We start from the raw sequence: 72,089 nt of genomic DNA on the forward strand, positions 1-72,089 counted from the left end.
TGAGACAGTTGGTCTGCATTCAGCTTTTGTTTTCAAAAGCTCAGAATTTTCATGCACTTACCCTTTATTCTTTGCCTGTCTGGTTTCCATGGAAATTCAAGTTTCTCTGAAAAAGGAAGCTGAGATGCACCCTGCACACAGGCAGCGTGTGTTATTTTTGGAGTCAGTTGAGCTGTGAACATATCCCAAAATGTCAGTATGAACAGGTCCTGAAAGGGAAAGCAAGGATACAGATGGGAGGTGTAAACCCAATTGTTTTCTAGAACTTCACATCCGGATAGGTTACAGATCACCTGCCTTATATAGGGAATACAAGGTGCACCTGGGTGAACATTGATCACGACAGAAGGAGGGATATAAAATGAAGCAATATTGCAAACATGGTTTTGTGGCCTCAATAAATGCCTGTGTAATAGGTTCTTGGGAAATACAGAGACATGGGTTTAACAAAAGCTACGGTGAGCATCAATCTGCTAATCATATATTGTATACACAACTTCATAAAGACTTTTCCCTAATTTGAATTGTTATTTTTTTTTCTGGCACAGATGCACTTTTGAAACATAGCTTGAAAATACGATATGAAAAAACTTAAAACAATTTTGTCAAACACCTCATGTCAGATAGTGGGAATTCTATTCTTCATTTCTTTGTATTGTGCTTTCCCATGCAAAGGACACTCAGACACACCTAGAAATGTCCTTTTCTAAACTAGTAATTCTCACTCCAGTCAAGCTCAAGATCAAAAATAAAGGGCACAGACATTATTGGGGCAGACATCATATATAATGTGAAACAATTTATAAGAAATCATTCCCTCCTTCTATTTTCTTGTAATTGATTTATAAATCCAAAACATAGGAAGGAAGCAATCAGTGCCGACTAAAATGTAAATGCTTTTAAAGACAAGGAAGCCACCAACAAAGAAACCTGCAGTGTGACACAAAAGAAAACAAACAAACAAACAAAGATAAAAGTGGATGTTCATGAAAACCACACACATATAATTTTTTAGTATTCCAAGGATGAGGGAAGTTAATATCACAAATAAAGTAAGACATAAATAAGCAAGAATTCAGTAAGATCAAGGCTCTAAGAGAAAAAAAGGGGGGGGAAGGTTCTTATGAATTAGAGGTGAAAACTCCGTTTGGCCATGATGAAAAATGAGTCAATAAAGTTGTACAAAGAGCCAATTTTGATTCCTTTCCCTTTTAATATGACAATAAAGGGTTATGATGCAAAGAGGGGGAAATGACTCCCAGTGGCAGTCACATACAGTAAATAAGACACTGCTGACAGCTGCACTAAGCAAGTGCCTCTGAGGGAGCTTGGCAAGCGCAAGCAGCAAGAAATTTCAAATAGGAATAATTTTCAGATTAGTTTCAAATACTGCAATGCACAGAAAGATAATAATAAGCACACCATGTGCATTCTCACATATCAGTTGAAACTTGCTCTTTATCATGTATTTAGCAGGAACAACATGATCTTTTGCTGTACTTGTTTAATGGAAGGATTTTCACAATCAAGCACATGAGCTTCCCAGCACACTGCATTTTTCCATATATACCTTTGTGTTGTGTGTGTGTGTGTGTGTATGTGTGTGTGTGTATTCATGTGTGACAGCATCTAAAATTAGCCTAAGCAAATATTTAATATACACGATTTAGTGTATTTGTCATTCTGTTTATGAAATCTCTGCATTTATTTATCTAACATACTTGCAAGTTTGAAGCTTCAAGGTCTAGTTCCATGCCTGTCCTCTATTTTAGGATATACCACTATTCCATCTCAACTACTACAAGTTGAATATTTTTACGTTCTATGAATCCAAATATGTAGGAACAGTAAAAAGATAATCCCAAGTGCCAAGGCATGGGCATTCATGCACAAAAAAAAAAAAAAAACCCAAAAACCTTTCTTTTACATAGGAAGAATAATTTTAAAGTATCTGTTGCCCAACTAGGGGAGTGTAGATCAAGACACTGTATTATATTCTTGAAAACTTTTGAGTGTAGATTTGGTATTCTTACCACAAAATGATAAATATGGGATATGAAATAAACATTCTGTACTCTAATTGGAATTACATAGTGTATTAATACGTTGCAAGATTATATATATATATATATATATATATATATATATATATATATATATATTCTCAATTACATTTAATTTTCATCAGTGTGCTTATTTCTTTAAAGTGGAAAGATACATCTCAATACCCATAAACCAATATGATGAAACATACTTCATAACTGAATCCATGAGAACAAATACGACAGTTCAGGAAATGATAAAAACTGGATAGGACTCATGATCATCTTTATGATGGCTACTGTTGGTTGTCACTTGACTACATCTGGAATTAACTAAATTCCCAATATGGAAGGCACAGCTGTGAGGAGTTTTTGCTTAATCTGAAGTAGGAAAATCCACTTTAAATCCAGATCTTGAGGTTGAAGGATACACACCTTAAATCTGAGCCACACCTTCTCTGGAAGCCTATATAAGGACATGGAAGAAAGAAGCTTTTTGCTTTTTGGCAGCTTATTCTCATTTTTCTAGCAAGTCCATTCATTCATTTGGCCTTATAACCCTACTTCTTTGGAATTACAGACTCTACTGAAGACCACAGGAGACATCCAGTGTATGGACTGAGGAACTTCAGGATTACTGCGTGGTCCCCTCATAGCCAGCCACTGTTTAAGTACTGATATAGATGCTAACATCTTGATATTGTTAGTGCGAAGGTTAAATTAATAGATCAGTTTGCCTGGGTACTGGGAATGCCAAATATTTCATCAGCAATTACAATTGTTTGTGTGTTTGTAAGAGCCTTTCTGGATAACCTGAATCAGTATACTGTAAAAGAAATGGTCATGCCTAGTATGGCTAATCCTTGTCCCACCAAATAAAGGTGTAACTAGAACAAAGAGATTGAATAAGATGGGGTCCCTTCCCACAACTACTTCAGCTGCACATTTGGTCTCCCACCTTTGACTTGGGTCCTCTGCTACAATAGTATGCAATCTTAACCTACAGGCCACATCTCTAGTCCCATATCATAGATGGTTTGATTCCTTTTCTTCCTTCCTGCTGTTGTATTAGGAATCTCATCATAACCTTTGTAAAATAAAATAAAATAAAAAAGAACTTATAAATATTATATCCACTCCTTTGTGGCTAAGAATCCCAGGTAAAGCAAAGCGGGAAGAGCAAGGGAAATTCATTGTTATTGTTCCTCTTTTGGCTTTAAAGTTGCATACAATGACAGATGTTTCAACAGCCATGATGAAACAAAAACAAAACAGTGGCTTCCAAAATAAGTCAAAACACTGAATATGACTACAAGAGAAGACTTGAGTTTCCGAGTATCTCATTAGTGCAGTTTTAATATGACAGCATGTTAGTAAGTAAAAGCACATTATAGTCATGAACAAATACATTTACAGGAAGAAGATATTTTAGAATTAATGTCTTACCCCTGGTGTAACTGTTAATGTCCGTCAATCAATATCCAGTAAGGACATTCTCTGCTAAATTACATAAAATTACAGACATCACAAATATGTATCATGGCTTCTGTATTGATAAGTAGCTATCAGGGAGGTACTTTGAGAACAGATACAATCCCTGGCTTTGGATGAAGCACTTATTGGCCAAGAGCGTAATTCTAAAATATTCCACACTTGGCCACAGGATGGCAGCATCACATAAAATATAGCAAACAAATCTTTATCAGTTCCCTAAAAATTGCTAAAGTTTATCACTGATGAAAATTAAAATGGCTTCCCTAGAAAGGGTTCACTTGTGTCATCTCACATTTTTCAAGTGAAACCACGATTTAAGGAAGATACTTCTGAACAGGAATCTTTACTTAGAGAAGTTCCCTTTCCTTAAATAAATGAGAAACCTCAAAGAGAAAGCTAAATCCACTGGTTAAGCTGAAGGTTGACATTACAACAGTATCCACATGGCAAACAAAATATGCGCGGAGATACCAATGAAGTCTGAGAATCTCTGCATCACAAAACTGAAAGGAGTTATTAGCATGAAGTGAAAGGGGGGTGGGTTGTTTGTTTGTTTGTTTGTGAACTTTTCAAGAGAAGGGACAAGGATCCCAGGAATATATAAGAGATCATCTGGGACAGGACATATGGTCTAGATCATATGTTTTATTTCAGGGAAAGTAAGTATGTTCCAAAACAACAGAACAAGGTATTCCAGGTGAAATGGAAAGAGAGAGATAGGAAAAGAGAAGACAAAATATTGCTTGAGAACTGTTAAACCAGCAGACAGCAGTGGTGTGAACAACTACTCAAAAGAGGAACTGCCAACATCTGGGAAATCATGCAATCAGGATAATTCTGGAACTAGAGAAATGTCCTGAGATCCACAAGTTTGACCCCAACTAACAATCTAAGCAATAGTTGAGAGACTACGTAAATGCCCTTCTCCAATAATGAGATTGATGACTACCTTACATGCCATCCTAGAGCCTTCATCCAGTAGCTGATGGAAGCAGAAGTAGACACCCACAGCTAAACACTGAGCAGAACTCTGGAATCCAGTTGCAGAGAGGGAGGAGTGATGAGCTAAGGCGTCAAGACCAGGCTGGAGAAACCCATAGAAACAACTGACCTGAACAAGGGGTTGCTCCAGACTAATAGCTGGGAAACTAGCATAGGATTGTTCCAGACCCCCTGAAGGAGGATGTCAGTTTGGAGGTCTGGGCAATCTATGGGGCCACTGATAGCGGATCAGTATCCCTAGTACACAAATGGACTTTGGGAGCCCACTCCACATAAAGGGATACTCTCTCAGCATAGACACATGCGGGGGCGGGGGGGGGGGCGGATCTTGGGCCTGCTCCAAATGCTATGACAGACTTTGAAGATCCGCCATGGAAGGCCTCACCCTCCCTTGGGAGCAGAAAGGGGTTAAGATAGGCAATGGGAGGGGGGCAGGGAAGGAGGGGAGGGAGCGGGAACTAGGATTGAAATGTAAAAGAAGCTTGTTTCTAATTTAAAATTGGTCTAATTGCAATTATGGAAAGAAAAGAAAAGAAAAGAAAAGAAAAGAAAAGAAGGCATAAGGAGGAGAAGGCCAGGCCCAGCAGGAAGTGAGACAAAGCAGGGGGGCAGGCAGGCCCATCAGGAGTGGGACTAAGCATGGCAGAACAGTCAAAGGTGTTAGAAGGCCTAGAAGGCCCACAACAGATTCTTTTCCCCTTGGTGTCTGCCCATTATCAGTGAAATTATCCAGTTGAGATCACAAGCACAGCCCCTCTTCATCTTCTCCCTGTCTCTTCCCAAGCTAATGTTTCCACTCTCTACAAGGCAATGTTTCAAATTCATACCAGACCAAGGTGGCCTCCTGGCTTCATTTTCCTATAACTCCAGACCCAGGGAATCCTAGCCTCTACCCTCACAGGGTATGTACATGGTACACATGCACACACTCAAACAAAACACTCATACACATGAAATTTTTTTTAAGAAACAGGAGCGAGAGAATGCATGAGAAAGCAAAGGAGCTGTTGGGTGTTTCTTCTTTGAAGGGTGCTTATCCCAGTATGGGGTTTACACCTCCAAGGACTTACCTAAAGCTGGTTCCTCACATTTCAATAATCATAGCCTGTCATTGAAAATGGAGAAATAGAGTTGGCGCCCAGAAAAAAAAACATGTCCCCTACTGACTGGTGTTCGTGGTGCTGTGCTCACCTCCAAAGGAGAAAAGCGGTCATCAGAGTCATCTATGAATTCTGTGACCATCAACAGCAGTCTGCCTAGAAGATACACTGGTGGAATAGTGGCAAAAATGTTATGGTTGTAACTGGTGATCTTTTAATTGGATTTAAAGCCCACTCTGTAAGATGGAACCTCTATTTGACACTGCAAAAGTAGTTAAGAACCAGAGACTAGATAGTTCCTAGGCCCTCGGGGAAAACCAACTACTATTATTCAGCAAACTGAACATAACAATAAAATGAGTCCTAATGACATATTACTATACCCATAATTTAGTAAGCTGCTCAACCTTCATCAGAAAAGCTTATTAGGTTAATGGGAATTAGCACAAAGATCCACAACTGGACAATGCAGAAAGTGAGGGGCTTTGGAGCATTCAGCCCTAAATGGGATACTTTTTATTTTAATTAGATTGAAAATTATTTTACATGTCAATCCCAGGTCTCTTTCTCTCTCCCCTCCCCTGCCTACCCACCCCCTCAACTAACACCCTACCTATCCCATGCCAGTTTTGCAACCAAGGGAGGGTGAGGCCTTCCATAGGGGGTGTTCAAAGTCTGTCTTATTCTTTGGGATGGAACCTAGGTCAACCCCTTTGTGTCTAGGCTCAGAGAGTATCCCTCCTTGTGGGATGGGCTCCCAAATTCCATTCTTATGCTAGGGATAAGTACAGATCCACTACAAGAGGTCCCCTAGATTTCCAAGGTCTCCTCACTGATACCCACATTCAGGAGGTCTGGATCAGTTCCATGCTGTTTTCCCAGATTTCAGTCTGGGGACAAAGAGCTCTCCCTTGTTCAGGTCAGCTCTTTCTTTGAGTTTCACCAGCCTGATGTGGACCCCTTTGCTCATCAGTCCTCCTTCGCTGCAACTGGATTCCAGTTCAATTCAAGGTTTAGCTATAGGTGTCTGCTTCTACTTCCACCAGCTGTTGGATAAAGGCTATATGATGTCATATGAATTAGTTATTAATCTCATTATAAGGAGAGGGCATTTAAGGTAGCCTCTCCTCTGTTGCTTAGATTGTTAGTTGGGGTCATCTTTGTAGCTCTCCAGACATTTCCCTAGTGCCTGATTTCTCTTTAAACCTATGATGTCTCCCTCTATTATATTATCTCTTATCTTGCTCTCTTCTGTTCTTCCCTCAACTCAAACTCCCTGCCCCATCATGTCTTCCTCACCCCACCTCTTCTCCCCTTCTCATTCTCCTAGTTCCCTCTCCCCTCCCCCCATGCTCCCAATTTTCTCAGGAGATCATGTCCCTTTCCCCTTCACCAGGGGACCATGTATGTCTCTCTTAGGTCCTCCCTTGTTTACTAGCTTCTCTGGCGGTGTGGATTGTATGCTGGAAATCCTGTACTCTATGTCTAAAATCCACATATGAGTGAGTACATACCATGTTTGTCTTTTTGTGACTGGGTTACCTCGCTCAGAATGGTTTCTTCTAGTTCCATCCATTTGCCTGAGAATTTCAAGATTCCATTGCTTTTTTTCTGCTGAGTAGTACTCCATTGTGTAAATGTACCACATTTTCTCTATCCATTCTTCAGTTGAGGGGCATCTAGCTTGTTTCCAGGTTCTGGCTATTACAAATCTCTCTGCGCTGCGATGAACATCATTGAACAGATGTCCTTGTTGTATGAATGTGCTTGTTTTGGGTATATGGCTTAGGAGTGGAATTGCTGGATCTTGTGGTAGACTGATTCCCATTTTCCTGAGAAATTGCCATACGAATTTCCAAAGTGGCTGTACGAGTTGGCATTCCCACCACCAGTGGAGGAGTGTTCCCCTTTCTCCACATCCTCTCCAGCATAAACTGTCATTGGTGTTTTTGATTTTAGCCATTCTGACAGGTGTGAGGTGGTATCTGAGAGTTGTTTTGCATTTCCCAGATGGCTAAGGATGTTGAACAGTTTCTTATGTGTCTTTCAACCATTTTAGATTCCTCTATTGAGAACTGTCTATTTATTTTTACCATACTCCTCCTTTTAAGTCTCAGGGAATGATGCAGACAAAGAAGCAGGCTGAAAGACTGGAAGAGCCAGAGGTCATGGATATTCCCAGGAAATAGCATCTTCCAGATACAACAGGAGTGATACACATGTGAACTCACAGAGACTATGACAGCATGCACAGGACCTGTGAAAGATCCACTTCTAAGAAGGAAGCTAATTACAATTGATATCGTTTGAGAGAGGAAAAAATAATGTTGCCTCCAATGGAGTGTCACTAGGCATATTAACCCCACTCCAGTGCAAGCATCATGATTAGGTGTGACTGGTCCATACAAAATGGATTCTATGTATCTTTTCTGTGTCCTTTTGGTTTTAAGGGTTTTTTTTCTTTGTTTGCCTTGATACATTTTTTTTTTCTGGGAGAGGGAAAAAACTTGAAGTTATATGGGTAGGTGTTTGAAGAATCTGTGAGGAGTTAGAGAAGGGGAATCAAATACGATTAAAATGCATAGCCTAACAAATCTAATTAAATTAAAATAAATAAATACACAACTACACAAGCCATTATCACACTGCAGGACAGAACTTTGTCATATAAACTTTGGAGGCCAAGTCTAATACTCAACACTCATCATTACCTTACGTCTTTTCTCAGTAGCTGCTTGTCTACCTCCAGCAAGATGTCAAATATTTGTGGCTGCTTTAGGAGTAATTTAGAGAATGTACCTCACTTCCCTCTTCCACTCTGCCTCACCTATATGCATTAGCTTGAAAGCATTGTTCTCCCCTCTTTGGCTCTCTATGAAAACCTTACCAGCTCTGGTCAGTCAGCATCCTCCCTGCTGAACATTAAGGTGTCTCCACACTCTCTACTCTAAATTTGCACAGATCCCTAGTGTAACCATCACGACCACCTTCTCTTTTGTCCAACAAATGTCTTCAATAAGGTTGTAAGTTATGCAAGAGATGGGTACAAATTGGTTTTAATAGTTGTGCTGGCTAGTATTTTGTCAACTTGACACATAAACTAGTTATCTGAAATGAGGAAACCTCAGTTGAGAAAATGCCTCTATAAGAATACGATAGACTCTGATGACACCCATGGAAGGCCTCACCATCCAGGAGGAGCAGACAGGATATGTGACAGGTAGGGTTTTAGTTGGAGAGGGGTGGGGAGAAAGGAACTGGGATTGTCATGTAAAACAATCTTGCTTCTAATTCAAATAAAAACATCTGGAAAAAAAATCTAGCTGTAAGGCATTTTCTTAATTTAGTGATTGAGCAGAGTCCATTGTGAGTGGTTCCATCCCTGGGCTGGTGGTCCTGGGTTCTACAAGAAAGCAGGCTGACCAAGTCATGAAGAGCAAGCCAGTAAGCAGCACTCCTCCAATGCCTCCTGCATTAGTTGCTGCCTCCAGGTTTCTGCCCAATTTGATTGAGGCCCTGTCTTGATTTACTTCAATGATGAATACTTCTATTCATGGAAAAGCAAGCCAAATAACCCCCCTTCCCTCCTCAACTTGCTTTATTGTTCATGGTGTTTCATCACAGCAATAGAAACCCTGAGGCATTAGTTATCATAGAAGAATTATTAAACGAGCTTGTTTCATGAAGGGGCTTAAGAAGTACAGAGGCTTCCTTTATTGAATCATTTTTTTCCTACTAAACAGGGTGACAATTTGCAAAATTTTCAAGAACAACACCATTCTCAGGGTTTAATTTAGATTGTGTGAGTCTAAGGCCATAGTTCCACAAGTATTTTTATTTATTTGTATCTTGCTTTTAATTTTATTTTTAAAAAGGATATAGGATGATGCACGTGAAGGTATGTAAGCTTTTCTTTGTAAATTAGTGGCTCAGATAAATCTAAATACAAACATACAAGGACCTAGTTAAAAATATGCATTGATAACAGCAAAAAGAGAAGTATCTTTGTAAAAAGATGACCAAAATGGAGAGTCACTCTGTTGGTTTCATTTCAAGGCTTCACCTACACCCCACCCACCCAGACCATGTAACATCAGTCCTCTTAGCTACATCTGAACCACAGAGAGTCATTCAAGTTAAGTGGAAAATGTCCTTTGTCTGTGACATCTATGTCTTTAGTATGTATGAAAATAGCTGGAAAATCCTACCACATTAGAAAGATAAAGGGGGTTATCTAAAAACATATATCCACTTTTAATGAAAATAACCTATTAAACTAAGGGCCAATGTCCCTCTACACTTCTATTCGGTGGCATATTGTAGTTTTATGTGGTTAGTTAATATTGTGTCTAGATTGAACTGACTTTGAAGAAACAGACTATTTCCATGTTTAGAATTATGATGGGTACAGTGACTTTCCCATGCAATATCTTTCAGCTGTCATGGACATTTGCTCACAGGGCACAGAACACTGCAAGAGTTATGTGCAGGCAGGATCAACCTCACCTCGAAAGATGGACCATAGACATAGACCTTCTTGAGAGCTAACTCAAATGACATTGGTGATTTACTCCAGTTGATGGTACTTTATTGAAAAAAACTATAGTTTTAGGAATTTTTACAATGTAAAAGAAAGAGTTCATGTGTACAACTGGCTTGACTTGTCCAGAAAAACACTTTAATACTAGTTAACCACCACGTCTGGCTCTAACTACCACCTCTGGCTCTAACAGTCTTTCTGCCTCCTCTTCTGCTTCTCAGGAGGAGGATGTGTTGTACATGCCCCACTGAGGACTGAACACTAACATCCTCCCTTTCTTTGAACTTTAATGATTTGTGGGTCTCTGGGTTATTCACCATATACTGAAGAAAGGAACTTCTCTGATGAGAGTTAAGAGGCATATGAACAAGAGCAAACATGTGTCCTCCAGAGAAGATCCCAGCATACAGAGGAGAGGCAGGAATGATGTCCCATCCCTAACTAAGTAGTTATTAACAATTGATTCCGGGCAGAGGGAAGAAAGTAGAAGGCCACACACTTGAGAGTCTGCAAGCCACAAAAATTCAACTTGATTTGCTCCTTTAAGAAAGAGGACACATAATTGCCTGTGTGGAGTAGAAAAGGCCAGGGGTGGATCTTGGAGGAGTTGTGGGGAGGAGGGTAAATATGATAGAAAGACCTTGTACACAGATTCTCAAAGAACTAATAAAAACTTGGCAGAAAAACATGAAGCAAGCTTGGTTTACAAAGTATCAAAATGCTATCTTAGTGCACAGTTAAGTTCTGAATAGAATGCCTGTGTTATATCCAAACAGTAGGGCGCATCTCTGAACGAGCAGAGTGTTCTGATCCAGTAGACAGTTTCCACTTGCTTTAGAGTGATACAGACCTGGGAATGCAAACAAAGCTTGTGTCATTCCCAGCCAGTCTAGGAAAGGGTTACTTCTTTACACTTTAAAGTACTAGTGGCTACATCCTGATCATTTCTACCACCTAAACCCAAAATAGTTTATCCTTAAGGCTCTGGGGAAATCATGGAAAAGGGGTGAAGTAACAGATAAGGAGAGGGTTAAGAAATGTCAGTTTAAAGCATGACACAGCCACTAAAATCATGAGCTCATGGTAGCTGTGGTTACATGCATTGAGCCAGCAGAAGACGGTCACTACCAATAGTCAGTCATGGATGGAAAAGAACTTACACTGGCTACTGATAGATCCTGAAACACTGTCTTCAGTTGTATACCCACTGCTAGGCTCACTGGGCTCCACAAGACAGTTCTAAAGCCATGGTCAGAGAGAAATAGGCCTGGTTAAAGTGAGTGTGTCAAAGAAAGGAGGGAGGAAGGGGAGGAAGACAGGAAGTATGGAAAAGGAAGAAAGAAAAAGATGAGAATACAAAGGCATAAATATGGGGAAGAGACTTGCAGAGTGGAGGAGGCTAATGGTATAGGATGGAAATAGGAGAAGGTGGTGGGATTAATGCATTATAAAACATGTGTGAAATTGTAACACAACAAATTTAATTAATTAAAAATCTTGCTAAATAAATTAGTTAAATCATCTCTGATACAGGTAAAATAAATGACTCATCTCATTCTTGGCATTTAATGTCAGTGAGGATCCACACATAGTGCACCTTGCTTTCCAGTGTTTTCCCTTCACATCAGTTAACATTTTCCTGTAAGACCTGGACAACAAATCCTGTCACAAAAAGAGCAGGAAGAGCAGTGGTTTCCCATTCGTGCAAAACTGTGATCTTTTCTACTTTATAATGTCCTCACATGCCTTCAAAATTGCCCAACGTGAAAATTGATTTCAAATGCATACTGCTTGTACTTACTCAAGAACTTGTATCACTTGAATAAGGAAAACAAGGCTACAGATTTGTTGTGGTTTTAACTTCCATTTTGGACACCATTTTATTGGCTCCTTAAGCACTCCTACTTTTCAAAGGATTCTCTTATCTTTTAAGAACTGGAGTGAAATTTGGGGCAGAAGAGGGTAACAAATCCACCGACAGAATTTGCATAATCTCATCATACACTCATCACACACACACACACACACACACACACACACACACACACACACACACATATATATATATATGAAGATTGCCCCTTCTGTCTGGAACTGTGTATTAAGGGAGATGCATAAACATTGGTATAATCTCTACAGACAAAATCTTCTATAGATAAATGGAAAAACCAATTCTGTAGCTACCTTCTTGGGCTTCCTCCTTCAAAAACTTGGAGAAATTAATTTTGTTGCTTACATCAGTCAGCCTGCACTCTGTTATTGCAGCAATATAAAAACTAGTATATGTGTTGGAGGTGAAAATCACATCGGAATTGCTTTTAGTAATTAAAATGCATTTGTTATGTATTTAAAATATTTTTCTTTCTTTTTTATTTACATTAGAAACAAGGTTGTTTTACATGTCAATCCCAGGTCACTCCCCCTTCCCTCCTCCCCTACCTTCCACCAACCCCATGCCCTTTCTGCTCCTCAGGGAGGATGAAGCCATCCATGGTGAATCTTCAAAGTCTGTCATATCATTTGGAGCAGGGCCAAGACACTCCCCGTGTGTCTACACTGAGACAACATCCCTCTATGTGGAGTTGGCTCCCAAGGTCCATTTGTATACTCGGGATAAATACTGATCCACTACCAGAGGCCCCAGAGATTACCCAGACCTCCAAACTGACATCCGTCCGTATTCAGGGGGTCTGGAACATTCCTATGCTGGTTTCCCGGCTATTAGCCTGGGGTCCATGAGCTCCCACTTGTTCAGGTCAGCTGTTTCTGTGGGTTTCTCCAGCATGGTCTTGACCATTTTGCTCATCACTCCTCCCTCTCTGCAACTGGATTCCAGGAGTTCAGATGAGTGTTTAGCTGTGGGTGTCTGCTTCTGCTTGCATCAGCTACTGGATGAAGGGTCTAGGGTGGCATATGTTCATAGCAGCATTATTTGTAATAGCCAGAACCTGAGCCCAACCCTGATGCCCCTCAGCTAAGAATGGATAAAGAAAATTCGGTACATTTACACAATGGAATATTACTCAGCAGGAAAAAAACACAGTGGAATCTTGAAATCCATAGGCAAATGGATGGAACAACAACAACAACAAAAATCCTGAGTGAGGTAACCCAGTCACAAAAAGAAAAACATGGCATTACACACTCATATATGGATTTTAGACATAGAGTAAAGGATTACCAGCCTACAACCCACACCACCAGAAAAGCTAGGAAACAAAGAGGACCCTAAGAGAGACATACATGGTCCCCCAGAGAAGCAGAAAGGGACAAGATCTCCTGAGCAAATTGGTAGCATGGGGGGAGAGGAGAGGGTGTTAGGAGAAAGAGAAGGGGGGAAGGGGAGGGTAGAGGAGGCCATGAAGGATCAGGAAGATTGAGTCAGGGGAAGAATAGAGAAGAGCAAAAAAGAGATACCATCCTTGAGCATTTTAAAATATTTTATTTGCATTACATCCCACAAATATAGATTCCCTTTAGACACAAATGTAATGAGCCTGTGTGAACAGCAGGGGGCAGGCACAGTCTGTGTCTGCTTCTGGATTGTTCTGATGTTTCTAAAAACAAAAGGAATTTAACATGGTTGTTGTTGTTTGTTTGTTATTTTGTTTTTTTTCCTGTGCTCTATCAAACAAAACATTTGCAAAACCTTCCGCTACCAGACATCAGTGTACCAATATGCATAAAAATTGGGAATTTCTGTAGTGAGTCAGACTGAGAGTGAGCCTATCCAGTCTTTCCTTTCTCTAAAGGGTCCAATTACTGGATGTGATTTTAAGTCAGATTAAAAAGAAAGTTTGCATCCACAGCCACATCTGTTTCTCTGATTTTATCCTTGTATTCCCAAGAGGAAAAATTCAACATAGATAGTAATATGCTATTTATGTTTCAAAGTATTTTCTGGTCATCATTGACTATAGCGATGGCACATAAACCAATACATTCATCCTGTTTCTTCTATCAACTCTTATTTCAAAATATTAATTTTCTCTTAATCATATCACTCATGCAAACAATGTTAAGGTTTATACTCATGGTATTTTCTCCTTTTCATGACTAACAAAATGAAATATATTCATAACTACATAAGTTCACAAGTCTTGTTCCTCAAGTTTTCAAAACAAATCATTATTTCATTAATAAGAATTTTGTCTTTTGGTATAGAAATTTTAAAAAGTCCCCATGATTTAGTGAGATAAAAATTTCTATGAATGCGCATACAGTTGTGCTATAAGGTACCATGTTTCAATTTGTGAATCTGTGGGCATATACATGTGGCTGAGCCTGTGCACATGCAATCTGATTAGAAGTAGCAACATAGTATACAGATAATGATCTCCTAGGGAAATTATGACTACTCACTGCTAGGGAGTAGAAAATTTATTTATTTTTACTTAAATTAGAAACAATCTTAATTTATATGTCAATCCCAGTTCCCTCTCTCTCCCATCCCCCAATGCCCTCCACCTACCCCCATCCCATCCATCTTCTGCTCCATCTTCTGATCCCTTGGGGGGATCATCAAAGTCTGTCATCATTTGGGGCAGGCCCTAGGCCCTCCTCCATGTGTCTAGGCTGAGACAGTACGCCTCTATGTGGAATGGGCTCATAAAGGCTATTCCTGCCCTAGGGATACATCCTGATTCCACTACCAGAGGCCCCATAGACTGCCCAGGTCTCCTAACAGACACCCACAATTCAGGAGGCCTGGCTCTGCGCTATGCTGGCTTCTAAGCTGTCAGTCTGGGGTCCATGAGCTCCCCCTTGTTCAGGTCAACTGTTAATGTGGGTTTCCCCAGCCTGGTCTGGACCCCTTTGCTCATCACTTGTCCTTCTCTGCAACTGGATTCCAGTTCAGTTCAGTGCTTCAGTGGGTCTCTGCTTCTGCTTCCATCAGCTACTGGATGAAAGCTCTAGGATGACATATAAGGTAGTCATCAATTTCATTATCTGAGAAGGGCATTTAAGGTAGCCTCTTCACTATTGATTAGATTGTTAATTGGGGTCATCCTTGTAGATCTCTGGACATTTCCCAAGTGCCAGATTTTTCTTTAAACATATAATGACTCCCTCTATTGTGGTATCTCTTTTCTTGCTCTCCTCTATTCTTCCCCTGACTCAATCTTCCTGCTCCCTCATGGCCTCCTGTACCCTCCTCTTCTCCTCTTCTCTTTCTCTTGACTCCCTCTCCCCTCACCCATGCTCCCAATTTGCTCAGGAGATCCTGTCTCTTTCTGCTTCCTTGTTTCCTAGCTTCTCTGGCAGTGTGAGTTGTATCCATTTGCTCTATGTCTAAAATCCATATATGAGTGAGTATATACCATGTTTGTTTTTTATCAGGACCTGGTAGCACTTCTATCATAAAAGACAGAGATATTTTAGCTTATTGTAGGGATTCAGAAAATTCAGTTTGTTAAAAAATGTTAATTCTTTGCTTATAAACTTTTAAGACACTAAAGGTGATTCCCCACCAAAGCTGGAAGCAGGCAAATGGAACAGAATCAGAATGGGAAATAAGATTGGATCTATCAGAAAAACAGTGAGTTCTTTTCCTTCAAACTTTTCTACAGTCAGACTAAAGGCCTTTCATGCCCCTGCATATAAATTCCAAAGTGAGAGGCACTCCTGTACACCAAGAAAGAATGGCTGAAGAAAAATTATCATAATACCAAGAACAGGTGCCTCTCCAAGGTTAAGTACTGGGTGCTGGTTTATGTCCTCTGTTGTTGGATGATTATGGCTTCAGATGACCATTGGTGAATATTCCAGGTAGATTTTATATGTAGTTCTATGTAGCTGAGTACCTAGTTTGCTATAGTTAACTCTGTGAGGTACATATGGAGAACAGGGTTAAAACAGGATATTATCACCAATCCCACTCATTTTGTACAGCCGAGTGCTCAGAACATTGTGCACACCATGGCCTCATGTCCCAGTGGATTTAAGTTGGTCACAACTACTGAAAATTGAAGACAAATTAAAAATCCCACTCTAATCCATGTCTAGAAAATAGTGTCAACCATTTTCTCTAAGCACCCCTTGCTCTCTCTCTTCATCCCCCTCTCCCTCCAACCCCCTGTCGTTTTTGGTATCAGCTTGTATTGGATCTTGAGAATGATTAAATAAAAAAGAAATATGTGGATACAAAGAATATTTGGAGGCCAAGAAAAAAATAAAAAATATACTAACACATACATACAAGGATGCAGACATCAATGGAGTTTTCCTTTTCTACAATATCATCTAAAGAAAACACTGACACTCATTTTATTATGCAGTATTTTAAATTCTTTTACTGAACAGCAAATTAAGATTAAGTTCGATGTAAACTTTCTGACTCTCAAAACGCTTTGCTTATTGTTGGGCATTGTGAAGGAAATCTTAAGAATTTGGGAAGTATGTCTTATCATCCCATGTAAAAATAAAATTGGAAGTTCAAATATCAGTGCCCATAAGGATGTGTTGACTTATGAGCCCAAATTCAGAAAATCAATAGTCTTTCTTTTTAAAGATTCTTTTTTTGTTATTTAATTAAATGAATGTGTGCCCAGGCTGCTTATGAATATGAATGCAGTGTTCACAGAGGCCAGAAAAGGGCATTGGATCTGATAGATCTGAAGATCTAGGGAGCTGCCAGCTGCCTGATAAGGGCCTGGGAACCCATCCCAGTCCTCAGCCAGAGTAGTGTATGCTCTTAACCATGGAGCAATCTCCCAGGGCCCCATTCTCTCTCTCTGAATCAAGTATCTTTCAACATTTTGGAAGATGTTTGAAACTTACCTGAGCATCTTATCTCACAGAGAACCACATAGACTCTGAAAAATAATATATGAATGCATTTTATTTTTATAAATCTATTACCACCATTATAGAGCTACTTCATTTATTTTCCATGGTTTTCCTTTTTAGAAAACATAAAATATCGTCCTTTGAAATAAATCTGTAGAAAGCTTCATCAGTCCTCATATTCTAGGAGATAGCATTCAACATAAGAACAAATGGTTCATTTTTTTAAGGTAAATAAGTAGTAATCTACAGTTCTTACAGAAGAGGCCAGAAAATTAAAACAGATTGCTAATTCAATCATAAGCCACTACAAATAGTATGTGCAAATCTTTTTAGTAATAAAACAAAATTATCACTTTATTCAAATGATAACAACACTTTTGTCTCACATAAATATTTCTTCCAAGCAACATTACCATCTGAATACCATCTAAATAAGTGATTATTACACTGATTCCCCATCTTCAGTTGGTTCTCACATTTTGTATTATGGATAGAAAAGTGCCTCAAAGCTTCTAATCTTCCCAGCCCAGTAGACAACAACATCATCACAGGGCAATGGGAATGTATTTTTAGCATAGTTGATACTTTGCTATTTCTCCTAATGCAGTGTTTGAAAATTAAACAAAATAATTCTTTACACAAGGAAGTAACTCATTGTGTGTTTTTACTTTTTCCTTCAGCAAAATTGCTTCCAAAAAAAGGAGAGAGACAGAGGTCCACTCTCTTGGGTTGTGAAGACCTGGTAAGGTGGCATGAAGCAGCATTCGGCCAGTTCCCAGCTACCTTGGAGAGAATAGAAGGACTTTACAACAGGTTATGTCTTGTTCTGTATCTGTGATAAAAAATTTACACACACACACACACACACACACACACACACACACACACACACACCATGTTGTATTTTTCTGGAACTCTGAGTTACAACTGCCTGAGAACTACCATGTGAGTGTACTGAGAACCAAAGCTAGGTCCTCTACAAGAGCAACTAGTTCTCTGGCTGGGCATGGTGGTGTGCAACTTTAACCTCAGTACTCCAGAAGCCAGAAGCAGGCAAATTTCAAAGAGTTCAAGTACAGCCTGGTCTACATAAAGAAAGGAACATGATTTTTTTAATTAAATATATTCATTTATTTTACATTGTGATCGCAGTTTTCCCTCCTTTCCTTCCATCCCCTCTCCTCATCTCCCCCCTCCAACCCACTCATCCTCTGCTTCTGTTCAGGAAGGGGTAAGCCTCCCATGGATGTCAACAAAGACGAGCATATCAAGTTTCCCTGGGACTAAGCTCCTCCCATTGTATTAAGGCTGGGCAAGCCAAATCAGCATGATGAATTGGGGGAACACAATTTTTGATTAGTGTATGTAAACATTTTGTGATGATGAAACCATACTTCAACATGTATAACTCAATGAAGTCGAGTAATTATTGTAATTTCATGATAATGAATTCTGTCTTGTAGCCTTTCTTTCTGGTAGATTATTGTTCTCTGTAGCCATTAAGCTGTGCAGTGCACCAAAGTCTCTGCTTCTTTGTAACTGTAGCTTTAGTAAAATTTGACTTCTTTTAATGACCTACTTGTTGAGGAGGCAGGTCTTCCTTTGTAACATTATCACAATAGTTATGAATCATAATCTAATTTTCTGCAGAAACCAGAGCAACATAGAGATTCAATATTTGGATGCCTAATTGAATTCTTGTTGTGTCACAAATAACAAACATTTCTTTGGTGATAGAATTGAATATGAGGCCCTTGTCCTGTTTGCATAAAATAATAAAGCCCATAGGCATAAGGGATGTTTAAGGATCATCATGAATTACAGGTTAAGAGAGTATGCAGAAATATCACACTAGAATATTTTAACCTTGTACATATGTGTGTGTGCACACGCACCGGCAAACACAAACATACACACACACACACACACACACACACACACACACACACTCACACACACACACACACACACACACACTTACACACACACACACACACACACACACACACACACACACACACACACACACACATGCTTTCCACATTCTTTTCAAGCATTCGCGCTTCATAGTCCATCAGGAATAACCTCATGATGAGCTGTTTATAAACACAGCATTAACCAAGAGTTCAGAACATTGAAAATATGTGCCGTTAAGTTGCATTGGCAAGATTGCTGTACTTTAATAGCATAATTATTCTTCTGGAAAGTTGATCCACAGTTGGAATCAGGCTGCCCATCTATAATAAAGTCTAGTGATTCCTGGGGTGAATTTTCCCTGCTTACTTCCACAATATCAACAAGAACTACCTCAGAGCATTAATTCAAGTAAGAATATAGTTGTGCATTTATGAGTTTTCTCAGCATATCCAGGTTTTTTCAAGCCATCTAAGTCTATCAATGACATTATATTACTGTGGCATTTGTTAAGTCTACCATGCCTTTTCTATATTGTGTTTTCTATATTGTGTCAAATTCCTGTATAAAAAGTGGCCATTGGAGTATAAGTCTCAAGAATAAAATGTTGTTTGAAGCCTGAAAGTGGCTGCCTACAAAACAGCTCATAGTACATTCCTTTTTGCTGAATTCATACCATGTAATTAATTCAACTCTTTCTATGGACGAAGAAGATGGAAACTGAGAGACACAACACAAAGAAAAGCAAAGAGGAAGTCTTAGTATTCGTTTTAAGTGCAATGAAGTTTGCTTTATCAACAATTCATTGTCACGAAGATACTAATCTAAGTCTAAGGTCATGTTTCTGTTTCCCTAAGGGTCTTGATCCATTTTTCATTCAGTTGTGAGTCATTCAATTTCCATGAAGGTTTTGTCAGTTTTTGTTTATAAGTTTTCTGCTGTTTCTGTGGCTGATACCCAGTTTTAAACTTTTGGGGTCAGAAAGGTTTTAGGGTGCAATTTCAATTTTCTTGTATCTGTTGAGACTTAACTTGTGCCTGAGTAAGTAGTCACACGTAGAGTACATGGCACTATTTCAAATTTCTTCCATCTGTTTGAACTTCCTTTGAATGTGTAATCAATATTGAAGGAAATTCCATGAGGTTCTGAGAAGACATATTTTTTTGTGTTTGAGTGAAATGTTCCGTAAATATCTGTTAGGTCCATTTGTTTTATAAAGTCTATTAGCTTTAGTATTTCTCTGGTTATTGTCTGAATGATCTGTCCATTGGTAAGAGTGAACTGATGTCTGCCATTATCAGTGTGTGAACTTTAATATGTGATTTAAGCTATAATAGTGTTTCTTTTACAAACTTGAGTGTCCTGGTGTTTGGGGCATAGATTTTAAAAACTGAAATGTCCTCTTTGGTGAATTCTTTCCTTGGATGAGCATGAGGTATCTATTCCTATTTCTTTTTTTTTTTTTTTTTTTTTTTTTTTGGTTTTCCAAGATAGGGTTTCTCTGTGTAGCTTTGGAGCCTATCCTGGCACTTGCTCTGGAGACCAGGCTGGCTTCGAACTCACAGAGATCCGCCTGCCTCTGCCTCCCGAGTGCCGGAATTAAAGGCGTGTGCCACCAACGCCCGGCTCCTATTTCTTCTGATTAGTTTTGTTTTAACTAATACTAAAATAGCAACACCTGCTTGATTCTTAAGTCCACTCACTTGTAATATCTTTTTCCATTCTTTTACTCTGAAGTGGTGTCTGTCCTTAAAGTTAAGTTGTGTTTCTTGTATACAGGAAAAGAATGGATCTTATTTTCATATCCATTCTGTAAGTCTGTGTCTTTTTATTTGTGAATTGAGACCAGTGATTTTGATGATTCCTTTTATTGGTTTTTGTGGGATATTTGCGTGCATGTGTGAGTGTCTGTGTGTGTGTGTGTGTGTGTGTGTGTGTGTGTGTGTGTGTGTGTGTGTGTGTGTGTGTGTGTTTCCCCTATTTTGATTTGCTGGTGTAAAATTATTAAGCATCAAAAATAATGAAACCATGGATAACCAGACAGAAGCAGCATGCCTCCATGGCCTCTGAATTAGTTCTCAATCCAGATTCCAGTCTAAGTTCCTTCCCTAACTGTCTTTAATGATGAATTTGTGATATGGAAGACTAAGTGAAATAAATCATCTCTCCCCCAAATTACATTGGTCATAGTTTTATGATAGAAACAAAAACCATTGAATCCTTCAGACATGTATCACAAATGGCTGCAGCTGCTGGTGTGGCAATTATAGCTTCAGTTTTTCGTGAAAGCTAATAAATAGGAAACTGTTTCCCCCATGTCTTTATCAGAGTGTGTTGTCTTGATGATAGATATTTTGACTGAAATGAGGTGGACTCTCAAAGCTATTTTTATTTTTATTTCCCTGATGGCAAAAGGTGTCAAATACTTTCTAAAATATGTATTGACTGTTTGCACTTCTTCTGTTGAGAACTGTCTGTATTCATTAGTCAACTTATTGATTGATTGGGCTTTTTGGTGTTTAGTTTTGTAATTCTTTATGGATTCTTTATTTTAATCCACTTTTAGATGCATAGATACGCAATTATCAAATATTTTCTCCACTTCCTACGTTGTTCTCCTTGCTGTGTAGAAGATGTTTATGTTTTAAATTATAAACTTACAGTGAAGTATAACTCTATTTCTAAATTGCAGGGTCTATTCATTTTATTTTGCCGCCTTCTTTATCTGGTATATCTAAGATCAGAAAAGCTGCCTTTCACTATATGCAATCTATTTACTTTGTTGTTTAATCATTGTATATATAACAAGTTGTTTCAATTCTTCTTACTCTTACCAACAGATAGACAAAATCTATCAATGTAGTTATTTTGTGTACAGTTATAACTTTTAAATTAAACTTAATGTATTTCATTAAAATTAAATACCCAAATTGGATAATTTTTCACCACTTTATAGCATTAATTTCTGTGTCAAGTATTTGCATTTTGTTTAGTGTTTATTTTACTTACATACCAGTTGATTTTTCTAGCATTTGTATATAATAAAATTGACTATTTATCGTGTTGTATTGGTTTTGGTAAATGCACAGTATTGTGTACCATCATCAGTGCTGGTGTGTATGAATCATTCTTTCACACTGAATATTTCCCACTGCTCTTCCATTTTAATTAAGCCCTCTTCATCCTCCAGTAACCACAGAACTATATCTTTTCCGACATTTTTGCATTTCCCATGAGGGTAGGAGTTTAATCAAACCATATGCAGCTCTTGGGTCTGTCTATTTCTCATAGGAAAATGAAGCTAAAATTAACTTTTGACAAATCAATAAGTCATTATTGTTTGCTGCCAAATATAATGCCATTTCATGGGTTCACTATAGCTTTTTTATCCATACAATAAAGAATGATATCTAAGGTATATAAAGTTCCTGATAGTTATGGACATATTGATGGTGAGAAGAGAATTAGTGGGATTACCATTTTATCTGAGCAAAGAAAATTTGTCAACTTCTAAGCACCAAAATTTGTCATAATTGGAAAGACCCTTACTACATGAGTAAATGTTTTAACACAGATAAAGTACAATAAAACATGAGACGACACAGTTGTTTCTATACTTATAATAGTAACACCTGAGATAAATCAGGTATTAATATCTTTCAAAAATGATATAATGTCTTTCCAATTATTAGCAGAGTCTACTACCATATAAGGAAGCTTGAGTTGTACACTCAAAATTGAACAATAGCATAGCCTTTTCTATGCTTTCAAGGAAATTGAAGGGAGTTCTGTTATGCTGACTATAATTCTACATATATAATTTTTTTGTTTTTTGGTTTTTTGAGACAGGGTTTCTCTGTGTAGCTTTGGAGTCTATCCTGGCACTCGCTCTGGAGACCAGGCTGGCCTCGAACTCACAGAGATCCACCTGCCTCTGCCTCCCGAGTGCTGGATTAAAGACTTGCGCCACCAACGCCCGACTTACATATGTAAATTTTTGAAGGAAGATATCTGACTGGTGAGTAGGTATTCACTAAAAAATCCAGACTATGGCATAAATGTGCCTGTTACAGATGTTGGTAGCATTGGATATGAGAATGATGCTATGATGCATCAGGCAGAAAGAGCTGGGGCGGGCAGATGATAAAGTAGTGAAACAGACAATGATCTGAAATTGTCTCAGCTTTTGTAAACAGAAATGTCTGCCTCAATCTGTTTGTTATCAGTTATTTGATGATTTTTTTATCAATAGAATTAAGATGCCTTGATCATGATGTGCCTTTATATGAATACACTCTAAATAAAATTAATAATTTCAAACACAAGCATATTAATGTTGGTAGAGTTATATTGACATCATGAACATTAATTGTTAAAGGCCTGCAGTTTGCTAATAATCAAGTAATTTGATTATAAGGAATCTCTGCTCGACCCAAAGTCAGTTTCAGATTTTTTTTATTTCTGACATAAGAAATTACAAAACTGATCATGTAAGCTGAGCCCCTCTCAGCTATAGATGACTTCCTTAGTCCTGTAGCTCTATTAATACCATATCACATAAGGCTTAGTATGCTTCTGAAGTATGCCTTTGACTTTACTTATCCCTCATTCTTTATTATCTTCTTTGTGCATACTGAGTTGCTAAAAAAAATATTGAGAGGTCTCTGTCCGAAGCTATGTGAAAATACACAGAGAGGAGGAGAAGAGAAGATTTGAGAGGAGAGGAGGGGAGGGGAGGGGAGAAGAGGGGAGAGGAGGGATTGGGGAAGGAAAGGGAGGGGGAAAAGACAAAGGTGAGATACAGAGAAAATTTCCTTATTCATTGGGATGCTTGAGCTGACAATGATTAGAACCAGAAGAAATTTATTTCTCACATAGAATATTGTCTAGACATAAACACTTCTTGAATTGAATCAGTTTTTAATGATGTCAGCAAGGTCAGTATTCTTTCAATTCAGTCAATTGGAAATAGGTGTTGATAGTTCTCAGCACAGTTTGCTGTACCACCTCTAATTAGTGAAAAACTAAACCCGAAGAAGCTTTTGAAAGCTCATTTCAACAGCTCATTGCCCATTTCTCTGTAAGAATGGAGAAACCTTTGGTGTCTAGTAGGATCATAGCATAACTCCATTTTGACTACTTTTTGTGCATATTAGTTTTCAGAGGACCAAAGTTTGGTCCCAATCATCTATAACTCCAGCTCCAGCATACCGGACACCCTCTTTTGGCTTCTGTGGGCATACACTTGCATGTGCATAAACCCATAGAGACATGAATACACATATATATAAGCAAGATATAAATCTTATTTTAGAAGATGAAACTATTCCTACAGAAAAATTATCTTTAATTTGTTTTTATTTAAAAAATTTATTTTTCATTTTACATACCATCCATAGTTCCCTCTTTCTCCCCTTCTCCTGCCCTGGTGCCTTCCACACTTCTCACCACCACCCACCATTCTCCAGGGAATTAAGTCCTTCCTTGAAGAGTCAACAAAGTCTGGCATATCAAGTTGGGGCAGGACCAAGCCCCTCCCCCTCTGTATCAAGGCTGAGCAAGGTAACCCACCTTAGGGAATGAGCTCCAAACAACCAGTTCATGCCCCTGGGTTAGGTACTGGCTCCACTGCTACCCTCCACAACAGATCAAGTCACATAACTGTCACAGACATTCATAGGATCTAGTTCATGACTATGCAGGTTCCCCAGCTGTCGTTCATAATCTGTGAGCTCCCACTAGGTAGGGTCAGTTTTCTCTGTGGATTTCCCCATCATGATCTTGACAGCTTTGTTCATATGATCCCTCTTCTCTCTATTCAACTTCATGGGTAGAGCATTTGACTGCATTTTGATTATTTTTAATGTGTGTATAGATATATTTCAGAAAGTTTTTAACACAGATTTCTGTAAGAGTATTTTTGAAAAGTCCTCAAAGCTACTTTTCCTTCCTGTTTTCTTCCTCTTCTTTTCCCTCCCCTCTCCACAATTAATTCCTTCCTAATACATCCTTGTATTTTAACCCTTTAACCAGTGTATTCTACCCCCATTCCCTTGAAAACACTTCCCCATGGACCCTGGTAATTGTTTAACATCTATGGGTATCCCAAACAAAACACAGATGTGAAAAAAAAATCAAATCTGGCATCTACCAAAGAGTGAGAATGTGTCAAGACTGTTCTTCTGTGTCTGAGTTACTTCCCTCAGGATGATTGTGCCAGCTCCAATTACTTACACATATTGTTTCTTAATTGGTTGAGTAATACTCCATTGTGTAATTATAAAATATTTCACAATTTAATTATAAGTGATTAGTTGATGGACACTTAGGCTGTCTTCCTTTCCTGTCTATTGTGAAAAGATAAACAATGAATATTAATGAGAAAACATCTCTGTAACAAGATATAGAGCCATTTGGATATATGCCAAAGAGTTGTGTAGCTGGATCATGTGGCAGATCTATTTTCAGATATTTGAAGAACCTCCACACATATTTTCATATTGGCTATACCAGCGCACGCTGTCATCACCAGTGAATGTGTGTTTACTTTTCCTCATATCCATGACATCTTTTGTCATTGGTTTCTGTGACCTTGCAAATAAAACTACATGGAGACTATGTTTTAAACCAGTCAAAAGACTAATTTGTATAGTGATGGTGTTTTATTATATTAACTGAGAAGTAAATCATACAGTAGCATGGATAGCTTTGTGACTATGAGACAGAAAACTCAAACACAGGTCATTCTCTGAAGCACTTCAGACCAGTTGCAACTTTTCTGAAACTTTTAATATGTTTGAATAAAGAGTCATGGTTCTCCTCTTTGCTAGGCCCTAAAATCTACACAATTAATTTCCCTGGATTGCTCCTAATATCTCCTGTTTTTGCTTAAATCAACGCTCTTAGGTGGACTTTTCCAAAATTGTGTTCCATACCTGCAACAATAACTCTTTCTGCCAGCTTCCTGAGTTCTGTCACCACGTTAGGGCCCCCAAATAACATACAGAGTATTATATTATTACAATGCTGTTGGCCAATGACTAGAATTTCTTATATGCTAGCTCAGCCTTAATTATCAACCATAACTACTAATCTATATATTTTGTAAAGACTTATGGAGGACGCCAGCGACATGCATCCTCTTTGCCGGGATCACATGGCGACTCCTTACTAGATTTTCCAGAATCCTCCTTCTCTCCTAGTTCCACCTAACTTGCTTTCCTATTGGCCAACAGTGCTTTATTCATTAACCAATAAGAGAGACATATACACAGAAGAACTTCCCCCATCATCGATTGCTCCTAATATCTTCTGTTTTGCTTAAGTCAAGGTTCTTAGGTGGACTTTTCCAAAATTGTGTTCCATACCACCACTCTATTCTTATTAGTGCTTTTCAGTTAAGCTGCTGTCTGTGGATTACATTCTTGAAAACTGAAAGTTACGTGACCTTGGGGGCACTGTAAATCTGCCTAATATTTTTCTACCTCTTGCCACAGAACATTTATTTAAGTAGCTGTATGTTGAATAAGTAAATGGGCAGCATGTGACTTAAAAAGAGGAATTATTATCCTTTCACGATTCTCTCCTATATGTGTGTTATCACAGCCATGCCAAATAGTCCAAATGCAAGGATGGAGAAACCATTGATAAGACACAGCTTTCTCCTTAAATTCAGAGTACCAGCAACAAATTCGCAGGTAAAAATGGAAAAGATGGATTATTTGAGTGTTATGTTCAGTAATTGTGGTGTTTTTTGGAAGATACTAGAAGAGTTACCCAGTAGGCACTAAATGTTGTTAATTGTGGATTTAAATATTAAATCACTTTAAGGTGATGGCTGAGAATATCCTCTCACAGTTTTCAAAAGAATCTACTTTGAAGATTCTGATGCATCTAATACTTCACTCTAGCCATTTACTTAGTAAGAAATATAATATATAGTTTACCTCTACACTCATCCCTGCTTCACCTGCACCCCTTTCCTCACATTTTTATAATAAATAAGAGAGGGATGTTAGCATTCAGGCATCTGTACCGGCCTGTCCTTGGGGTTCTGACAGGATACGTCCTCAGCTGCAGCCACTAACAGCACCACCTGTGCATATTCACTGTGTTCCTTTTTAAAAGGGCCTGCCCACCTCCCATCCTTCTCTCTTTCTCTCCTTCTCTGCCTGTTCCTCTCTCTCACCCTCTCTATTCTTCTCTCTCCCTCTTTCCTCTATCCTCTCCCCTGCTTCTCCTGCCTCGGGAAGCTGGTCTTACCCCTTCCTTTTCCCACTTTTATGATCCCTCCCCCCAAAACAAAACAAAACAAAAACCTCTGCTTGAACCCAGACACATGGAGTCTTTCCATGGTGAGTCGATTTTCTTAAATTACAACATTAAGTACATAAGGAAAATTGAATTAATTACTTATGCTTTTGAAATGCCATCAGATATGGATGGTAGAAGAGAATACAGTTAAGTACAGAAACGCAGCAGGGAAGGGGGAGACAGCACTGGCAGTCTAATGTGGTTGGAGTAGAACTAAAAGAGTAGAGACCCACTCAGTGAGATTCAGAAAGAGTATCAGAAGGTTTTCTTTCCAGAATGAGACACATCAAGGAACCTCCAGGTGAAAAGGATCAGGAAGTGAGGAGGAGAAGGTCCAGGCAGCACCTGTCCTAACTCCAGGCTGGGGCTCTGTGCTGGCAGCAGAAGCTTTCTCTGGAGCAAAAGAAGATAAGCATCTCAAATTCTCCAGATGCTGGACATCTGCCTGGAAGAGGCATTCCTCTTTTGAAAGTATCACATGAGCACATTCCATATGGATTGTTATGTCAAAGAATTTCATACCTATTTGATTGATTCTTCCTTGTTCTTTATTCTCTCTTGGTTTTGTGTGTGTGTGTGTGTGTGTGTGTGTGTGTGTGTGTGTGTGTGTGTGTGTGTGTGTGTAAATATATGCTTATAGTATCATCCCAACCCAAATTTGGATTTATTTTCTTGTTTGTTTGATTTACTTTTAATGACTATTGTGTAAATTACTCAATCCAACCTAGTATTCAGTATTTTGAATTAGATTTTTAATTTTTTTTTATTTTTTATGAGTCCAAATTAGAAACAAGCTTGCTACATATGTCAATCCCTTCTTCTCCCTCCCTTCCCCCTCCCTCCCCAACTCATCACCCCTCTGCTCCTCAGGAGGGTAAAGCCCTCCATGGAAGTTCCCCAAAATCTGTCATATCATCCTGCTCAGGGCCTAGGCTCTCCTCCATGTGTCCAGGCTGAGAGAGTATCCCTCCATGTGTGATGGGCTCTCAAAGTCCCTTCTTACACCAGGGATAAATACTGATTCGCTACCAGGGGCCCCATAGAGTGCCAAGGCCTACTCATTGACAACCATGTTCAGGGGTCTGGATCAGTCCCATCTGGCCTCCCAGACATCAGTCTGGGGTCCATATGCTCCCCCTTGTTCAGGTCAGCTGTTTCTGTGGGTTTCACCAGCCTGTTCCCAACCCCCTTGTTCTTCATTCCTCCTTCTCTGCAACTGGGTTCCAAAGTTCAGTGTATAGCTGTGGGTGTCTGCCTCTGCTTCCATCAGCCACTAGATGAGGGCTCTAAGATGGCAGAAAAGGCAGTCTTCAGTCTCATTATAGGGGAAGGGCATTTAGGGTAGCCTCTCCATCATTGCTTAGATTGTCATTTGGTGTCATCCTTGTAGATCTCTGAAAATCTCCCTAGTGCCAGATCTCCCCTCAGACCTATAATGACACCCTCTAATATGGTATCTCTCATCCTGCTCTCCTCTGTTCTTCCCCCACTCAACCTTTTGGCTCATCCATTTCCTCCTCTCCCCTCCTCTTCTCCTGCTCTCATTCTGCAGCTTCCTCTCCCCTACCCCCATGCTCCCAATTAGCTCTTGACATCCTGTCCCTTCCCATTTTCTGGGGTCCTTGCATTTTTCTCTTAGAGTCCTTCTTGTTTCCTAGTTCCTTTGGTGATGTGGATTGTAGGCTGGTAATCCCTTGCTCTATTGTCTAAAATTCATATATGAGTGAGTACATACCATGGTTGTCTTTTTGTGACTGGGTTACCTCACTCAGGTTGTTTTCTTCTAGTTCCATCCATTGCTTTTTTTTCTGCTGACTAGTACTCCATTGTGTATATGTAAATGGAAAATGTGGAGTCCTACTCCACATTTATTCTTAGCAATATCTCTCATAATATGTACTTTTATTTCCCACACTCTCCTAAGGCTTTAGCAGTATGAAACTCACTTCTTACATGAGAAACAGAATTTCATAGCTTTTTTTTATTACTTTTTAGCCACTCCTTTTTTAAACCCTAAGATTATTCTCCCTCAAAGAATGTCAAATTCCTCATGTTCCATTGGCATGTCTGTTGTTTCAGAAGTTCAAAAAGACCATAGGATGGGTTCCTTAGCTAGCACAACACTCATGATTACTGGGCCATCAATCCAGTAGTCTGTGATACTGTGTATTTCCAGGCATTGGAGTACATGAAGGTTGGCATCCCATTAAAAGAAGGCTTTACATTGGGTAACTGTCTGGGTTTTGTGACCAGCAGTTATTTGAGGCCATTGTTCCAGTTCTCTATCTGGCCTATATTCCTCATATTGATAAGAGCAGACAAACCACTTCACTTACAGATATGTATGAACCATTTGATCTCAAGGTCACAGAGACTCTATTTTGGAATTGCCAGTCTGAAGTTCTCTGCATCATCCCAATTTCTGCCACCATGGCATGCTTTCCTCAACTACACACTATCATATGTAGATGTTTGCCTACATCTATACACGCATCCCACATTTTATACAAATTTAATGTTCATCCAATATAAATGTTTTTTCTTTTGAATGTGTTTCTGATAGAGTTCCACCAATGGTACTTAGACTTTTCCAGTGGCCAAGGAGAGTTCTTTACTTTTATTTTTCTTTCATCTTAATTAGATTTTAGTGAAGAAAAAAATGTTCTCCTCAGCTTTTCCAAAATTGACCCCAAAGAGCGCCTGTAAAATTTATGCTCAGTTGCCTCACTCTGATGGCAAAACAATGGGATAAATCACATTAGGTTGATATATGAAAATAATTATAGAGGTATTATTGGATTATAGCTATAGAACCTTTATGGAGATACTTATGACAGCTGGTAGCACTGAACACAAGACAAATTCAGCACTTGAAAAGGAAAATTATTAAGTACACCATCAGGACTCAATAAATAGGGCTTAGGAGATGTAAAAATAGTAATATCATATGGTATCATCCCAATCATTTAAAGAAAGTCAAATGATAATACTTACTCCATATGAATATCTTTTTAATTACTCAGAAATATATTTAAAATTATTAATGAATTATAGATTATAAAATAGTGTTGAGCTAGGGCCTTGGCTCTTCCATCTATATTCAAACTGTAGTTAATTAAAAATCAGACATTCACTGCTAAACTTTACTGGTTCTTGATTTTGGATACTGGGATATTGAATATTTTTATTTCACTGTTTACCAACTTGCTAGTATTTACTTCAGAAAGGATATATGAACTACACATGGACTTCTAACATATTGTTTGGTAAAATTTAAATATTATTTTATCAATCAAAATTTGCAAAAAAATATTTATGTTTAATGCATCTCTGATGGTTTTCACCTTGCACACAAGTTTATTTTAGTTAGATTCTCAATCTTACCTCATCCTCAGTATTTTACTGTTCATTTTCTTGTTTATAAACCATCGTATACGGTTTTCATATAATCGCATCTGTGCTCTTTGCTTGTATTGTATATTCTGCATTCTGCTTCCTTCTCACAGAGCAAAGTGAGCATCCATTGACAGGACAATAGTGTGCTGTCAATCAATGGATGTCACCCCAACCCCTGGGATTAACACCCTGGCCAAATTTACTACTCCACCCACTGGGCTGGTATCATCAGGTTGTAACTTCTTAGTGACCTTAATAAGTCCAATCCTTACACATCTTTTACTTAGTGCACTGAGGTGTTTTAAATATTGCCACTGTGTTCCACTTTGCAACCAAAGCCCAGTACATTATTTGATAGCTCACATTTGATAATGCGGCATTTTCACAAGCTGTATAGATGTCAGGCTGTATTCACAGCTATTATCTCTGCTGGAATTTTCATCTTCTGCATTTTCGCTCACCTGATATGCATAAGTTGTGTGTAGATGGTTAGTCTGTTCAAATGGTCTTCTAGATGATCATACCCCACAAATTCACATAAGCATTTTGAAACTGTGGATATGATCTATTACTTAGAGGACTCACAGGATCCATTCCCATTATGGAGATAACGATGTCCTTTCCAAACTGAGGATAGGTTAATTTTGCTGTGGGAATATAAAAATTAAAGGTGTTTTAAATTCCCAAAATATGTCAGTATATTCTGAACACACGAATCACTCATGTTGTTGCCAATGCAGTCAGACCTGGGAACATGGCATTAATGTCTCTCTGTCTAACTGATCTATCTTCATCTGTCTCTTCCTTTTTCATTTCTAGTCTCCAATTTCTTCCTTTTTTGGCAGGATATAGAAAATGTAAATATCAACAAGGCTAAAAAGGAAGAAATAGACTGTAACAGTTACAATGTCCAGAATTTTTAATGTCAAATGATCAGGAAGATAAGCAGTTCAATGTCCATAAATTGCTAACCAAACATGAAAAATTCACATTTCATCTCCTCCAAGCCAAGAAATAAAAAGAAATAGGATGATGAAAGCATGCTATATTACGCTTACATTTCCATGCTAGAAATATTGTCTTTTGGAAATTTATTTGAAGGAAATGTGGGGGTTGATATTGGAAAGAAATATTAATTGGTTAGCCTTAGCATGAAAATTTTCTTGATTTCTTAAAAAATGGAAAGGACATTGAGTTATTAGCATGCTAGCAGTTAACATTTTATGCCATATCAATATACCTTGGCATGATATATTTGAGAGATAGAGGCAGAAAGAAGGAAAGAAAGAAAGAAAGAAAGAAAGAAAGAAAGAAAGAAAGAAAGAAAGAAAGCAAGCTACATAAATGCAAGATTGGCAATAGAGAGAAAACCTAAAATATTATGACCAGAGGAGAATAATATTAGTATGTTGCTTTGAGCTTGATCTGGTGATATTTTGGTGAAGACATGGATTGCATTTGCCCTTGTCTTAAGAGTCTTCCTGATGCTGAAGTGGGGAGTTTTGGATTAGTGCCACTGGTAAAAAGAAATCTCAAAACACCCTAGTATAAACTCTGGACTGTGTAGATATTAGTGGTAAATCTAATGAAGATTCAGAATCAAAATGAGAAACCCGAGCAGGGTAAAAAAAAAAAAAAAAAACTGAGGCGAAAAAAAGAGCACCAAGTATAGTAATGGAATTCTACTGTGTTCAAGGAGATAAAGGAATTAAGTAATGAAGTAATAGGAGTGGTGGCAAGAACCCAGCCAGATAAGTTACAACTTGTGGAAAGAAACTAAAGAAAAGCTGAGACGCAGGTTTGGTGGAGCACACCTTTAATCCCAGCACTGGAAAGGCAGAGGCTGGCCAATCTTGGAGTCTAAGGCCAGCCTGGTCTAGAGAGCAAGTTTCATGATAGTTAGGCTTAGGCAGTGAAAGACAGAAAGCTGGTAACTATGTGATTGAAAGAGGGGGCCATGTTCCAGTCCTAGCAAGCAGCAGAACTTGGAAGCTGGTTCTAGCTTTAGAATTAATAACAGAAGAAGGAAAATTTTGAATAAAGCCACTGAGACCAGGAATGCGTCAGGGGTCCCTGAATGGAGGTCAAGTAAAGAGGCCATTGTGTGAAGCTATGAAGTTGGAGCCTGGATTACCTTGAGAATCCAAGATGTTAGAGATTCTGGAGTTGTGAGATACCTGCTGAAGAGAGCTGATAACAAGTAGTGCCAGCCCAAGAGAAAGAAATGAGTTGCAGTCGATAAAGCTGAATGGAGTTGGAGATCTGAGAATGCATTGACATCACACATGGAGATGCAGAGTTTGGAGTTTGTCCAGCTGTTTTTTGGTTTTGCTCTCTTCCCTACATTTTGGAATGATAATATATATCCTGTGCTATTATATGTTGGAAGTATGTGATCTGCTTTTCAATTTTGATCTTTATAGGTGATTACAGTTAAGACACTGCATGAATCTCAGAAAGGACTTTGAATCTTGTACTTTAAAACATTGTTGAGACTGTGATAGACTACAGGGACTTTTAAAGTTAGACTAAATGTATTTTGCATTATGATTTTGTTATAAGCTTATGGGGGTCCAGAGAGTGGAATGTGGTAGTTTGAATGCAATTGGCCCTATGATTAGGAGCTATGGCTTTGTTGGAGTAGCTAAAGAGCTGCCATGGGTCATGGTGTCCTTTTACAGCAATAAAAAATGTAACTAAGACACCAACCCACTCTGAGATGATAGCTATAGGTCAATAACTCTTTTCTATGACCTATTGTGCTTCCACTCTTGCTTTCCTAGGTGTATTTATGAAAGAACTGATCCAAGGGTATTCACAGAAATACTGATAATGTAGTGTTAATGTATTAGTTAAGAGCAGGGCATTGGTGGTGCATGCCTTTAATGCCAGCACTCTGGAGACAGAGGCAGATGGATCTCTGTGAGTTTGAGGCCAGTGTGTTCTACTGAGCAAGTTCCAGGACAATCTCCAAAGCAATACAGAGAAACCTTGTCTTGGAAAAAAAAGTATTAGTTGAAAAATGTAATAACCTCTACCACACCTGATGGTAAATTCCCATGTTAGAGAAGGAAGGTTCTGTAGAGGGAAGAATAGAGGAGACCAAAATAAGAGATTCCACACTCTTTTTAATTACTTTATTTTTTTCCATTTGAATCCCTCCTCTCTTCCTGAACCCCTCACTCCCCCCACCTCTCATCTGTTCCTCAGAGAGGGTAAGGCCTCCCCTAGGAAGTCTACTTAGTCTGTCCCATCATCTCCCTGAGTCAGGACCAATGTACCTCTTCACCCTCACACCACTATTTCTAGGCTGGACAAGGTATCTCTCCATATAGAATGGGCCTCACTAAGTCAGTTTGTTCATTAGTGTTAGATCTTGGACCCACTGCTAGTAGCCTCATATATTGTCCCAGTCACACCATTGCCACCTATATTAAGGGAATCTAGTTTGGTCTTATGCAGGTTCCCCATTTGTCAGACCTCTGTCAGTGATCTCTCACTAGGTTGGGTCAGCTGATTCTGTGGGTTTCCCTACTATGGTCTTGACTCCTTTGTTCATATTATCTCTTCTCCCTCACTTTGATTATACTCCCGGAGCTTGGTCCATTGGTTAGTTGTGGATTTCTGCATCTGCTTCCATCTGTTTCTGGAAGAGGGTTCTAGCATCTCTGGGGTTGTGAATTGTAGGCTGGGTATGTTTTGCTTTATGTATGATATGCACTTATATAGTCAGTATAAACTATATTTGTCTACTCTTAGTAGTATACAAATTACTTCCAAATTTTTCTGTATATGACAGATTTTAGTAACTAATAGACTCATTACTATGCAAAGCATTTTAGACATAATTTAACCCTGATATTACCTGTTTATGCAAAATTTTATTTAAATATGTGAATATTTTAATCTGATTATTAAGAGGTTACACAACTCATGACATTTTACCATTGTCTTATATTTATATGTTTGTCAAAATCAAAATATACACACAAATGAAGTCAGGAGCCAGAAGGGAGAAGAAAGGAGAGCCAGAGGAAGAGGGATTTATTTTCCAGTAAATTGACTGTTAACTTATTTGTGACTTCCTATTTGGGAAAGGTCACTGATAACAGTCCCTTAACCCATTACAGCATCCAAAATACAGCAGCAAATTCATCTCTATAGAAACTGATTCATTTGATTGCAGCACTCAGTTCATTGATTTTTAAAGGCAGTAATCAAATGGCTAGCTTGTGCCTCATTTGATCAAGAGCTAAGTTAAAGAATTTATTGACTTCTTCCCTCTTCTGGGCAGAAACATTGGTTTCTGTTTCTTATGAGTCCCTTGGTATATTTACTGGCCCTAATGAGTACTTCTCATGTCTAAAGACTTAATAAGGACCAGAACAAATAACCGACACGTGCTAATGAACAGAAAAGGACATCAAAGCCCTCTATCTTGCATCAAGCTGCCATGCACTGTCCTTGGTACAAAAGTGGCATATCACTACACAGGAGGGTACCTATCTTTCCCTAATTCAGTGTTTTCTGAGGTCAGAAGAATCTTTAAGAAGAACAAAGTAGATGTGCACACACACATATAGATTTTTCAGTGTCTGATTTTGTCTACCTTATGTTACCTGAGGCCCTAGTTAGTTCAGCTATTTTAACATTAGATGGTGCTCTAAGTCCATGTTTGCATGTGGTCTGCTGTGGATTTATAGCCACGTCAAACAGAAGGTGTGTAGGCCCGCAGTGTTGGCTTTAGCAAATTCTGTAAAATCATCCTGCAATAGCACCTAATGCACTCATGTACTTATTTACATGACTAGCTGAAATTGTTCACATCATTTTTTTGGCAGATGATACCATCTGGGGTGAGAGGTTAACAATACCTTTACATTGTTGTGACAAATTTTAATATAACTCAAATTTCTATCAAAAAATTAATGAAACCTAGATCACTAAAACTTGTGCATGAACAACAGGTAAAATTTCCACATATTTGGCTGTCTGTTTTATCATAATGCTACAGAAGTGAAGAGAATCTGGAGCTGAGGAAGGAATAGGTAAAAAGATAAAGATGATAGTATGGAGAACAGTAAAATATACTCATAAGTACAATCTGAATTTGTCAAAGAGGTGGGTAATTCAGTGACAAAAGAAAAAGTTGGTCCCATGAAATGATATAGAAGAGTTATGAAAAAGGATGTATAGAACTTATGTGAAAAAATACAAATATGTTTTCTATTTCTATGACTTACCCAAAAAATCTATTCAGATTATCAATAAACCTTAATTCTCAAATGTAAAAGTGTCACAAAAATTGTCTACAGGGATTGTACCTGCATTGCCACACTGAGAAACTACTGGGGCTAGGAACAGGGATGAGAACCACATGTGCAGGTGTGAGGTGAAGGATTACCCTAGAGTTCTTGGGGACATCATAGAACCTTGCATGTATCCCTTGGCAACCAGTGCTTGGTTCAGAAGATGTGTTTGGAGACCCACAGACAAGCATAAACATGAGTGACCTCTGCTAAGGAAGATCTAAAAATATGTCAGAAGCAGAATCCAAAAGCATATGGAAGGGCCTTCCAAGATGGCTTAGCCTAGAAGCGTGCTGCTATTAAACTGATGACCTGAGTTCAATCCCCAGAACCATCAGCAGAAGGAGAGCACCAACTCCACCAGCTGTCTTTGAGTATCATGAATGTCCCTCTCTCCAAATAATAAATAAAATGTAATAATTGTTTTTAAAAGAAACATAAGGCATATGTACCCCAACACAAACTATGCTATCACATTCCAGGGAAAAGGGTGAATAAAGCAGGAAGGCCAAGTGAAGAAAGAAATACTTTCAAAGCACAAATCAAAGAACCCAAAGTTTTGGTGTGATGGTTTATCTTACGTAGGTTGCTATTGTAAATCTAAAGATTCTATGGCCCAGAGAACAGGCACTTTGGTTTAGAGAAATACTCTGTGCTCTGAGATGCTGAAAGGGTCCATGCTTTTGGTTTTGGGAGTTGGAAAACAAAAGCAAAAACTTGTGAACAATTGACAACACATACCGCTTTTTGTTTCTTTTTTCCCCCTAATATGCAATGTTTATTATTTAATTTTTGTTGATTTACACAGTTCCCCCTCCCTCCCATCCTTCTGCTCTTCCCTGTCTCCCATCTACCCCTCAGAGAAGTTAAGGCCTCCCATGGGGAATCAACTAAGCCTAGCATACCAAGTTGAGGCAGGGCCCAGTTTCTCCTGCCCTACATCAAGACTGAGCAAGTTATCCCACCACATGGAATAGGCTCCACAAAGCCAGACCATGCATGAGAAATAAATCCTGGTTCCACTGCTAGGGCCCCACAAACAGACCAAGCCATGCAACTGTCACCCACATTCAGAGGGCCTACTTTGGTCCCTCTGAACCATGAGTCCATGAACTCCCACTAGCTCAGGTCGGCTGTCTCTGTGGGTTTCCCCATCATGATCTTGACCGCCCCCTTGCTCATGTAATACCTCCTCCCTCTCTTTGACTGGACTCTGGGAGCTCTGGTGTTTGACTGCGGATCTCTGCATTTGCTTCCATCAGTTACTTCATGAAGGTTCTATGATGACAATTAGGGCAATCACCAATCTGATTACAGAAGGCTAGTTCAGGCATTTTCTCCACTATTGCTAGAAGTCTTAGCTGGACTTTCCCTAGCACCAGCAGTAATTTTTTAAAAAGCAGTGTGCAAGAGAAAGATACCATGTAATGGAGTTTGTTTGTTTGTTTGTTTGTTTGTTTTAAATAGGGGGAGGGATCAGAAAAAGCAAAAAGGAAGAGGGGAGACTGGCCTCCAGGGACCAGAGCAGCAGGAGAGAGTAAAGAAAGGCAGGCAGGGCAGAGAGAGAGGGAGTGGAAAGGGGCAGAGGAGGAGGAGGATGAGGAGGAGGAAGAGGAGGAGGAGGAGGAGGAAGTGGAGGAGGAGGAGGAGGAGAATGGGAGGTGGGCAGGGTCCTATTAAAAGGGAACATAATAAATATGCAGAGGTGTGCTCTTAATGGCTGCAGTAGAGGGCATATCCTGCCAGAACCCCAAGGACAGGCCAGTACAGGCCTGAATACTAAACACCAAGTTTCTCCATAACCTCACAAAAGCTCCCTTTATCAAGATATCTCTTTCATTGTTCTCCTTCTCCATCCCTCCCCAACTCAACCATTCCCTCATGATCTTATATCTCATCCCCTCCCTTCCCCTACCCCCAGTTCACCCAGGAGATCTTACCTATTTCTCCTTCCTAGGGCAATCCATGAGTGACCCTCTTTGGGTCTTTGTTACCTATCTTCTCTGGGGCTGGGGATTGTACCCTGTTTATCCTTTGCTTTATGTCTAATATCCACTCATGAGTGACTACATACTCAGTTTTCCTTTCTGAATCTGGTGTACCTCATTCAGGACAATTTTTAAAAACATATTAAAGATTTTAAAAATTGAGCTGGGAGGTGATGACTCAAGCTTTTAACCTCAGCACTCAGAGGTGGGGGAGGCAGAGACAAAAGGATCTCTGTGAGTACAAGGACAGCCTTATATACCAAGTGAGTTCCAGGATAGGCTTCAAATCTACACAGAGAATCCCTGTCTCCAAAAACAAACAAACAAACGGGCCCTCATAAATGACTCAGTTTTAGGACACTCACTGTTCTTGCAGAGGACCAGAATGCAATTCCCAGCACTCACATGAGTTGTCTCACAACCATCTGCAACTCCAGCTCTAGCATTTATGGATACCGGCACTTACTTCCACACAGACATACAAATGTACACATACTTAAAAATAAATTTTAAAAGTATGTGTATATATTCTGTGAAAGGTGTATGCATGTGTGTCTCTTTGTAGGTTTGTACCTGTGAGTACAAACAGAAGATGGTGTCAGATGCCTGAAAAAATGAATTACAGATTGTTGTGAGCTGCCCAATGTGGGTGCCAGGACCTGAATTTGGGTCTTCTAGAAAAGTATTAAATCCTGTTATCCAATGAGTCATTTCTCTAGCCCCATATTTGTTATTTCTCTTTTTTCCTATGTAATAATTTCATCTAATTTTTATAGAGCTGAATATTTTATTTTTATAATTGAAGGCAGATTTTTTTCTGTAAAATATATAGTGATTATTGTTTTCCTTCTACTAACTCCTCCAAGATCAACCCTACCCCTAACCAAAATCCACAAGCTTTCTTTCTCTCTCAATAGAAAAAACAGAAGGCATCTAAAACAATCATAATCATAAACTAATACTTTGTTGTTATAATGCCAAGCAGTATCAGAAATAATTAGATGATTAATAGTAAAATAGTGAAAGCTTGTGAAGACATTAATAATATGACACCTCAAAAATATGTTTCACATATTTTTCACATTTTCATATGTATTGCTATAAGTACTTTGAAATAAGGGACAGCGAAAGGGAGACCAGACTTACCTGTTGCCAACTAGGAAAGCTCTGAAAAGCTCTTCCTCTGTGAGCCAAGATGATGGCATAGTGGGTATTACTAGACACTGTGATTGTTTTCAGGTTTTAACTAAAAATTAAATTATTCACAATTTCAGCCCTCTCTTGATTCTTTCAACTTCTACAAGACCCCTTCATCTTTCCAACTAGTTCCCTCTCCTATTCCCATATCTTTGTTGTTGTTGTTGTTGTTGTTGTTGTTGTTGTTGTTGTTGTTGTTGTTGTTGTTGGAGGCAGGGTTTCTCTGTGTAGCTTTGGAGCCTATCCTGGCACTCGCTCTGGAGACCAGTCTGGCCTTGAACTCACAGAGGTCCGCCTGCCTCTACCTCCAGAGTGCTGGGATTAAAGGCGTGTGCCACCAACACCCAGCACCCATATCTTATTTTTTATACAAGTCTCTTTCAGGGAGTCACAGCTCCTATATGGCCATGATTATATCAACCACATAATACCCAGGAAGACAGCATTTCCTATGTCTCCTCCCCATCCTTTGCCTTTGCAATCCATTCATCCCCTTTTCTGCCCTGTTTCTTGGGACTTGAAGTGGGAAATAAATATGGCCATTCAGGCTTAATAACTCAGCAGTCACTTATCTCCATCATTCTCTGTATTAAGTTTTCCCTACCACCAAAAGAAACTTCTATGTCCAAGACACATCCCAGTACTTCTGTAACAACCTTAACATAAATTTTCAGAATCCAGTTTCATATTGTATCTATTTAGACTAATGCCAATGATAAGTTGCCTCTATTGTCTGTGCCATACCCATCCACAGGTTTTGTTTAAAGTTTGCTGTACCAGGTAAGTGTTTCTTTCAATGGAGTGGGCCTCTAACTATTGCAGGATATTTGATTGCAGTGTAAAACCCTAAGACTGTGTTAATAAAATCAACATTGGATCAGGGAACAGAACCAGCAGCTAGCTGACAGGAATTAGCCATAGAGAGTATGGAGGATACTGGAATACAGATAGAGAGACACAAAGGAAGGAGTTTGGAGGGACTTGGAGTTTTTAGATTCTTTTTGGTTTGGAATAAATGGAAAGATGTTCTCTTGCAGGATCTCAGCCTAAACAGGAAGGTCAGCTGGTTGCTTCTAGCAGGTGTTTCTCCCCAACATCTTCCTACTGCTCATATTGGATCTCACACTTATGATGCTTTGATAAGAGAAATAATTACTTAAATTTACACTTCTGATTTTACATATTCTGGTATTCTACAATGTTCTCCTTCCAGGTAAGGCTGTAGTGGCCAGAGAGATTTTGTTTTGTTTTTATTTTTTCTCTAAGATTTGGCCATTGGATTGCATCTTCATCCTCAAATTATTAGAGAAGTTATCAGGTGTTTCTTGGATTTAAAAAGAAATCTCAAGGTGAAGCTTCCCCTGAGCCAAAGGACCCAGGCATTCTTGGACAAAATGAACGGAGGGTAATTACAGATTCTCCCTGGTATAGTGAGGACACATCCTGGCTTAGAGTGTATCTGTGTGTGGGTAAATGCATGTAAATAGGTTTTTACTGATTTCTCCTGAGCAGATAATGAAATTGGAGGAATTTGGCCTCTCTCATTCCAACTAGTGTCTTCTTCTACATCTTGACAACTTGACTTTAAAAGGAAGAATCACAGTCATATTTTTTAAATTGTGAAATCAGGCATGAAAATTTAATTTATGTACCAGTTGGAAGAAGGTACAAGAACATGGTTATGGTCAGTGAGACTACAAATGTTTGTATGAGTGTGTCCAACAGGGAGCAAGTTGCTGCATGTGGATGGTCAATGAGAGGTCAAAAATGCATAGGATGAAGAATGAGTGTGCTATAGTTTCTCCTTGGATCTCTCATATGTCACAAAGACCCCCAAACACATGGAGGTGGGCAGAGCAACTTAGCCAAGGTATCTGTAAGGATCTCTCTAAACCTATAATATCAGTTTCCTGGGGAGTAGGTAATTTGGAAGAAAGTCTACACATTACATCTATAATTCTTGGATGCTAGTTAGAATCATGTCATGTGTTAATGAATTAAATTGACATCAGATAAGTTGATAAACTGATGTTTACACGTATACAGAAACATTTCAAGAGAATGAAGATTGGAAGAAGTGACCAAAGCAGAAAGAAACTAAGATATTATTTGCCACAATTAAAACATCTGACATTTTGATTTTTTACATATTCTGGAATTCTACAGTATCCTCTTTCTAAGCAAAACCAAAGTGACCAGATATACTTTTTGTACCACTGGTTTTGCATCTTCACTCTCAAATTGATGCATGTTTCTTCTCTAGTCAGGATAAGGTATTTAAACAAAGAATCAATGAGGATAAATAAAAGCACAGACAGTTTCACTGTACATAATGGATTTACAAATCAGGAGAAATAAATTCAGTTTATAATGATCCATCAAGAGCAAGAAACTGAGCATTTCAAAAAAAAGGGAGAAACACAATGCGTTAGCATGAAATAAATTTTTAAAAGTAAGTTTACTTTACACCTTTAAGTTGCTCTGTTTGTTTTGAATGGGGTTGGTTCAGTGCTAGGGCTCTGAACCATGGAGAGCTCCATGGTTGGTTGTCAGTGAGAAGGAGGTCAGTTTAGCTTATAGAGCACTCATGAAACCATCAGATATCTCATGGCTGAAATTGCTGCATGTAATGTATAATTTTCAAGTCCCACATTTTAAGACATAATCATTGTATGAAAATTAAAGTGTTGGGGACTTTATTTGTGCCATAGAACTCAACTGTCAAATATGCTCTCTGAGTCTCTCAGAAAAAGACTGTTTCCTCCTGGCCAAATGACAGTCATCTGAAATTTTACTTTAACAGCAGAAAGGAACAATATACGTTCTGGAAATAACAATCATTCCAAGTATTTAGCTCATGGATGCATAGAGAAAAGGGGGATACATGAATGAGCAAAGCCTACATCTTCATTCTTTTTTTAAAAAAAAATATTTTTATTAGTTCAAATTAGGAACAAGCTTGTTTCACATGTCAATCACTTCACCCTCTCCCTTCCCTCATCCCTACCCCTCCTCCCCCACCTCTAACCTGGCCCCCACCCCATCCACACTCTACTCCCCAGGCAGGGTAGGGACCTCAATGGGGGCTCCTCAAAGTACATCATATCATCCTGGGCTGGGCCTAGGCCCTTCCCCATTTGTGCATGGCAAGGGTGCATCCCTTCATGTGGGGTGGGCTCTAAATGTCCCTTCTTACACCAGGGAAAAATACTAATCCACTACCAGGGGACCTCTGGGGTGCAGAGGCCTCCTCATTGACATCCATGTTCAGGGGTCTTGATCAGTCCTGTACTGGCCTCCCAGACAGCATCTGGGATTCATGGGTTCCCCCTTGTTCAGGCCAGCAGTTTCTGGGGGTTTCACCAGCCTGGTAACAACTCCTTTGATCTTCATTCCTCCCTCTCTGCAACTAAGTTCCAGAATTCAGTTCAGTGTGTATCTGTGGATGTTTGCCTATGATTCCATCAGCCACTGGATGAGGACTCTAGGATGGCATACAAAGTAGTCATCAATCTCATTTTAGGGCAAGGGCGCTTAGGTTATCCTCTCCACCATTGACTGGATTATCAGTTCGTGTCATCCTTGTAGGTCTCTGGAAATCTGCCTAGTGCCAGATCTCTCCTCTGACCTATAATGGCTCCCTCTATATGGTATCTCTCATTCTGCTCTCCTCAATTCTTCCCCCAACTCAATATCTCTGCTCCTCCATTTCCTCCTCTCCTCTCCTCTTCTCCTGCTCTCATTCTGGCAGCTCCCTCTCCCATATCCTCTTGTTCCCAATTAGCTCAGGAGTTCCCGCCCCTTCCCATTCCTGGGATCAATGCATTTATCCCTTAGAGTCCTTCAAGTTTCCTAGTTTCTTTGGGGAAGAGGATTAAAGGCTGTAATCCTTGGCACTATGTCTAAAGTTCATATATGAGTGAATACATACCATATTTGTCTTTTTGTGACTAGGTTACCTCACTCAGGATGGTTTCTTCTAGTTCCATCCATTTGCCTGCAAATTTCAAGATTCCATTGTTTTTCTCTGCTGAGTAGTACTCCATTGTATAAATGGACCACATTTTCTCTATCCATTCATCAGTTGAGAGTCATCTAGGTTGATTCCAGGTTATGGCTATTACAAACAATGCTGCCATGAACATGGTTGAACATATGTCCTTGTTGTATGAATGTGCATTATTTGGGTATATACCCAAGAGAGGAATTGCTGCATCTTTTTTTTAAATTTTTTTTTATTAGTTCGAGTTAGGGAACAAGCTTCTTTCACATGTAAGTCCCTTCTCCCTCTCCCTCCCCTCACCCTCATCCCTCCTCCCCCACCCCAACCAACCCCCCACCCACCACTCCCCAGGCAGGGTAGGGCCCTCAATGGGGGCTCTACAAAGTCCACCAAATCTTCCTGTGCTGGCCTGGGCCCTTCTCCATGTGTCCAGGGCCAGAGTGTATCCCTTCACTTGGGATGGGCTCTCAAAGTCCCTTCTTGCACCAGGGAAAAATACTAATCCACTACAAGAGGCTCCCTGGCATGCAAAGGCCTCCTTATCGACATCCATGTTCAGGGGTCTGGATCAGTCTTGTACTGGCCTCCCAGACAGCATGTGGGGTCAATGTGCTCTCTCTTGTTCAGGCCAACTGTTTCTGTGGGTTTTTCCAAACTCGTACAGACCCCTTCGATCTTAATTCCTCCCTCTCTTCAATTAAATTCCAGATTTCAGCTCAGTGTATATCTGTAGTCTGTCTCTGCTTCCATCAGCCAGTGGATGAGGGCTCTAGGATGGCATAAAGAGTAGTCATCAATCTCATTTTAGGGGAAGGGCTTTTAGGTTATCCTCTCCACCATTGACTGGATTGTCAGTTCATGTCATCCTTGTAGATTTCTGGAGCTATCCCTAGTTCCAGATCTCTTCTCCCATGAATAGTGGCTCCCTCTAATATGGTATCTCTCATCCTGCTCTCTCTCCTCTATTCTTCCCCCAACTCAATATCTATGCTCCTCCATTTCCTCTCCTCTACTCCTCTTCTCCTGCTCTTATTGTGGCAGCTCCCTCTCCCCTACCATCATGCTCGCAATTAGCTCTGGAGTTCATGCCACTTTCCATTCCTGGGGTCTATTTATCCCTTAGAGTACTTCATGTTTCCTAGTTTCTTTGGTGAAGAGGATTATAAGCTAGTAATCCTTTGCTCTATGTCTATAATTCATATATGAGTGAGTATATACCATGTTTGTCTTTTTGTGACTGGGTTACCACACTCAGGATGTTTCTTCTAGTTCCATCCATTTGCCTGTGAATTTCAAGATTCCATTGCTTTTTTCTGCTGAGTAGTACTCCATTGTATAAATGTACCACATTTTATCAATCCATTCTTCAGTTGAGGGGCACCTAGGTTGCTTCCAGGTTCTGGCTATTACATACAATGCTGCTATGAACATGTTGAACATATGTCCTTGTTGTATGAACATGCACTATTTGGGTATATACCCAAGAGAGGAATGGCTGGATCTTGAGGTAGACTGATTCCCATTTTTCTGAGCAACCGCCATACTGATTTCCAGAGTGGTCTTACAAGTTTCCCATTTTTCTGAGTAACCACCATACTGATTCCCCTAGTGGTCTTACAAGTTCGCACTCCCACCAGCAATGGAGGAGTGTTCCTTTTCCTCCACATCCTCTCCAGCATAGATTGTCATTGGTATTTTTGATTTTAGCCATTCTGACAGGTGTGAGGTGGTATCTCAGAGTTGTTTTGAGTTGCATTTCTCTGATGGCCAATGATTTTGAGCACTTCTTAAGTGTCTTTCAGCCATTTCAGATTCCCCTGTTGAGAATTCTCTATTTAGTTCTGCAACCCACTTTTTAATTTCATTGTTTGGTGTTTTGGTGGCTAGTTTCTTGAGTTCATTGTATATTTTGGAGATCAGCCCTCTGCCAATTGTGGGGTTGGTGAATATCTTTTCCCATTCTGTGGGTGGTCGTTTTGTCTTACTGACTGTCTCCTTTGCCTTGCAGAAGCTTCTCAGTGTCAGGAGGTCCCATTTAGTAAGTAATTGAAGATCTCAATGTCTGTGCTGCTGGTGTAATGTTCAGGAAGCAGTCTCCTGTGTCAATTTTTTCAAGGGTATCTCCCACTTTATCTTATAGAAGATTCAGTGTGGCTGGATTTATGTTGAGATCTTTGATCTATTTGCACTTAAGTTTTGTGCATGGTGACAGACATGGATCTATCTGCAATCTTCTGCATGTCCGGATCCAGTTGTGACAGCCGGCACCATTTGTTGAAGATGCTATCTTTCTTCCATTGTATAGATTTAGCATCTTTGTCAAAAATAAGGTGTTCATAGGTGTGTGGGTTAATATCAGGGTTTTCAGTTCGATTCTATTGGTCTATCTGTCTATTTTTGTGCCAATACCAAGCTGTTTTCAGAATTATGGCTCTATAATAGAGCTTGAAGTCAGGGATGGTGATGCCACCAGAAAGAAGATCCTTTATTGTACAGTGTTGTTTTGGCTATACTGAGTTATTGTTATTCTATATAAGGTTGAATATTTTTCTTTCAAGGTCTGTGAAGAACTGTGTTGGGATTTTGATGGGGATTACATTGACTCTGTAGATTACTTTTGGCAAGATTGCCATTTTTACTGTGTTAATTTTACCTATCCAAGAGCATGAGAGATCTTTCCATTTTCTGGTATCTTTTTTAATTTCTTTCTTTAAAGACTCAAAGTTCTTACTGTACAGGTCTTTCACTTTTTTAGTTAGCATTACTCCCAAGATATTTTATGTTGCTTGTGGATATTGTGAAGGGTGATGTTTCTCTGATTTCTTTCTCATTGCATTTATCATCTGTATATAGTAGGGCTACTGATTTTTTGAGTTAATTTTGTATCCTGCTACTTTACCGAAGGTGTTTATCAGTTGTAGGAGATCCCCGGTAGAGTTTTTAGGATCACTTATGTAGACTATCATATCATCTGCAAATAATGAGAGTTTGACTTCTTCCTTTCCAATTTGTATGCCTTTGATCTACTTTTGTTGTCTTATTGCTCTAGCTAGAACTTCGAATACAATATTGAAAAGATAGGGAGAGAATGGAAAGCCTTGTCTTGTTCCTGATTTTAGAAGAAACGCTTTGAGTTTCTCTCCATTTATTTTGATGTTGGCTATTGGTTTGGTGTATATTGTGTTTAACATGTTTAGATATGTTCCTGTTATTCCTGTTCTCTCCAAGATCTTTATCATGAAGGGATATTGGATTTTGTCAAAGGATTTTTCGGCATCTAGTGAGATTATCATGTGGTTTCTCTTTTTCAGTTTGTTTATATGGTGAATTACATTGATGGATTTTTGTATGTTGAACCATCCTTGCATCCCTGGAATGAAGCCTACTTGATCATAGTGGATGATTTTTTTGATGTGTTCTTGGATTCGATTCGACAATATTTTGTTGAGTATTTTTGCATAGATGTTCATGAGGGATAATGGTCTATACTTCTCTTTTTTAGTTGTATCTTTGTGTGGCTTTGGTATCAAAGTGATTTTAGCTTCATAAAAAGAGTTTGGCAATATATCTTCTACTTCTATTGTGTGGAACAACTTGTGCAGTACTGGTAGTAGATCTTGTTTGAATTTCCGGTAGAATTCTGCAGTGAAGCCATCTGGCCCTGGGTGTTTTTTTGTTTTTTTTTTTGTTTTTTGTTTGTTTGTTTGTTTTTGGTTTATTTATTTATTTATTTATTTATTTATTTATTTTGGTTATGGGTCGATTTAAACTGCTTATCTGTTCTTGGTTTAATTTTGGTAAGTGATATCTATCTAGGAAACTGTCCATTTCTTTTAGATTTTGGAATTTTGTGGAGTACAGGTTTTCAAAGTATGACCTGATGATTCTCTGGATTTCCTCAGGGTCCATTGTTATATCCCCTTTTGATTTCTGATTTTGTTAATTAGCATGCTCTCTCTCTGCCTTTTGGTTAGTTTGGATAGAGGTTTGTCTATCTTGTTGATCTTCTCAAAGAACCAACTCTTTGTTTCATTGATTCATTGTAATGTTTTCCTAGTTTCTACTTTATTGATTTCAGCCCTCAGTTTGATTATTTCCTGGTGTCTACCTCTGCGTGGTGAGTTTGCTTCTTTTTTCTCTAAAGCTTTTAGTTGTTCTGTCAATTCTCTCATGTGACTATTCTCCAGTTTCTTCATGTGGTCACTTAGTGATATGAACTTTCTCCTCTTAGCACTGCTTTCAAAGTGTCCCATAAGTTTGGGTATGTTGTGTCTACATTCTCCTTAAATTCTAGGATGTCTTTAATTTCTTTTTTTATTTCTTCCTCAACCCAGGAATGGTGTAATTGGGTATTATTCAATTTCCACAAGTTTGTAGGTTTTTTTGTAATTTGTATTGCTGTTTAATTCTAGCTTTAAAGCATGGTGATCTGATAAGATACAAGGGTTATTTCAATTCTTTTGTATCTGTGGAGGTTTGCTTTGTTGCCAACTATGTGGTCAATTTTAGAGAAGGTTCTATGTGGCTCTGGGAAGAAGGTATATTCTTTTGTGTTTGGATGGAATGTTCTATAGATATCTGTTTAACCCAGTTGGGTCATAACTTCTGTTAGATCCTTTGTTTCTTTGTTAAGTTTCTGTCTGGTGGTCCTGTCTATTGGTGAAAGCAGGGTGTTGAAGTCTCCTACTATAAGTGTGTGTGGTTTTATGTGTGGTTTGAGCTTTAGTAATGTTTCTTAACTAATGGGTGCATTCGTATTTGGGACATAGATGTTCAGGATTGAAACCTCATCTTGATGGACTTTTCCTGTGATGAGTATGAATTGTCCTTCTTCATCTCTTTTGTTTGATTTTAGTTTGAAGTCTAATTTGTTATATATTAGGATTGCTACACCAGCTTGTTTCTTGGGCCTATTTGATTGGAAATTCTTTTCCCAAGCCTTTACTCTGAGGTAATGCCTGTCTTTGAAGTTGAGGTGTGTTTCTTGTATACAGCAGAAGGATGGATTCTGACTTTGAATCCATTCTGTTAGCCTGTATCTTTTTATGGGCAGGTTAAACCATTGACATTTTGGGATATTAATGTCCACTGATTGTTCTTGTTTGTTTTGGATTTATTGTTGTTGGTGTCATTGTGTGTGGATTTCACCCTCCTGTTTCTTTTCTTGTTTGGTAATATTGGATTATCTATTGCCTATGTTTTTGTGATTCTAATTATCTTCATTGGGTTGGAGTTTTCCTTCTAGTAGTGCTGGATTTATGGATATGTATTGTTTAAGTCTGGTTTTGTCATGGAATATCTTGTTATCTCCATCTACAGTGATTAAAAGTTTTTCTGGGTACAGTAGTCTGGGTTGGCATCCATGTTCCCTTATTGTTTGTAGGATATCTATCCAGGACCTTCTGGATTCAAAGTCTCCATTGAGAAGTCAGGTGTGATTTTGATAGGTCTGCCTTTATGTTACTTGGCCTTTTTCCTTTTCTGCTCTTAATATTTTCTCTTTATTCTGAAGGTTTGGTGTTTTGATTATGTGTGGAGGGGACTTCTTTTTATGGTCCAGTCTGTTTGGTGTTCTGTAACCTTCTTGTACTTTCATAGGCATATCCTTCTGTAGGTTGAGAAAGTTTTCTTCTTTGATTATGTTGAATATGTCTTCTGTACCTTTGAGCTGTATTTCTTCACCTTCTTCTATACCTATTATTCTTAGGTTTGGCCTTTTCACAGTGTCCCATATTTCCTGGATATTTTTTGTTAAGGATTTGTTGGACTTGATATTTTCTTTGGTTGATGACTGTATATCCTCTAGAGAGTCTTCAACAACTGAGATTCTCTCTTACATCTCTTGAATTCTATTGGTTATACTCACATCTTTAGTTCCTGATCATTTATCCAGGCTTTCTATTTCCAGCATCACCTCATTCTGTGTTTTCCTTATTGTTTCTATTTCAGCTTTCATGCCTTGAACTGTTTCAAGTGCTTCCTTCACTTATTTGGTTGTTTATTCTTGGATTTCTTTAGATTCTTTAAGAGATTTGTTTACTTCTTGAATTCTTTGGTTTGTCTTTTCCTCCATCTCATGTAAATTTTTGCCTGTTTTTTTCTTCTATTTCTTTAAGGGATTTTCTTGTTTCCTCTTTAAAGGACTCTATCATCTTCCTAAGATAATTTTTTGAGGGCCATCTCTTGTTCATGCTCTGTGTTGGTCTTTTCAGATCTTGCTGGTAGGGAGTCCCTAGATTCTGGTGGTGTCATATTGTTTTTTCTGTTGTTGAGTGTGTTCTTACTCTGTCTTCTTCCCATCCCTTCTTCCAGTGAGTGCAGGTGGCATCTCTCCCTCTCTCAGGTGGCTGGCAGTGGGCTCAGCCTCTGGTGGCAGTGGGATGGCAGAGGGTGGTAGGTGGACAAGGGTGTGGTGTGTCGGGACTCAGGATGGGCCTTCTGTTCTGGGCAGGTCCACTCTTGCTCAGGTGGGGTCAGGCACAAGTGACCAGGGGTTGATGGGAGAGGTTGGTAAACAGAGAAGGCCCCAGACTCACCTGAGGCTAGGGCACCCACAGCAGTACAGAGGACAGGGTGTAGATAGGGGTGAGGTGTGTCTGGACTTCTACATCTTCATTCTTACCATAACATTTTAAGATGTCTTCTAAAAAAATCAATTTCCCTGTAAGAGGATGAGTAAAAGCACTCTGAGGGCAGAGAGGAAAGAATGCCCTCCAGGAAGTCAAAGCCATGATGGATGAGACTTGGTGCATAGATGGCTCAGCCTTATATCTTTGGAGTTCACCCTGAGGTGAGCATTTCACCCTTCTTACTGCATCATAATGACATCACAATAGGCACTTAGAGTGGCCATTGGCCATATAATGAATTCCTTCTCTGTCTTTTTAATCTATCTACCCTCTTCTCTCTATTGATTGGGAGGAGTTCATTTTCTTTCATTTCACCAAATCCAAGCAAACAATCAAGCAAAGAAACAAACAAAAAAACTAAGTTCTTGCCAAAGAGACCTTGCCTTAGGGTCTAATTATTGAAGAAGTCAAATTTAAATACTGGTGGTACTTAGTAATGATGGTATTTTATTTGACTGGCCCTACAAGGTGTTGGTTGGTTGACTTGCAAACCATAATCAAGACTGAGAAAATATATGACTGCTATTCTCACCTGATGGGACAATGGTGGTCACTGGAAAAACAAGAGAGCTACATTTGACACCACTAGAAAGCCTTCAGCAGGGAAAAGAAAAATTGTCAAATTGTGTGTTCACAATGAAAAGTCATAGGTCAGGAATTTCAGTTAATCTACACTTACCAGAAAAATGGATTTTAATTTACATATGAGTCCAATTTGGTAAATAGTAGGGTTCAAAATATAATTGTGTAAATTAAAGGGCTAACGGTGATATTGAGTGTCCAACCCCACTAATCTTTGGGCTAAAGTGGTAGGACTACTGAACAAGTGTGTCATGCTTTAAATCTGAAAGCTCTCCCACAGGTTCATGATCTGAAAACATTGCACCCAGACAATGGTATTATATTTTGGAGGCTGCCAAGATTTTTGAAGATGAAAGCTGGTTGAATAACGTATATTACAATAAATAGGTGACTGGGGGGTACGTTACCCCTGACCCCTTCCTGTCATAGATTCTGTTTCTTGATACCACTAAATAAATAGCTCTCCAGTACCAAGTCTGCCATAGTCAGGATGTTTTCCTCAAGTCTATGAGACCACAGACCATAGCTGAACCCAGTGGAAAAGAAGCAGCAGCAACAGACCATGTGGAGTTTTCCTCCTTTTCCTAGCTGACTCCAGGTATCTGAACAGACAACTATAGTCTCGTGCCCTTGCCACTGCTGACAGAAATGCATAGTGATAGTAAATATTTTAATATAGCAGTATTTAATTGCACATTTCTATACCTTGAGAAGTACATATTTCAAAGAATACCTACACTGAGGTCTTTTTAAACTTCAAGGGCAAGAAGCCTCCCAGGCCTCAAAGACATTGGTGCTAGATTCCAGTTATTTTCTTGGGGGGGTATGCTATAGTTTTTACAGGTTTCAATAGCAACAGGCACATCTGTCAAGTGTGGAGGTCATGCTGTTTGGCCACAGAATCAATATGCCAGGATCTAAACAACACTACGGCAGCAAGTCCAAGAAAGAACTGAAAAGGAGCAGGAGGTCCAGACCTCTGTGATTATCTATAAATTAAAAGAAAACGATAGTCTGCTTGTTTTTTTTATTTCATCTCTGAAGTACAATGAAATGAAGTCTAACATGAGTAAAAATTAAAATGAAATACTTTTAAAGCAAGTGTATTTTATGTACATTTGGGTCTTAGAGAATTTTCATATTTTAAAAATATTTTCCTGCTTTACTTCTGAAGTATGTCATGCACAAAATATTTAACAACGTATAGTGATGAAAGTTTAGAGACCAAACATCACTCCAGAGCATTCACCAGCTCTCTTACTGTGCCAGTTTTGTCTTTCTCCTCTGGTTTCTTTTAAACTCCCTCCCTATACCAAAATAATGTGCAGATGCAATTTTTCATTTATTATGTCAACTAGTTGTCATGTGAATGCATGCTGTGTGCCAAGAAGAAGAAATATAGATAGAACAAAATGATCAGAATGATGGCTTTGAGGCAACGGACACATGAGCTAGGAAACACATGTGCTCACACAGGCCTGCCAGCATGGCTGGTGAGAGAGCTGGCCAAAGAGAGCCACAGAAGCATGGGTTTGTAGAGCTTGTGATTGTTTCCCAGATACTAGAAGTGGGACAATTGTGGCATTTTCAGTTCTCTTATTTTAAGACAATGTTCTTATTTTTTTGGAGAATAGAACTGAGTGTGAAATGTCCTTCATGGTTGGCTTCAGTCTCCAGTTGAAATGAGGTGGAGTATAATAAGGGTGGGAATCTGAAAGAGCCAGTTACTAGATTTGTTGATTTTGATATTGTTGTCTTTGTTTCTATTTCATCCACTTCTACTCTGATTTCTGGCCATTGACTGGAATTTGCTTTCATCTGTTTTTCAAAATTCTTTTTTTTAATCTTTTAGGCACTTTTTATTTTCAAAAAAATGTCATTAATATGTAAACATCTCATTCTCTCAAAAAATTCTACAACATTACAGCTGTTTGCTCCAATATTTGCATAGGAAATGACCACAATACAAAAATAAGGGACAAAGAAGCCAAACAGCAGCCGGTTTACGCTTTTGATGTAGGTGTCCACATATAAACATCTTGAAGCCTCTTACAAAACTATTTGCACTGTCACCTATTTACACATTGAAGCAACTTTTCTAACAAACAAAACTATAATTTATCAAGTTATGAAAAATGTTTTCTAAAAAAAACTTACTATACTACCACAAAATAAATAATGATAAACAATATCTTAAAAACAAAAATTTAATTTTTAATTAAGACCTCTTTGGGCATTTTGCTTATGATTTCTGCCCTTTGGTTAACAGTGTCAGTCACATGCCTATGATATTGCATATTGGTAAGCTTTCAACATGTCACTGATATTAAAGGCAGACACTGAGTCAGCATTAACAGATTAACTACACTGCACTGTAATTTCAATAATAAAATTACTGTGTCTCACAGGATATTACATGCAAAAATCCACATAAATTGTCATTTAGCCAACAGTATGGCATGAGCAAACATCCCAGTCCAAGAAAACTGCACCAGAAACTCAGTGTGCTTCCACAAGTGCAAACAGAGTCTTAAATTCAATGAGGACACAAGTGACAGCCACAGCAGTCTTTCACAAGTGATACTTGAGTTGCATCATTAAGCCATTTATTTATGTTCTCTCTGATGTTTTTAAATGTAGGAGTTTAGATTTATACATTTCTCTCATAAGACTGTTTTTTTCTTTTTTAAATTTAAATTAGAAACAAGCTTCTTTTAGATGACAATCCCATTTCCCTCTCTCTCCCCTCCTCCCCTGTCCCTCACCAACCTTATTTCTGCTCCCCAGCAAGGGTGAGGCCTTCTATAGGGAATCTTCAGAGTCTGTCATATTTGGAGCAGGGCCTAGGCCCTCCCCCATGTGTCTAGGCTCCCAAAGTCCATTCTTTTGCCTAGAATAAATACTGATCTACTACCAAAGGCCCCATAGATTGCTGAGGCCTCCTCACTGACACCTACATTCAGGGAGTCTGGATCAGTCCTATGCTGGTTTCCCAGCTATCAATATGGGGTCCATGAGCTCCCCCTTGTTAAGGTCAGCTGTTTCTTTGGGTTTCTCTAGCTTGGTCTTGACCCCTTTGCTCATCACTCCTCCCTCTCTGCAACTGGATTCCAGAGTTCAGCTTAGTGTTTAGCTGTGGGTGTCTGCTTCTGCTTCTATCAGCTGCTGGATGAAGGCTCTAGGATGGTATATAAGGTAGTCATCAATCTCATTATTGGAGAAGGGCATTTAAGGTAGGTCGCCTCTTGACTATTGCTTAGATTGTTAGTTGGGATCAACCTTGTAGCTCTTTTGACATTTTCCTAGTGCCAGATATCTCTTTAAACTTATAATGGCTCCCTCTATTATAGTATCTTTTGTCTTGTTCTCCTCTATTCTTCCCCTGACTCACTGAGAGAGCATATGTCTGTTTTTAATGTGTCTCAGAGGTTTTGTTTTGCTGTGTTCTTATTTTGATATAGTTTCAGAATTTTTAAAGTTTCTTCTTGATTTTTCTAGAACATGTTCATCATTTGGTAAAGATTTGCTTAATTCTCATCTTTAATTTTCCATGTTTTCCCCACTTCCCACATCCTAACACCTATGTCCTGATAGCCCCTCTCTAGACCTCTTCCTGGCACCCATGGGTCCTTTTAACTTTCTAGGTTTCTGTGGCTACAATGGGTTGTATTGCACATTTCCTTGGTATTTCAAATAGAGTGGAAAGGAACATAACATGACTGGTCAAGTATCTGTGGATCAGGATTTCGAGTCCTTTGTACAGAAGCCAAGAAGTAGTGTAGAGGGTTGTCATAGTTTGAATGTAATTGGCCCCCCAAAACTCATAGGGAGTGTCACTAGTAGGATATGTAGCTTTGTTAGAATAGGTATGACCTTGTTGTAGGAAATATGTCACTGTGGAGGTGGGTTTTGAGGTCTCATTGATGCTTAAGCCATGCCCAGTGACTCAGTTCACTTACTGTTGCCTGCCAATCAAGATGTAGGACTCTCAGCTCCAGCACTGTGTCTGCCTGCAGGCTGTGTATCCCACCATGATGACAATGGACTAACCCTCTAAACCTGTAAGCCACCCCATTAAATGTTTTCCTTTTTAAGAGTTTCTGTGGTCCTTGTGTCTCTAGCAATAGAACACTAAGACATGCATCATAATTTGGATTTACTTTTATCTTTGGAGAATTCACCACAGTGATTTCCAGAGTTGCCACACCAGTTTGCAATGGTGCCAATCAAGAAGGGCATTCCCCTTTCCCACATCCTCCCTCACTGACATTTATGGTCAGTTGCTTTCTTGATTTTGAACATTTGGACTGTGGCGAGATAAAATCCCAAAGTAGTTTCAGTTTACATCTTCTTAATTTTAAGGATTTTGAGCAGGGTGTGTGTGATATTTCTGAAACGTTTCTATTTTGCTTTTTGAGGACTTTCTATTCTGATTAATAGCCCACTTACCAGGTTAGTCATTTGTCTTCTTGCTTCTTTGTTTGTTTGTCTATGTTTTACTTGTTTGCATATTCTAGATATTAATCTTTTATTAGTTGTACAACTGACAAAGATTTATCCCTCTTCAAGAGCTCTCCCTTTATTTGAATTTTTCTTTTACCACCTCCACCTGAACTTGGTTCTGGGCTTTTGCTCCCTCCACCCTTGTGGACCAATGCAGTCACCAATCCTAAGGAAGAAGCAGAACTACATTCCATGTCCCCTAGAAGCTTCTGAAATCTGAGATGAAATAAAATAACTTCAAAGAATGTAAATATAACTTGGAGTAGTTTAGTCAGAAGATAATCATTACAATAGACCATTAGATTTCCTATTTTTCAGCAATTTGAAATAATGAATTCTTTTCATCTTAATTTTTAGAGACAAAAAACTGATTAAAATGGAAAACTGTAGACTATTGACATCTTAAGTGTTATAGAACATTACTTTAAAGAGACTAAGCAGAACACACTCATGACGATACCATGAACATCCACGTAATATTGACACTGGGTTAGGAAGTTTCTTTCTTTTCTCCTCAATAGGCTATGTTAGTGTTTACTTTGTTTTTCCTGGCTTTGTATTCTGCCTCTTTCTCACTGTTTATTTCAGGGCCCATGGATAACAGTTAGCTCCAGGTGTTTATCTTATCCAATGTCTCTAATATATTTCATACTGTGAGTTTTGGACCCTATTTTCCTACTGTGCAAATATGCTCAAATATATGCTTTATTTCAACTATTCTTCATGAGTTTTCACAATGGCAAAAGAACCAGATTTATAAGTGTCAGGACAATATTTAGGGCATACCTATTGATTTCCAAGCTATAGCATTGTCTCATTCTTAGTAAACAGCTGGTACTGACTGAATTCATTTTAGGTTCCTCATTTTATATCAGTAGCTTCAATGTAGCTGTAATCACAATCACTTGGAAACTAAAACAAAGTGCTTATGTTTCATTTCACACTCCTATGCATTGGGTAGCTCAGTCCTCAACTTGACATATTGAAATATTACAGGTGACTCTTCCGGGTGGTGAGATGTGAGAGTCTGCTTCAGAATACTGCCAAGTGCACACCTCTACAGCATAGGTCAACAATGAAGAACTCATTCTGAATATTAGTTGCTATAAATGGAGGCTCCTACAATTATTATGTTTATCATGTCTCAGTTTTCAAATATTGAAGACTCTTTGCTCCTCCTGACCACAGAGAGGTATCTGCTTTAATATGGATAAGCTCTGAGATTTTATCAGTGCAGACTCATTTCTTGTCTACACTACAGCAAGAAACATAATTTGTCCCTTTGAACTGACTATGAATACACTGAATACTAAGCAAGGAAATTTTTATGTCAACTAAGTCCTTATTTGTAATTATATATTTTAAACATTTCAATGTTACTATAATGGAATTTAAACTTTTGTATTTATCTATCCAGAAAATTGCAGAGTAAGGGTTATTTTCACAGCTATCCACCTCAATTTTAATTTTTTTATTAGTTCAAATTAGGAACAAGCTTGTTTCACATATCAATCCCTTCTCCATCTCCCTCTCCCTCTCCCTCCCCTCACCTCTCACGCCTCCTCCCAAACCAACGACCTACCCCCCACCCCATCCACCCTCCACTCCCCAGGCAGGGTAGGACCCTCCTTGTGGGCTCCGCAAAGTCCACCATATCATCCTAGGCCGGGCCTAGGCTCTTCCTCATGTGTCCAGGCCAAGAGTGCATCCCTTTGCATGAGATGGGCTCTAAAAGTCCCTTCTTACACCAGGGAAAAATACTAATGCCCTACCAGGGCCCCGCCTAGAGTGGAGAGGCCTCCTCATTGACAACCATATTCAGGGGTCTGGATCAGTCCTTTACTGGTCTCCCAGACAGCAGTCTGGGGTCTATGTGCTCCCTCTTGTTCAGGCCAGCTGTTTGTGTGGGTTTCACCACCCTGGTACCGACCCCTTTGATCTTCATTCCTCCCTCTCTGCAACTAAGTTTCAGCATTCAGTTCAGTGTGTATCTGTGGATGTCTGCCTCTGCTTCCATCAGCCAATGGATAAAGGCTCTAGGATGACATAAAAAGTAGTCATCAGCTGGGTGTTGGTGGTGCATGCCTTTAATCCCAGCACTCAGGAGGCAGAGGCAGGCGGATCTCTGTGAGTTTGAGACCACCCTGGTCTCCAGAGCCAGTGCCAGGATAGGCTCCAAAGCTACACAGGGAAACCCTGTCTCAAAAAACCAAAAAAAAAAAAAGTAGTCATCAATCTCATTTTAGGAGAAGGGCATTTAGGGTAGCCTCTCCACCATTGCCTGAATTGTCAGTTCGTGTCATCCTTGTAGGTCTCTGGAAATCTCCCTAGTGCCAAATATCTTTTCTGATCTATAATGGCTCCCTCTAATATGGCATCTCTCATCCTGCTCCCCTCTATTCTTCCCCAACTCAATATTTCTGCTCCTCTATTTCCTCTAATTTTTTTTAAAAATGATTTATTTATTTTTTATGTATACAGTGTTCTGTCTGCATATATCCCTGCACACCAGAAGAGGACACCAGATCTCACTAAGGGTGGTTGTGAGCCATTATGTGGTTGCTGGGAATTGAACACAGGACCTCTGGAAGAGCAGCCAATGCTCTTAGCTTAATCTCTGAGCCATCTCTCTAGCCCTCAAGTTTTAAACATTGTCTTTTAAGTTCTGAACAACATTTTTTGTATTATAAGCTAATAGAATGCATAGACAAACATTCTTTCAATGATTTGTCAATTAGTTCCATAATTTGAATTTCCATATACTAGATCTGTATCATATAATTTTCTTTGGGCATTGATAGTTTTGTGGATTGTTTTCAACTGGTCAATGACACACATCTTGAAAGTGCAACAGACACTAAAGAATTAAAGTAAAGGAAGTAAGAAAGGCCAATGGCCAGATCATTTAATGAATTAGACACAGAAAATATGCATATTTTCCCACACATTCTTACAATTTGACACAGTTGATGTGCGGCAAGCACATGTTCCCTCAAGATAAGCAATTTTGCAACATGACAAAATACAAATAATCTTTTCAAGGCTACATTTGGTTGTCTATTGTCCGGCGTTATCTAAACAAGGAGGAATAAATGGTGAAAGATACTTTAAAGATACTGAGTTGTTTTTGAAAAAAAAAATAACAAGATGGTATTTCAATGCATGACTGTAGCTCAGTCCACAAGATGAAGTCATGTTAAATATCAGCAGTGAAGAGATGACCACACTGAGCTTGTTATTTCAGTGAGGAGAAAAATGTATCATGCTTAGTGGGTTAAAGCAATCATTGACAAGTAGAACTGCAGGACAACATGACCACAGCAGTCCTTCCTTCTATTGTTCTTCAGCTGTGTGTTTTTTAAAGCATTTTTCGTGTTTCACCATTTGCTTTTGGCTTTGATCTATGAACTACATGTAATTTAAGTATGTTTGGTGAAACTTTTCATTTGGTAGAAGACATGCTTTTTTATATCAAAGACTGTCATATAATGTAGAAGCCTTAAGATCATACATGTTTTGAAGGTACTCAAGTTTGTGTTTATTAAGGGATATTCAAAGTATACAAATTTTTTGAAATCAAGGAATGCTAAAATTATCTTTAAGTGACTACAAATATGCCATAGAATTATTTGAATGCTGTTATAAAATGAATATGAATTGTTACTAATACGAGCTTTTGGGGTAAGCTTTAAGTCATAAGAAACCTATACATTAGAAAATTAATTTTTTATGCAATTGTATGTAACTGTATGATGTGTGTGGTAAAGTAGCACATGCATGCCATGTTTCATGAGTGGAAGTCAGGGGACAATTTGGTGGAGTTGATTGTTTCTAAAATGTATCTGGGGATGAAACTCAGATTGTTGGTCTTGCATGAATACTGAGATATCTAATCAGTCCATGCAAATTTCTTAAATGAAGTTATAAAATATGTAGTTTTTTTAAAAAAATTGTGTAAGTTAGTATAAGAGTTTTGCCTCAAGGAATTTTTATTGTATTTATTGAAAGTGACACTAGATGTAGTTACAACATATATAGCTCCAACCCTAACCCTAAACTATATTGACAATTTAGTCCTAGCAATGCAACTTGAGAAAGGTACTACTACAGTGTAGAAATAATCATTTTAATAATGAAACTGAAATATAAAATATCATTTTGTTGGTTTAATGTCAGAATAACAATTTGAGTTTAAATTTTTCAGAGGTTAAAAGTCTAGAAAATAAAAGTCATATGAACAAGTGTTTTATGTTCTCTGAATTATATAAATCTCCATTACTTTAAAAAGCAATTTTATCTTGACTTCATAAAATCTCTCCATAGCCAAGACATGGGTACTTTCCTGATTGTTTTGAGACCTCAATGGGAATATTCCTAGTTGATAATATTATAAATCATAAAATCATATTTGCTAGCCGTAGTCCAACTTAAAACTTTTACTGCAGCAAAACTTACTCTGTCACATGACTCAGGAAGACAAACTGTTTGAAAGAAATGTCAACAGTCTCTTATCCAAGCTTATTCACAAACACATTCATTACACTCAGAGTTCCTTAGATAATGTTGTTTCTCAAAAACAGAAATTGAGTACCTGACACTATAATTTTCCCAGTAGCATACTTGAAGAAAACCTGGTAACTAAGCACCCAGCTTCATAGAGGTAACCTGTAAGACGGAGTGATGTAGGGTTTATGCTGTGAAATATTGGCTGAGAAAGTGGCACAAGCTACATGTACTTGAGGGTGAATGTTAACTAACAAGAAATGTTGGCACGGCATAGCTCAATGGCTCTGTTTCAGGGAAATGCATGTACCATCTGCAAGGCTAAACTGAAATGACAAGCCTTTGAGGCAGAGAGAATAAATGCTCAATCCATTTGGCAGATAAAGCAGGTCATGGATTGGTTTATTTAGCTCCAGTTTCACATAAACAATACACAAGCAGAAGCAATGAACCATTGCTAAATTTGACAGGAAATTCCATTTGGGGTTATTTCTCTGTTCAAGCTTCAAATAATCACCATTCTCCCACTCCATCTCTTTGTAGTGTCTTTTATTGCCAAAGCTGCCTATTTATTTTGGTGGGTCAGATAACAGAATGCATTTAAAAGACATATATTCTTTCTTATAGGAGATGTAAACCACAACTCTGCAAAACCTAAAAATATTTTATTTCTATTATAGAAGTTTGCATGCTGAGAATAAAAAGATAAAGAATACTTTCAGATTTGTAAAATACTTGACATATCTCTGACCATGGGAGAAATACACTTTCCTAACATCCCATGGTCATCTGAACATTGCAATCTTAAATAGACTTTGCATGCTCTCAGCAGCTAAGCATCCACAGACAACATCCAAACATGCTCCTAACATTTGTTCCCTCATGCAGAATTTTATTTTGCATTGGCTGTGTAGTGGACTGGGAGATTCCAGTTCTACTTGACCACTTGTATCTACTTTACATATTTTCATACTATTCGAGAAAGCAAAGACCTCTACTTTGTGTCTCAATTTTGATGAAAAATATATAGACTGTTTTTCACCTTTATTCTTTTAGTGAATAAAGTGATGAAAACACTCATCTTCCTTTCATTCTCCCTATAGTTCTGTATTCTCTAAAGCAGTGAATTCATTTTAGCAATACAATAATCTTTGTAAGTATCCTACTAGAATATTTCATATTAGATTTTAAGAAATCAACATCTTGCATAGAATGAAAAGTGAATTAACACATTATAATGAAAATCTGGAGAAAATGTTGTTTTCCTTATTTTGACAACAAATCTTAATGTGTGTTTCTCTTCTCTTACAGTTACTTGTTTTGGCTAGCTTCTCTCTTGCAATAGAACAAAACTGCATTAGTTATTTTTTTTGTGTAGCTGTGACCAAATGCCTATGGGAAACAACTTAAGAGAGACTCAGGGTGTTGATAGGGAACAGCCTATCATAGTGAAAAAGACATGACTAAGTGAGTGTTCATGACATGACTGCATGTGAAATCACGTTGACATGGAAACAAAGTGAGAGGATTGAACTATAACATTCCAAGTCCAGCCTCAAGCAACCTACTTCCTCTAGCTAGACCCCATTTCCTAGTGGTTTACACAATCTCTCAAAACATTGCCACCATCTGGAGACCAAGTGTATGCACACAACACTGTGTCCGTGAATGTACACACACACACACACACACACACACACACACACACACACACACACGTCAGTGGTGGATATTTCATATTCAGATCATAAAATTCTGTACCTGAATCCTAGAGGTTCATAGTCTTTACAATTACATAATATACATTCATTTTAATTTCAAATGTTTCCATAATCTTAACAGATCAGACATGTTTAAAAAGCATCTCTTGATGATCAATGCAAAAATCAATTAACTGTGTCATGCTACAAAATTAAAATAAGAGTTAAAGTTTTCTCATGTACAATAACACAAACTACTAGCCATTTCAAACAGGAAGGATAGGAGGATAGAAAGAGATGAACAATTCAGAGTATGGGCGAAATCCACAAATAACACAACAATTCGTTAATTCTATGTCCAGAGTTCAGGTATCCTGATACAATCATGTGGAATTCATCAAGCTGGGCAGCCCCACATATGGAAACCTGTTGCCTATAGTACAAATGAACTCTCTCTTTAATAGAAATTCCTTGCTACCTTTTTAACTTGGAAAACTTTACCTCTGAATGCTCCCATGCCACAACCTGGGGAGCAAGTGCTCAAAACATGAGATTGTGGGATGAAGATAAGCCAATAGGGAGCATCTTAGAATCCAGATGTAGAATCATCATAGCTGGAGAAGCTAGAGAAACTACCTAAGAATCCTGAATGACTGTGGGAGTTTGGCACAAGATATAAATGAGTACCTGATTGGTAGATGAATAACCCATGAAAAGTAAATGTAAACCAGTGTTTACCTCACTGGACACACCCCTCTGAAACATAAAATCTAAAGCCTTGGCAAGAACACAAAGAGCTGAAATAAAAATGCAACAAGAAGAAATCACAATAAGATATCACAATCCAGGCAATGGTGGAGAGGATAACCTAAAAGCCCTTCCCCTAAAATGAGATTGATGACTTCTCTTTATGCCATCCTAGAGCCCTCACCCAGTGGCTGATGGAAGCAGAGACAGACATCCACAGTTATACACTGAGCCGCAATCAGGAATTTAGTTGAAGAGAGGGAGGAATGAAGAACGAAGGTGTCTGTACCAGGTTGGAGAAACCCACAGGAACAGTTGTCCTGAACAAGGGAGAGCACATCAATCCCAGATGCTGTCTGGGAGGCCAGTACAAGACTGATCCAGACCCCTGAACATGGATGTCAATAAGGAGGCCTCTGCACTCCAAGGAGCCTCTGTTGGTGGATTAGTATTTTTCCCTGGTGCAAGAAGGGACTTTGAGAGCCCATCCCACGTGAAGGGTTACACTCTGGCTCTGGACACATGGGGTAGGGACGAGCACAGGAAGATTTGGTGGACTTTGCAGAGCCCCCATTGAGGGCCCTACCCTGCCTGGGGAGTGGTGGGTGAATGGGGTGGGGGTGGGCTGGGGGTGGGGAGGAGGCATGGGGGTGAGGGGAGGGAGAGGGAGAAGGGATTGAAACAAGCTTGTTCCCTAACTAGAACTAATAAATAAATTTAAAAATAAATAAATAAATAAATAAAATTTGAAGTTAAAAAAGAAAAAAAAAAGATATCACACACAAGCTTGGGGAAGGTTATTACCGATCCTAAGTATAGCTTTCTGAGTGGCTATAGTAGGTAGCACAAGGAGAAACAGAGATGTCAACAACTGTGAGGCTTGAAAGTCTATCCCTTGACTGTAGTCCTGAAGAGAAGCTAATGGAATAAGAAATTGCCGTAATGAGAAATGTGTGACTACCTTTAGGGAACTGCTTATGCTATCATCAAAAGTGTGACTGTGACTATGGGGGCATTACAGCACACAAATGAACACTGCAAAAGCAACAAGAAGATTGAAAAGGTACTAAGGTTATATTAAAAGATTAACAAGATGTTAAATAATGTTCCATAGTGTATATCCATTATATTTTCATTATCCATCCATTGTTTACAGTTTGCATTTCCTAGCCATTGTGAATAGAGCAACAATCATGGCTGAGTAGGTATCCATGGAGTAGGATGCTGAATCCTTTGAACATATCACAAGCAGTGCTATAGCAGAATCATATGGTAGAGTTATTTTTAGCTTTTTGAGGATTTTCTATACTGATTTTCAGAGTGCTAGGACTGTTTACAACCCCAACAACAGTGAATAGAAATTTCTTTTCTACACATCCCCTCAAATATTTCTTGTCTCTTGTTTTGCTGGTATTGGTCATTCCTTTTGGGAGCTGCAGAGTACCGTGCCTAAAAGATGGCGCCAGTTTCCGCCTTCCACCAGCCCGACGGTGAGTGCTCTCTGTGGTAAACAACTCCTAATTTGGTAAAGGCCACGTATCCTCTTAATTCTGCTTGGAGAAAACCTATCCTGGAGCACCACGTAGGGTTAGGTGATTGGTAGATGTAGACTATATCAGGCCCGGTCTTCCTCTACCCGGGGCCGCCACTCCCTGTAAATCAAGGTTCCCGAATAAACTGTGAGAAGAAGATTCCTCGGTGTTGCATCATTCTTGCTGGTCAAGGGTAGACACGACACATTCCGATTGGGATAAAAAGAAATGTCAAAGCTATTTTGGTTTCCATTTCCTTAATTGCTAAATAAAACAAACATTTCTTCAAATATTTCTTAGCCATCCCTTTTTCTTTTAAGTATTCTGTTCAGAACCCAGTCCCATTTTAAAAATACATTGTTTTTTTTGAGTTTATCTTTATATATTCTGGATATTAATCATCTGTCAGATATACATCTAGAAAAGTTTCTCCCCCATTTTGTGGGCTTCCTCTTCATCAGGTTGATGGTTTATTCAGCTGTACAGAAACTTTTTGCTTTTATGATGTCTCTTTTATAAATTATTGTCCTTTTGGGGCAAATATAGTATTTCCTATATCTAGATCCTGAAGTGTATTGCCTATCTTTTCTTCTGTCAGTTTTAGTGTTCAGGGTTCACATTTAGGTCTTTGATCCACTTGGAGTTCATTTTTTTTGCAATGTTATTTATATGGATATAAATTAATTCTTCTGCATATGGACATCCAGCTTTCCCAGCACCATTTGCTGTAAATTATTTTCTCTAGCTTATCTTTTGACCAACAGCTCTCTAATTGGACTTATAAATCAGTACTTCACTAGGTCACCATGATCCCTAACTACATTCAAATGTTTGTCCATATATCCACTGAGGAATGTAGTCATCATCCCTCATCTAACAAACTCCTCTTTGCAACAGAAGATGGCTGTTACAGAAAGCCACAACCACTCAAAATTCTGAGTTACAGAGCCCAGACCCAACTGAGAAAATGAAAACACAATACATGTACCTAAGGTCAGACATCCTTTGGAAAGAGTGGATAGAAAGACCATAAGAGCCCTACTAATAGGGAATTTACTATGACATTGTGTCTTCTAGAAATGTCAGAAGCTATATTCATAAAGCTACACCAGGATAATTTTCTGAATCTGACCTTAACAATACAAAAAGATATGATAATTTTGACAGGAAAGCTAAAAAGGGCTTCAATCCTCCACAAAACAAACAAAGAAAAATTATAACCATTTAAGAAGTTCTGAGAGCAGAAGAAATGATCTTCCTCAGGAAAGAACACAACAGTTGGTTATATAACACAAAATGATCAGTCTTAAAAACATACATACAAGTGACATTATACAGACTGAACAGTCTGTATATGTATATATGTATTTAAGAATGTATACACATAACCCCCCCATATATTAATAATATATATATATATATATATATATATATATATATATATTTAAAGAAAAATGAGGCCATGAACTTGTAAAAGAGCAGGGAGGATACACTAGAGGCTATGAATGGAGAAAGGAAGCCGGGCATTGGTGGCACATGCCTTTAATTCCAGCACTTAGGAGGCATAGGCAGGTGGATCTCTGTTAGTTTGAGGCCAGCCTAGTCTCCAGAGCGAATGCCAGGATTGGCTCCAAAGCTACACAGAGAAACCCTGTTCTGAAAAACCAAAAAAAAAAAAAAAGAATGGAGTAAGGAAAGGGAAAATGATATAATTATATTAGAAATATAATTTATTTTATTTATTACAAAATAAATATAACTATAAGCTAACAACATAAAATAGTTATTTTTATATTGTTATAAATAATTATATTTTATATAATATATAATATAATATATTATGTATAATATATTATATATATTATATAAATTATAATTATATAATATATAAATATATAAATGTTTATATATATATTTATATATAAAATATAAATATTTTGTATTTATATTTTTATATTTATATTTTTATATTTATTATATAAAAATAATAGTGTGAGATCAAATGCCTAACAAAAACCATTGTGATGCCTTGCTTAGATTCTGAGTCTGAGATAACATTTAGACCTGAAACCCACTATGTAGAGGAGATACTATGTTATGAGCAACAAAAACCTTGATGGCTCAGAATATAGCTTAATGCCAGGACACTAACCTAGTACATGTGGGCCCAATGCTCAATCCTCAGCTCTTTGATTATTCAACTAATTAATTAATTATCATTAAAGAGTGGTTACCTTTTCTTTAAATATTCACATTCAACTTTTTCTAAGAAATTCCCTATTGATTTTTATATTTAAAATTATGTTAAAAGTATTTTCTTCATAACTTCAATGGGATAAAGGATAGTTTAGTGAGTAAATGTGATTTCAGTGAATTTTTGTTTGAATTGGATCCCTACCACCTATGTAAGAAGTCAGGTGTGGCCGTAAGTAGGCCTGGAACCATAGCCCTGGAGTGCAACAATAAATCTTTCTGCCAGCTGCCCAAGCCCCGCCACCATGTGGGCAACCAAAATAACACATAGAATTTTATATTAGGTACCACTCTGCTGGCCAATGACTAGGATTTCTTACCTGTTAGATCAATCTTAATTATCAAACATAACTATTAATCTATTTATTTTATAAAGACTTATCTGGTGGAGGATGAAGAGAGCATGCATCCTCCACAGGAAAGAAAGGAAGAGGGAAGGAAGGGAAGCAGGCAGGCAAGCAGCAAGAAAGGACTACTATAAACAACTAAACAAATAATATCCCAGTCTTTTCCAAATGGTACCTATGCAATGCAAGTTTAGTTAAACCTGGTCTATGGGTTCCAAAGATAAACCCAGGGATTGCTATTCAGAACCATTAAAAGTTAACAAAATGGGCTTGTAAGAGAGTGGATAAATATTTCATATTAATTCCTGGTCTGTGTAGTAAGGGTTTCTTATCAGAAAATGTTATGTTGAATCCTCTAAAGGTCTTCCCCTCTTTCAGAGAGTAGACCAAGAATGAAGCATAGTCTCATAGCAGTAGCAGATAAAGCACTCCTACAGTAATCAGTTTCTACTTTTGTTCTATATTTTACCTGGGAAAAGGCGTGAGCTAAAATGAATATTTCATAAAAGTCAAAGACAGAAAATGATAGTAGAATCAGAATTTGCTCCAACAATTATTTATTCCAAACATTAATTTCTCCTTTAATGAAGTGTGGTGTAAAATCCATTCAACAATGATCATTACATGTGAATTTAAATGAGTTCAAAATAAGCAGAGCAGAAGGATTTCATTAAACATACATTGTTATTCATGGTTTATTCCGGGCTGCTTGTGTACATCAGCTCTTTAATAGAGGAGCCTTTGGAAGAAAATTATATCTTATTCCTTGGAACTAATATGAATTTTAATGAAAACGTTGAAAATTAACCTATACAAAGAGCCTTTCCCATTTCACAATGAAAAAGAGTTTCCAATTATAAAAGAGATATTGATTGACAAGAATAAATAAAAAGAGATGGACTCAGAAGAGTCAAATAAAATTATGCCAATATTTTAACAACATATTGAGACTAATGTTCATACTGTTAGATGGTGTTATTTACTCTATTAGATGAGAAAACTAATCATCAATTTTACCCAGCTTTGGACACTGTGAGCTGCAATAGTAACCTGCCTTAAGGACATGCCCATTGGTACAATAATGGCATGAAAGTTTTGAAAATGCTCAACCACTTTTACCTTGTATTTGACTTAATGCCTGTTCCAGGAGCTAGAACCCATAACAGACACCATTCATGAAGCTGAGAACCTGTGGCTAGATAGTTCATGAATCTTGGGGAGCACCTACTACTACATGATGTTAAATGGATTTAGCACTAAAATGAATCCTAATGAAATGGAGCCATAGATCAGTGCATTGCTTAGCCTTCACCAGAGGAGCTTCTTCTATGGGGAAGACAAAGCAGATAGATTTTAAGAACCAGAAGATGTAGGAAACTTTGAGGAAACAGCACTTCCTGGCACAACAGAGCTAATCCACATATGAGCACAAAGAGGCTACAGCATGGATATGACCTTTACAAGTTCAAGCCCCACAAAAATCCTACCATAGCGAAGGGAAGTTATGCACCAAGTCCTTCCCCTAGCAAAGAAATGGAAGCTGCAAGAAGAGGAAAAATATATTTTTCTTTAGTGGACTGACACTGGGTATATCAACCACACTTCAAGGCAGAACCCATTCTCATCACATGGCCAACACAAATTTAAATCATTTTTTGTAAGTATGTTTCTTATGTTTTGTCATCTTTTTGAAAAAGGATATAGGGAACATGAAGTTGTGTGGGCAGGGATGTGGGGAGATCTGAGACAAGTTTGAGGGGGGGAGTATGATCAAAATATGCTGCATATGAAATTTTTAAAAGAAATGAATAAAAAATTTATATAATGTGTTTGCTTTCATATAATGTGAAGTAATTGTAATGTATGTGTCAACTGATGTAGTTACAAATAAGAAGTAAGGGCTGTGGTAGCTTTTATTGCTTTTAAGAAAAACAGTTTAACTTATTTATTCCATGAGATCATCTTATGGTTGATATCATAGTCCATTACCCTTTCATAACTTGAATTCTAATGAATAAGGATAATGAAATACTTAATGCATAAAAGATAAGCTATTGAAACCCATATTTATTTATTTATTTATTCATGAATTATCTGGCTATATTATATGGTCATATATGCCTATATGTTTGAAAAGAAAAAATAGTCAAAAGAAATAATTAATGCTTATAAATAAAATCTCAAGGCAAACTGAAGTATGTAGGTAATAGAATGTTTTAACAAAGAAGAAATGGTATAAAATATAATGCTACATTCTGAATATGCAATAGAATAGTATACTTCTTATGTTTACACCTCCCCCACCACACTAATGAATTTAGTCCAAACGTTTGTCATTCCATGATTGGCTGCAGCATTTTATCTAAATGATTATAAGCACAGATATTGTGAATCTGATTTTATCTTCAAGGATCTTAATGATGATAGAGAAGCTCCAGGGAGGACAGTCTTCTATTTTGTCATTGCCATTATTAGTAAAACTTCACCCTATCATCTGTCACTCATAATTCATGCACATACATAAATGTGTGTGAGTCAAATATGGGAAGGAGTGGGTCTGGCATGAAAACATCTCATTATCCACAGATTCCTATTTTAAGCAATTTATTTCTGAACATGTAATAAATCAAAACATGCTGCTTAACACCAGTTTTATATACAATAGCACACACTATTTTAATTTATCTTAAAATACATGCACACATTTACTTGTTTTAAGATTGTTTTCTTTTTATAACTCTTATTGACTTTCAGTTGTGTCCATGCATATATTAAACGCAGTAGAATATCTAATGTAATTCCATTGTATTTGAAATAAGCAATTAAAGTTTCTTTAGTATTGAGTCAATTTCTAACCATAACTTTCTAAACTAAGTTGAAAATGTATGATTTTTTACAAATTCACTCTTTTTCACTGTAAAATAATATTATCAACCATAGCTAAATATAAAATAAAAATTCTTCTCCAATTTTTGATCAATGACCCAAGCCAAAACAGCTAAATTATAGAAGCAAAATCTGGAGGGAAAAAATGGAACATTGAAGACACAAATTTGATAATGTAAAGAGAAGGCACATCACAATGAAACTTCATTCCACACATTAGAGATATTTTACTGTGACATTCACATGCACTGAGTTTTGAGAATAGCATAACCACCATTCAGTTTTAGAGCATGAGGAACTTCCAATCTTTTGTTATGGACTCAGAGATGTTGTTCTGTAACCAAAGGTTGAAATTCATAGAAACTTTTTATTCTTCCATTTTTACTAATTCATTAACCAGTGATAATCAGGAATGATATGCTTATTTTAATTTCTAAGCTCTTAAGTGTTTTACAAAAGTTGGGTTCATTCTAAAAGACTATTTAGGAGAAAGCATTTTTACTGCTAAAAGAACAAATAATTAAGCTAGTTATATAATGTTAAAAATTTCAAGATACATCTTCCAAATAAAGCATATATAATTTATCACAGATGAACCATGAGTGCTTTTTCATATCTGCACAATTACCAATCTTTTTTGAGTCATGATGCCTGTGGCTGTCCCCCAGTGCTGTATACTCTGGACTCTGAGTGTCTAGGAGGTCCTGCCCTTATTAGAGATTTTGGCATATGTGAGATGTGGGGCTCTCCTCTTTAAGAGGGGATCCCCACGCTTCCTTCTCTCCTCTCACTGGAAATGATGAGCTTGGCTTCTGTCAAGTATTTTCTTCCCAGGCAGATAATCACATTATGGGCTGCCGATTTTGTATATTTGTGCAGTTAGCAGGTAATAACTAGTAAACATCACTTGAGTATTTAAAATTATCATCTAAGAGCATGAAATAATGAGCATGTGGAATACTCATGATTTTTGTCTGAATTTGTGAATGTAGTTATATAGTCATATATAACTACATATAATACACACACACACACACACACACACACACACACACACACATATATATATATATATATATATATATATATATATATATATTACGATACAACACACACACACAATGCAGTCATTCATTACGATCAGGTTGGCTCAGTTCTATATGGGAGGGTCACTGAGTTAGACATGTTTCCTCACTAATAAGATTATGAACATCATTTCCTTTCTTTATTGTTGGAATAAGTTGCCCTTCCATCTTAGAGAGCTCTGTTAGGTAGTTATGTACCATGTGAGATTTCTCAAATACTGTTTATTTCCCTGAAGTTAGAAAAGCACCTGGCACTACAGTCTGTGAGGTAACCATTCTGTCACATTTGTCATCATGTGATGACTAGAAGAGTTGGCTGATTCTGGACATTGATGAGGAGATTAGGTCACAGCAGGATAGAACAGCACTAAAATGAATCCTGTGGTGTCCATCTATTGCTTTTCTATCTTTTATCTCTTTATTTCTTTATTTTAATTTTTTCACACAATGTATTTTGATGGTGCTCTCTACCCATTTTCTTTCAGATCCCCTGTCTTCCAGTTTGTCTGTCTTTCTTACATAGAAAAACCCAAAGCTATTTGCAAGTACATCTTAGGTGTTCTGAAAGTTACAAGACAATAAAGGAGAACAGTCTGAAGTGGTTTACCTTAAATACATATGGAGACATGAAGAAACAGAATGGAGTGATAGTGACAGAACATTTAGCTTGTTTAAGAACAATTTTTGAAACCCTGAAAAGTTATTAATCCTGAAAATTAATAGCTGGATGATATAAAAATTTTGTTTCTTTCTACTTTGTTCTACTTTTTTTTTAGGAAAGGAAGTGATTGTCTCCTCTAAGTATGCCAGCTGAATAGAAATAAAGAGAAATTGAAACAGGTAATGAGATGATAACAATGCATTGAATTACAAAGTAAAAATGTTAGTGCTTAACCGAACTTTAAATTATAAGGGCAGCATACAAGATAAAATATTTTACTTACTGTACAAGATTTAAGGAGACACAAATATGCAATGCAAATAGATTTGAATTCAAACTGCAGATATCTCCTGTCCTGACCTGCAGGGCATCAACCTGGGGCAAGAGAGTCAAGGATAGGGAATGGGGACAAGAGATCCAGAAAGAACACAAGACAGGATTCTGATCAAGTGGCAAACTTTATTTTTCTCAGGCTAGCTTATATAGTCAGCAAAGCAGGATATGGGGAGGGGTTGTTTGTGAGCCAGGTGTTAGTGTAGGCAGGATATTAGGAGGCCACAAAGAGGGTGTTTGGCAGGGTAAAGAGTTCATGAGTAAGAGGTCCAGGAAGGGTTGCCTAAGTGACTAAGCCTTCGAGTTGAGGACTGGGTCAAGTTGTTTCTTTTCTTGAGCTGAGGTTCTTAGGAGCTGCTATGTAAAGGTTAATATACAGCTGTGTGGCCTGCCAAGAAGGACCTAGGATCTCATGCCAAGCCCTGCGATTTGGCTCCCAGCAATCTCCAGTAATATACTTAATCACAATACAGACAAGAGAACTTGAAGACCTAATACAAAACAAAAAGTGTCTCTATTGACTGTTCCCTAGACAGTCCTGGGGCAAAACCAGAATGCAGCTCTTACATGAAGGAAAATCTGCTTCACCAGGTATGGGAAGCATACTTGCTAACTTTCCCACCTGCTCAACAGAACTGTGACAAAAGGTACCTGACACTGTTTGCAAGTTTGCTTGAGAATTCATGAGATTAGATTCAATCAACCGATTGATAATTTTTATAAGCAAAGAAAACATTGTGGATTAGAAGACAATTTAAGATGTTTAAAAGTATTTACCTAAAAGAAACATTCTAAGTGAGATTAATGCTCATCAAGGCTTTTGAAATTAGTTACACATTTAAAAACTTTAAATAATTTTTTAAAAAATGAATGACACATTTTGAGAAGCACTAATGTTTTCAATTTATAAATCAAGTAAGCTCAATATCAATCAATAAAATTCAAAATAGTCTTATTGAGATAGTAGCAATCAACCTTTAATTAAAAATCGGTTGTCTGAGTCATTTAAGATTGATTTAAAAAAGCATTTCTATCTCTGAACTACAATTCAGTTATATAAAATGACAGGTTGAGTGTTTTATTTGAAATAAAGAGTCAGAGTACAACTGGTGCCTTTGTGTATATTGTGAAAGTTGAAGATGTTAGATATAATCTATGGGGCCTTATTCACATATTTTAACCCTTTCTTTTCTGCCTATCTACATACTTTGCATTATTGATGTTTGCAAAGTGGAGTCAGA

This window comes from Cricetulus griseus, chromosome 2, assembly GCF_003668045.3.
Source record: "Cricetulus griseus strain 17A/GY chromosome 2, alternate assembly CriGri-PICRH-1.0, whole genome shotgun sequence".
In the NCBI taxonomy this organism is placed as follows: Eukaryota; Metazoa; Chordata; class Mammalia; order Rodentia; family Cricetidae; genus Cricetulus; species Cricetulus griseus.